This window comes from Gallinula chloropus, assembly GCF_964237585.1.
Source record: "Gallinula chloropus genome assembly, chromosome: 3".
In the NCBI taxonomy this organism is placed as follows: Eukaryota; Metazoa; Chordata; class Aves; order Gruiformes; family Rallidae; genus Gallinula; species Gallinula chloropus.
In genome coordinates this window covers 26,851,712-26,923,524 of record NC_140087.1, presented here as the reverse complement: position 1 = coordinate 26,923,524, position 71,813 = coordinate 26,851,712, and the positions used below count along the sequence as shown (strand labels likewise).

General features: G+C 44.3%; 1 protein-coding gene across 1 annotated transcript; it reads left to right on the top strand.

The window, feature by feature from the left end:
• Positions 1–32,245: 32,245 nt before the first annotated feature.
• HIVEP2 (HIVEP zinc finger 2) lies at positions 32,246–56,966 on the top strand. The gene is made up of 6 exons (XM_084261338.1): positions 32,246–37,504; positions 38,244–38,398; positions 43,463–43,638; positions 46,175–46,276; positions 46,804–47,714; positions 54,485–56,966. Exons 1-6 carry the CDS (start codon positions 32,261–32,263, stop codon positions 55,301–55,303), a joined length of 7,407 nt encoding a protein of 2,468 aa, XP_084117464.1. The 5' UTR covers positions 32,246–32,260; the 3' UTR covers positions 55,304–56,966.
• Positions 56,967–71,813: the final 14,847 nt, after the last annotated feature.

Sequence of the window (71,813 nt, the reverse complement as noted above, 5' to 3'; positions counted from 1 at the left end):
GTGATAAAAACAAATTAAAAGTTCCTGGGTTCCATATCACAACAATGCCTCTGGGAGCTTTAACGGGGCAATAAAAGCCTGTTTGATGACATGGGCTTTATCCAGGGCTGTTAGAGACTCTGCGGGTTGGCTCTTCCCTCAGACCACGTCCCACTTGCTAGCGCCAGTGCTGCTGTAAGATGGCAGGTTAGTGTGAGCGTGCCGTGGTACTGCCTGGGCAAAATCTTACTGGTCTTAACCAGATCTTGCTCTGGAAAATATTTTGCCCAGTTGTAAGTAATGATTAAGCTTCTTAACTCAGGCGCAGAATCTGTTCTGGCCTTCACTGGAATCAGGGGGAGTCTTTCACATGTGGATCAGAGGCTGAAGTATCCCTTGAGGAACGCTGTTGAAGACAGTGAGGTTACCACAGCAAGAGGGAAGATGCTGGCTCCCATCAGTTAAAAGCTAAAAACGAAATTAAGGAAAATGGAATATAGCGTTCCTCATGGATTTCAGTTTAAATACTCTTTATGGAGTTAGAGCAGCTGCAGTGTGATTTTTCTTTCTTAAATGACATCTTTCACTTACAGCTTCATTCTCATTTCATCAAAGTTCCCTCTGCTCCTGCCATGGTGCTATGAGAGGATCTAGTGTCAGTGAGAATAAAGACCCTTGTCTTTGGGGTGTGGATTAGATGAACCAATTCACAATGCACATTAATTAAAAATAATTGTGTGCAAGTGTAGCCAGCATCACTGAGGCCAGTCTGGCCTGTGGAAGCACAGGAGTGACCTGCTTGGGGGCTGGAAGGTATCCGTGCCCCATGAGGAAGAGGATGCTACAAGCCAGAGCACCTCTAGGTCCTACTGAAGGATGGGGGAATGACTTCTTTATTGCTTTGCTTTGGTTTTTGACTGGAACTTTTCTCATGCCAGTTGTAAAAATAGCAAGTGAAATACTGGCCTTGCTAAAAACAGAGTTCTGTCCTTGAGTCCAGCCGTGCCAAGGTTTCACCCACAGATGAAAACCGTATTGGGCCCTGTCTGTTCAAAGGTTCAAAAGTGGTTCCTGGCTCCACATCCAGATCATTTCCTAGAAAGTTGTATATTGATGTGATAAAGCCTCTGGGTCTGGAGCCAGAGCATATGTTATTTTATATACTCAGATGCCTGTATAGACCACTGTTGACATTGCCGGTCAGTAACACATTATTTTTTGCTATTTGGTTTTGTTGCTGATAGCAGACATTACCGGAAAAAAACCCATCAGCATATGCCTTTTACTGCTAACCATTTCCAGCACTGCTTTACCCTTCAGCTGTAGGCACCCTGTTTCCAACAGCTCACATCCGCACTCAGCTAGCAGTAGTAGCACCATGTGTCACCCACCCTGCAGTGGACAGGCTTTGCCCTGTGTTTGGGGTAGCGTGGGTTGGAAGCAGTGGGATGTTTGCTCTTGGCTTCAGTGCCAGTATGGTCTGGGCACAGGCACAGATCGGCAAACCAGGTGTGCTACGTTTGAGATTTTCCTGTCCCAGTCCTCTGGCATACTCCTCTGCCATGACATTTGTAAGCCCCTGAGGAAGTGGGTACCTTCCCCTGCTGCCCTGAGACAGTAGCCAGGCAGGGCTCAGCTTCACAGCCAGGGCAAAGAGCAGAAGGGGTGACACGCGCTGCACTTGACAGGACCGTGTGCTCCCCTGGGGTGCTGCCCTGTCCAGGAGCACATCCATCCTGTGATGCTCGCACTCATTGCCCATCCCTGTCATGTCACCTGGGCTGGCATTTCATGTGTGGCCATTCCAGGGACACAGGGAAGCCTGAAAGAAAGTGCCCTGGGCAAAATGTGGTTGTCTTTGTGTGCACACCAGTGTTCAACACAATCAGTGTAGCCAGGCCTGCTGGAGTATGTGGTCACTAGAAGATCACTGAATGTCTGTGGTGTTTCAGTCAGCTCTGTTAAGTACAAATTAACTGGTTCCTGGTGTGTTGTCTTTGTGCCCTGATTAAAGGTAAACCCCCTCTCTGCAGGTGTAAATAGGGCAGCCGGTAGCTCTATAATGAATCTAACACACTGACGAACCCATCTCCTGGATCTATATGCTCGGTCGTACAGGTGTACATTCCCACTCTGGCACGTGTGCCTACCGCAGGCCTTTTGTGTACAGAAAGTGCCTTCCTGTGGTCTTTCCCCGAGTGCCATCACATGTAAAGAGAGATGTAAGGTTTAGGAATTATTTTCACAGTGGACACTAACAACTTTTTCTAGAATGGACGAGCATCATACAGAAAGGGAGAGGCAATCTCACTTCTCGAGCACGGTGCTAGAAGGGAAAGGAGCAGAATGGAAGAAAATCGAACTGTTCTGATTTAATAACAGGAAAGTATTTGCATTTAATTAAAAAATACAGTCTCTCACATTCTGATTTGGGTATGATTGTTTCAAAATTGGGCAGAAATTGGGCAGAAAACCTGGAAACACAAGCCCAAAAAGTAGAGAGACTACAAAGGTGTTTCCTTGCTTTGTATGTTCACACTGCTTATTGTAGACATCGTGTTTGAAAATGCATCATTGTATGCACCTTTTGGTCTTGTATGTCAATTGTCTTTACCTTGGAATATATCAGTTTACGTGTATTCTAGCCCACAGCACAGAAATTTTTTGTATCTGTTTTCCAAATAGGTGGAGGAGAGAGTCGACAGCCATATTCACTGGAGCGGTGAACCAAATTGCCTTGACTGGAACCATTTGCTCCCTTGCACCTCTGACGGCAGCAGCCAGGTAGGAGAGCAAAGAAGGGATGGGTTTGACAGCACTGAGGGAGTGGGCCTGAGTGAGGAGTTTCTCGCTCTCGTAAGGCTTCAGGTGGAAGTCACTGACAGTTAAATACAGATTACATGTCCTCACTGAAAGCATTGGCATTTCGCTTTTGAGGGAGGTTATGGTTTGGTTCATCTGGAAGTGCTGCCTATTTAGTTTGCCACTATCCCTTCTAAGTGCGGTTCTTGCATCAAGCATCCAGGGAGCACACTTTTTGAACCAAATAAAAGAAAAATGGACTTGTAAAAATATAAGAAGAAATGGGGGGGGTGTGGGGGGGGAGGGTTGATATCTGAAATTTATTATTATTTTTTTTAATTGTCCTGAAATATAAGTTGGTGGCTTCTGCTCGGCCATCTTGCTATCTCAAGCACATCATTGACAATACTGTTCAAGGTTTACTTTTTCCTTTGGGTCTTGATCACTTGGACACATAGAAACTGCAGTTAGGAAGGTGCTAACACTGTAGTATAATGACACCCAGAAGTGTCCGTAACTTAAAGTTAGTAGATCCTCTTACAGCAGTCTTACTGTAGCATCAGATAGTTTGGAAGCCAGTTTGTCTTGTAAAGAAAATGTCCATTTTTAGCTACTCATTGCAGCTCCATGTTTATTTTGGGTTGTTAGTCACAGGTTGGACAGGTTTCACATTGACTTTGTCTCAAAAACTGTGCCTGCATGCGCTAAGAGTTACTTTTGTTGCTGTAGGACACCTGAGGCTCTTCTCTCATATTCTCTGTAGGGCACATCCTTCATGGTCAGAGAATTGTTAGCCCTTGGGATTTCTTGAGACTGGCATGAAATAGTGAAAAGTTAAAAAGTTTAATCTTTTTCATTGGCCTTTATTTTTTAATTATCCAATATTTATATGCAATCACAGGAGCTAGGCAGATAAGGAAGACACTGTAGTCTCATGTGATACCATGACCACAGGAGAAGGTGCTCAAAGAGAACACAGAACATATTTTGAGATAATACCCCTGGTTTTTGCCGAACTATGTGAACGGTGTTGGACCTGTTTCATTCTATATGTGAACTGAAGGAAAGAATGGAGGGGGTTAATATGAGATAGGCTATCCCTGGAACCTTTGCTCAAACCTGGAACTGATCCCAAATATTCTGCAGTGCAGGGTGGTGCCATATGGGATAGCTCTTCTTATGGATCCCTCCCCAAGCCCCTGCAATAGAAGTTGTGTGTATCTGTGTTGCACTCTTTCCCTTCCAGTCTCTGAGAGCTAACCAAGGCCTTTCTGTGCAGCCTGGGGTCAGAGCTGGGTGGGCGAGAGGGTTGCAAACTGATGGCTGTCCGCAGGGGTGTCACCAACAAACATGTTGGCAAAAAAACAAGCCAGAGGTCCTGTGGAATTTATATTGAAAGTTCAACAGGAAAACAAACTGTCCTCATGCACCCCTGAGCTCTGTTGCTAGTTTGGGAAGCATTAATAGCGTGTGAAATTTATAAGCAGGAGTAATGGAATACTCCTGCAGTACAGAAACCTAGCCACGTCCTGACTCACCAGGCAGGATTTAAGTGGAAAACTGAGGACTTTGGTACACAAGAGCGGGGCGGTCGTGCTCTGAAATGGGGTTTTAGCATAAATTTTTCAGGCTTCATTTGCATGTAACTTGGTGCTTCCGTGCGTTGGGCCCTTATTGCCGTGGCTCTCTTGCATGCTGAGAACTCTCCCCAGCAACGTGTGGGCCGAGTGACGGCACGCTTTATGTTTTTGTTTGGCACAACTGAATTTGAGAATAGGTGCTGTCAATTAACGTAGTTCAGACCCATGTTACTGCAACTGCAGTGGCATGTACCGCTACCGTGCGCGCGAAGGATGCTAAGGCAAGGTAGAGCAGCACATACGCTGCGTGAGCTAATAAAAGGCTCCCGTTAAAAACCTGAACCCTATTACTGCCTACTTCACAGGTGAAAGCTTGCAGGTTGATTCCTCTGCTAGATAACGCGGAGATAGGAAGGCACGTTCTCCCTGCAGACAGGAGCAGGCAATGCTGCCAAACCAGCAGCCCTGGGCACCCCGCGGGGGACGGTTCTTGCAGCAGAGTAGAGGTTGCACAAGCTGCGGTGTGGAGGACTAGCAGCTTCGTGCTGGCTGAGAATCCTTTGAGGATCCTGGTCCCAACTCTCTACCGCCTGAAACCTTTTGCTATTTATACCTGGGTAAAGTGAATGCCGGGCGAGCATCAAATGCCACTACCCTGGTGCTAAAGGAGCTGTTATCCACTTTGCCCAAATATAAATGACTATGCAAAGGGTGAAGCAAGTTCAAGGTCTCTCTTTTTGTTATGACATTGCCCCTAGATCCCTGCTCGTTGCTGACGGTGTGAAGAAGAGGAGGCCGTGTCTCCTTGGCGGTTTGAGCTGGAGGTGTGCAAACTGAGGGGGAAGCAGGAGCACTCTCATTCCTTGCCCTGTTGTTAGTCAGAGCCAGGAAAAACGTGTTTCTTCTTCCACGGCCAGGAGGTGGCCGAGCAGGGTGGCGGCAGGACAAACTCGGTCCCTCGTTCTCTGGCAGCCCGGGGTGGGAAGAAAGAGACTGGCAAACATCACGCCGCCGTGGCTGAACAGCTGCCCGCGGCCCACGCCGCCGCAGTGCCCGGGCGCCGGCGGGGCTGCCGGCTGCGGGAGCGCGCTGCGCGGGGGCGCGCCAGCGGGGGCGGCGGCGGGGCCGGCGCTTCCCGCGCTGCTGCGGGGCGGCAGAGGCGGCGGCGGAGGAGGAGGGGGCGGCAGCGGTCGCCGCGGGCCGGTGGCGGCCGAGGTGCGGAAGGAGGAAGCCTGCGTCTGCCGCAGCTGCCGCCCGTGTGCCCGCGGGAAGCCGCGACACGCTTGTGCTGCCGGGGAGCTGCAGCGAGTGTTTTCTGGTTCCGTTCGTGTCAGAGCACACCGCCCCCCACACCCCCAAAGGAAAAGCTAAATAAACCAGGAGCTGGTTAATGAAATCTAACAGCAACATTTCCCCCTCCCCAAACCCAGTATGTGCTTCGTGTGCCTCTCATGCGGGCGCACAGGGCTGTGCGATGGCTGGCAGGGCCTTAACATGCCATGTGCTGGAAGGGACACACGGGCCTTGCCTCTGGCACCACAAGCTACCGCTTTCAAACTAGAGCAGTGACAGATAAGGGTGTCGTGAAGGAGAAATTCGGCACTGCGTATTAAACAATTGGATCCTTAAAAGTAAACCCTGGATGCTTCTGGAAGTACTTCATCTCTTATAAATACGGCCCATATACATTCCTGCGTGCCGTAAGCCGAATGGAGTGTGCTGCAATTTCTGCTACCTAAGCAAATACCTTGGATGGAGTAATTAAAAAAAACAGCTCTGTTTTTGTAGCCAACACTGCACCCATTGCACAGCAATGCTGGCCTGTGGCGGGCGTTCTGGGCCGGGATCTGCTCGCTGCACTCGTACCTGTGGGAGGCAATGAAGGTGTCCAGGAGTTGACCTAGGACAGGGTGAGGTCATCAGTGGCTGGCTCCTGCTGGGCAGAGCAGCGCCTGGACCGCCTGCCGCAGCGCACGCTGCTGCGGAAGGGAGTCATTTGAAAAGCAAGAAATGCAAATCGTTGTGAGTTACAGGCAGCCGGAAGGATTCTTCCTCTGTAATACACAGATAAACCCCTATTTATGTAGCTGTATAATTTCTGCAAGTAACCTGCCTTTTGTTAGGGTAGGGTGTGATAACGTTAACACCGAACCACACTTGATGGGATTAATTTTATGTAACTTCTAATACACATACATATGCCTGTTCTCATCTGTATTTCCCCTCTGTCTCAGAATATCCCAGGGTTACATGTTCAAGGCTTACAGCTTCAGTGAAGACATAGAGCAAAGAACTGCAGTTTTAAATCTGCCAGTGACATATATGCAGAATTATTCTAACGTGCCATGCTGTAGCTGAATTAACTTTTATTTCAAAATATAAACAACAAGCTGCAATATTTGTTGGTCTTTAAAAGTAATTCTGCAAAGCTTGCTTCTTGTTGGCTGGGTTCTTACCAGAAATTTGAAGAATTAAAATATTTGAAAAATTACATAATATCCAGTGCCCCGTGCAAATCCGCATGAGCGGAGTCTCTTGCTCACCGACGCTTTGCTGAAAAGTTCTGAGGCTGCAAAGTTTCAGCCAGCTGGGAATCTCAGATCCACGCTCGCAGTTATCTCCAGATGGCTGCGCTCCTATTTTGCACCAAGCTTCCTTCTAGCATCTCAGTGGCTGCATGTTTGGAATGATGATGTATACTGTTTCACTTGTTTTTGCCAGGAAATATACATTGTATGATAAGTTTTGACACATGGTGTAGCTCGAAGAAGAGGTGAGAGGGAGGAGTGTGTGGGGAGAAAAGGGGAAAGGAAAAGAGTAGGACAGGAGAGGAGTGAAAAAATGGAGCAAGAAGAGTTTATGTCAGTGTAATGAATTCAGCCTGACTGGCAAATGCAATTTGACTGCAAGTTGTGAATTTCATTGAATTTGATCCAAGAAAGACACAGCTGAGCAATCTGCAGGAAGCAGTCTTTTCCTAGAAGTATGTGGCTCCAAACTGTACAAATTCTTCCACTGGTGGTAAAATATCCATGCACCACGGAACCTGTGTAATTGGATACTTTTGAAGAGAAAACAGTGTACTGAGAGAGTCAACTGTAGAATAACAAAAAACATCACTGAATGTAGAGTTTGGAAACAAGAAAACCTATATAATTTGAAGTTGGCCAATGAAGCCCTAGTGATAAGGACAGTTAATCATTGCTGGTGCAGCTGTTTCCTGACATTTCTGCAAAATGTTGTGGAAAAATTAATGAAGGTTCGTTCAGTAATGGTTTCAAGCTTGGCTAGTGGAAAATATGACAGTATTTCCATCGTCAATTAAGAACAAGCGAGGCTTTTTTTTTTTTTTTCTTTCTGTAGGGGAAGTGGTATGCAGTTTGTACAGCACAGGAAACTGTAGACTTGAGAGCAGCTGTGTGATAGTAACAGGTATGCAGAGAATATGGAGGGGAGCCTGGGCCCTCTTCTCTTATCATGTGTGTTTTAGTGTAGTAGAGCTGTCGCTTTTGTATACTGGAAAAGACATCTTATGCTATCTAGCACATGGGGTTATTCCTTTGAGTGTGTGACTGAAAATAAATGCCCTTCTTGTCATTTCAGTAACAGAGCTTGTATTGATAAGATTTGCATTTTACTACTGTGGTGTCCCGAAAGAATAACTCCTTTGGGTGGAGAGACACAGGATTAGTTCAATGTATCTCTGAAATCGATCTTGCTGGCATTTGGGTCTCGGCGTGTGTGACTTTCACCGCCACACAGCATGCCTGGGTGAACACGCGTGGTCGCTGTGCTCCCCTGCCGCAGAGCAGCAGCAGCCCTGGTGTACCTGGCTAGGCGCTTTGCGGTTAGGGCTGGAGGGGAACTTCTCGGCCTCCGGTGCAGTACGGACAGGGGTTGTGCCTGCCTGCGACCTCGGGACCCTACGTGTGTACACAGTGTTGCAGATAGCCAAGAAAACTGGCGGTTTACAAACGTGAGCATGGCCAGGGGGTGCATTCCCCTCGCAGATCAGCATAGCTGAAGGTCACTGTAGCAGCTGAGCAGTGGCCTTTGTCCACTCCTTTACCTCCTAGCCTGCAGTGCCTGGCAGGCAGCCAGCTGCCGACAGCCTCCTTAGTGGCACCTTGGGGCTCCCACTTGGGGCTGCCACAGCAGCTCCACTCGGTTTGGGGGATGCTGGATCCGCTCTCCTGTTGGGTAGGCTACATGGGACAGAATGTAGTCAGGAAAGAGGCAGAGCATCTACTCCTGAGAGTAAGGTGTGCAGACTGGTCCCATGCTGTCAGTAGAAACAACTGTTTTTGTCATGTGGCTCTACATTTTATTTTATTTTGTGTTAAAAATGCATTAGTGTGAAAATACAGGGCTGGTACAGAAATACTGTAAATCACTGCAAATGTTTAGGTGGACAGTTTAGGGGCTCGGTACCTTTCTGGGCTGTGAGGGGTTATGCAAACCTTCCTGCTCTAATAGCTTTTTTCTTCCTCTTACTTTCTGAGATACTTTGAGCCCTGCCATAAATATGATTTCTAGCCTGTTTACATAGTATGATGATTCATGCTAAAGTGGCTGATAGAAAGAAGATGCGTTATGATGAATGGTTTACTCTTTTTTAATATCACTCTGCAAAGGAGACGCTTACTCAGTGCTCCTGCTGCAAATTTAGAAGACCCTTGGCAGGCTCGCGAGAAATGTTTGTCTTACTCTCTGTAATGCTAGCTGCGGAGCGTGTAGTTTTTATTGACGGGTTTAAGCCACTGTAAAACAATAACAGTGGAGTTACATCCCTGATTTGTGACCGTTCACATAATCACATAAATTCAGCTGCAAGTTCTCTCTCCCTGGTGCAGTCTACTGCGAGGAGCTTCGTTTAAGACTCTCCCAAGCCTGCAGTCCCTAGTGCAGGCAAACCTGTTGCTGAAGTCAATGACAGCTTTACCAGTATTGGAGCATTAGGGGCAGCTTATATAGAAGAGACTGTAATTAATCTTTATCTGAGACATTAAAAGATTAATCCTTCAAGCATCCCATCTGTGACCACATGCGTACTGCTGCTGCAGTCAATATGCTGCTGTGCTTGGGGTGGGACCACTCGTGTGCTGCAGGGTATGCATGGGAGTAAGGGAGAGACCAGGGCTCTGCTCTTGAAGTTTATCTGATGTGGGAAATCTGAGGGCACTGGGTCAGACATGAGCTGCTTTTAAACTTCTCAGCATGAGGGCTGTGCCTACAGCTGCTTAGGAATTTCCCATAAAAACAATTTGTCAATTGAAAGCAGAATTTCCACAAGAACAAGTTTTCCACTGGAAAATCTCCATATTGCTATTTTTATTTTTTTGTTTCTGTTTTCCCATGGAAATCTCTGAATGAAATACTTCCCTTTAAGTCACCATGAAGAAGGTCTTCGATTTGCGGAACTGAGCCAGAATGGTTTCAGTCGCCATTAAGTTGCATCTGCCTACTATTGCCTCTTGTCTCATGGCAAATGGCAGTACAAAGCCTTTATGCTTGAAAAGTTCCTATGGGCAGGTCACCTTGGCAGATGAACATGCCCCACTTTATATTGTCTTCACCATTGTGAAAAAGTCTGCTAACTACTGAGAAACCAATGCCATAGTGAAACAGGCTCTGAAATAGAGACCACAGACCCTGGGAAACCAGAGGAGCCTTAGCTATTTGTGAGCTCATGTCTTTGCTGTTCAAACTCAGTTTCCTGAATGTTTGTGAATATTTTAGTGGCTATTTAAAACATCTTTGGGGCTCATAAAACTCTTGGAGTCCATTTGAGATAAATGGGAAATAAAAAGTAAGTACATTTAAGTGATTGTAAGATTGGCTAAGGTCGCGGGATCGAAGGAAAGGACTCCCATACACCTTGTTTTATTGCTGGCCCTGACTGTCCCTATGAAGAGCTGGGTATCTGGGGCATTACTGTAGGTGAGTGGTGTATTGGGAAGGGAGAGAGGAATGCTGCTGACACCAATTGTATCACACAGTGACCTCTTATGGATGCACGTTAAAGCAGAATGAATGTGTGTACTGCTTTTGCTTTTTAAAGCAACAGTTTGAATAGTTCCTGAAGATGTATGGTCGATGCTGTGTTCTCCTTATGCTGCTGTGTTCTCCTTATGCTGCCGTGTCCCCAGACTTCTACAAATCGTACTCTTTTTCTTGCTCTCCCTTGTTGACTGTTCATCCTGTTCTCATTTAGACATGCTGCTGGTTGTCCTTAAAGCACCAAACCTTTAGCTGTATTGCATGGCTGGCAGCTTTGATGATGGTGGCTGGTGGCATGCACAGAGCCCTAGCCCCTGCTGTCCCCAAGGAAAACTTGTCCCCCAGGAGGAAATGGGCTGTACCAGAAAGCACACCGCGTGTGACAGCCACCACTCCGGAGGAGACTCGCTGTCTACACAGGGCTGAAAGCTGGTGCAGACTTGTTCACCTTCTGCACACAGGAAGCAGCATGGCAGTCGTCTGACTTTCCTTCAGGCTGCCTCCTCTCTACTTCTCAGAAAGGCACGGGAGTTGTGGTTAAATATTACAGTGTAACCTTTTTCTTCCTCAGAGACCGAGCAGGAGCTAAGTAACGTTAAACCATTAGCTCCATTTTAAGTCTCTTGCACGGGACGAAGGGCAGTTGACTCTCAGTCATGTCATATCTTCCAAATGAATGACTCAGAGTGAAAATCCTGGGCTACCCTTTACATACAGCAGAGCGTGGTGCCGGTGTATCTAGTGAAACAGAGAAGTGCTGAAGTCCTCCTCCGTCCCTTGTTCTGCCCCTTGCAGGATTTTCTGTTTCTGTCTGACTTTTACTCTGTTGCTGCTTTGTTTTGGCCATCTTCATTTTCTACCAGGCAGCCTGAATCAGATTTCTGAACACAGGACCTGAACCGTCTCACTTCTGGGAAGGACAGGAGCGACAGCTTACAAAGAACTCACTTTGGCTGTGAAACCAGGAAGGCTCCTTGAGCGCTGCCTCAGCAGTTAGCCCCGCCAGCATCCCCATTCTCACCAGAGGGTGCTGGGAGCCCTCCTGGCCCCAAACCCTTCTGCTTCCCCACTGCTCAGCTGCCTCAGTGGTGCTGAGGACCAAGGTTACAGGTCTGAATTGAAAGAAATGTCATCTAAGGACTGACCATTTATCCTGCGCTTAAGTATGTCAAAGATCGCCATTAGGAGATGCTAGCATGCCTCTGGCATTCAAGGGAACACCAGATACACTTTCCATGCTAACAGCAAAGACTTAATTGTAGCTGAAAAGCCGAATACAGTTTAAAATATAACACTATGTGACACCATCCTTTCCACCTGTGTTCTGTCCTTAGGGGGTAAAAAAATAAAGCCCACCTCCTCTTTAATCCCATATACTGAAAGAGAGGGTGTTCTTCAGTTATAATTGAAGCCAGACTTTTCATTCACTGTTTAGAATTTAAAGACTAAGTGAGGGAGGGGTCATAACAATTAGACCATTTGGCAAGAAAAAATAATTGGCAGAACCTATGTTGGTGACAATTGGTTGTGTTTCACAGTTGCACTGCAAAAGCTATGAGCGGCCTCAGTTCTAGATGTAAGATAGGCAGAAATTGTTCTGTTTGGCATGTCCTAAAATTATCCAGCACATAAATACTTCATGGAAGTGTAAAAACTAATCCTTGGTTTTTCACAAGGCAGCTTAAAGGGGAAGGAATGCTGATGTGGAAGTATTAAATAAATGCCATCTCGGTAACAGTTTTACCAAATGTAGGAAAGAGTCGTACGCTTCGTGTCCTTGTTACAAAATTCTTGGAGAAAATACTCCCACTCAGAAATTCACTGTAAACAGCTCTCTTGCTGTTAGAGTTGATGTACTTTTGAGGATGCAGTGGCTCTTAGAAGGAGCGGAGCGCGTTGTGCAATAACGTGACCTTATGTTGCATAGACACTTCCAGTTTTGGAATGTGAAATGTCTGAAACTGGGAGTGGGCGGACAAGAGGTGGAGCCAGCCAGGAGCCTGGGTGGCTGCGTTTCTCAGAAACTCTCTTCTGCTGGTGAGCGCTGCTAATTTGCCAAGCGTACAGCTGAAGCCCTGAATAGTGCGAAGTCCAACCACTAAACAACATCGAGTCGCAAACAGACATGGAGCTATAGGGTGATGTTTTGCAAGTTAACCGTGTAAAGCTTAGTTAAAAACAAGGCTGAATTCTTTCAGACCTGAAACCACAGCCTCCAAAATGCGTCAGAGACTCCTGATGCTGCTGCGAGGTCAGCTTCCCCCCCCACCTGTGAGTCAGGACAACTCAATTAAAGGAAGCTTTTATTGGAAGCTGTCAATAGAGAGGTAGACAACACGCAGATGGTGAGGACACAGGGGGAAGGAGTTTGGATCCTGTGTCTGCAGAAGTGGTCACCAACAGGGAGAAGACCATTTTTTTCTGGAGAACAGAGGAAATATTGAGGAAAGAATAGTATTTGAGCAAGAGGTAGGTTTGCCTGATTTCACCTTCTCTCTAATTAAAACCAGGATTCAATATACTTAAGCTGGCATCGTATCTGTTTCTCAAGGGAACAAAGGCTGGGTCTCTTGTGGGCTTGATGCTCTCAGTGCTTGCCCGCCTTTCCTTCCGTATCTAGTTTTGCTGAAAATCATGGAAAAAAAATCTAGAACAGCTCAGTTCACTGTAGAGAGAAAAAGAAAAGTGAGGAGGCAACAAAGTATCGGACGGGTGGGAGTTTCAGGGGCACGACCTGGATTTTCAGGCAGTGCAGGCGCTTTTTGAAATAGACACTTTCTGTGGGGTAGTCACACACTTACTCTTCCCTTTGCTATAAATCCAGACCCGCTTTTCAGTAGATTAATGCTACTGGGACTAGAAAATGTCTGCAGACAGCGCTGTCCCATTTATGTTAGTGCTCCTGTAGCTTTTTCCTTGTTGTGTGTGATTGCTGTTACTACCTGGACTGCTCTAGCTGAGTGTTAGCATAGATGAAATTCCTGTAACAAGCAGCATTTTAACCACTGGGACATGTGGTTTTAGATGTGCTCTTCCTTTCATGCCGGCAGGTGCTCTGTCCTTCCCAAGCTTACTGTTACTGCTACTGGAGAAGAAATCTCTCACAGCAGTTTTGTGCTTTAAAAAGTACCACTAGAGCTAATTTACAATGTCAGTACATTTATTGTTTCTGTGTGAGATTGCTAGCAGAAGGAAAGAGATCCTAGAAACCAGCTGTACTTATTTAGTTTGTGACCTCTCAGAAAAACAGGTTTTGATTTCCAGTCCCAAGGAACACCTTGGATGGAGAGCAGAGCATGGTCCTGACTATGCAAAGAGCTGACCTTCTGCAACCCTCAGCACACTGGGCAGCACCGCATTTGAGTGATTTTCCCAAAAGCATTCCATGTGGAGTTTTCCACTATTTTGAAGGCATATGTTTGATCCACTTTCCATTTCACTGGTGGAATATTTCTATTAACTTTCCTACAAGCCTGATTCAAACTGCATAAGGATAGAGTCATAGAATGTCCTGAGTTGGAAGGGACCTACAAGGATCATTGAGTTCCAACTCCTGGCTCCACACTGTGCCTGCCAAGTCAGTTTATGTGACTGAGCGCATCATCCAGATGCTTCTTGGACCCAGCCAAGCTCGGTGCTGTGACCCCTTCCCTGGGGAGCCTGTTCCAGTGCCCAACCACCCTCTCAGTAAAGAACCTCCTCCTAATATCCAATGTGAACCTCTCCTGACACAGCTTCACGCCGTCTCCTCAAATTCTATCACTGGTCACCAACGAGAGGAGATCAGCACCTGCCCCTTCTCTCCCCCTTGTCAGGAAGCCATAGACCACGATGAGGTCTCCCCTCAGTCACCTTTTCTCCTAGCTGCACAAACCAAGGGACTTCAGCCTCTCCTCCTAAAACTTCTCCTCCAGACCCTTCCCCATCCTCATTGCCCTCCACTGGATGCTCCACTCTTTGGGAGTTTAAACTGTTAAAATTTGGATTTGCATCCATTGCTGGTGCCTTTCATAAGCAACCTCAGCAATGATTGGTTCCTAGTGGTGCCAGTCACCTTTTCTTTAAAAAAATGAAAATCAACTGTATGCAGTTGTGGTGTCCCTTTGACTGCCAAGCATTCATTAGCAAACACTCACGCAAATGGACCTGTTAATGCAGATGTGTCTGAGCCCTTATGTGAAAGCATCCACACGTAGAGATTGAGTTGGAGAAAATAAGCTGCTCTTGATAGACTTGCTGAGACAGGTATCTGCCTGAACATAGTTATGTTTTCCATTCAGAAGGTGTTCAGTCTAAAGATGGATGCAAAGGAAAAAGAATCAGAAATACATATTCTTAAAGCATAAGCTGAGGCAGTGGTTTATCGAGCTGTATGATGAGTGAGGGAAGGAGAGTGTGGATAGACAAACCTGAGCACAGCAGCATGGGCTCCTGGAAGGGATGCAGAACTGCGCCCAGGGGCCACTGCAACAGGCAGAAGGGAGTTCCTGCATGTCTTGGCGGGACTAGTTGCCGTGTTCCCCTTTAGTGTGATTCAGCAAATCATTTCCCCGTTGGACAAGGTGGAGGTATGCTTCCTCTGCCATCTGCCCGGTTTCCCACTGTGCAAACCTGCTGTGAGCAGCCAGCAGGAAGCGTGGCTGCCTTTGTTACTTTGTTGTTGACCTCTGTTGGCCTTTTCCTGACTTCCTCTGCCCTTTGCACCTTCTGGCAAGGTGCTGGTGCAGTGAGTCTGCTGGGTAGCAGTGTAACTGCCAGCATCATCCAGACATCATGTGAATCTGCAGCTTGATTCACATTCTCTTCTTGCTACTTTTTGTGCTAAGCAGGTCTGTATAGAATATAAAATTCCAAATCCTATCTGAAGGTTAGACTTGACATCCTTGAACAGATCAAGGAGAAAAATAAATTGTTACCCTGAAGAAAGCCATGAATAAAAACAGCAGACTGATAGCTTCCTTGCTTTTAAGTTTTGCTGATCAGAAATCAGAGTCTGAATCTTGGATCAAACATCCATAGCGGTTTTGCAATCAAAAACTCCCAGTTCATGAAGATGCAAACAGCAGCTCCTCCAGCTTGCTGTAATGAACCAGCAGCTCTTTGTTGGTGCTAGCAGAGCAATTAGGCCCTGCTAGAAGAGCGGTGTTTGTTATGCAGTTCCATCCAAGTGATTGGGGTTATTTTACTCAAGCAGACCTCACTGCTCCACAATTAAAATGGCATTTTCATCTCACACTTAAAGGTTGAGAAAAAGCTTTTGAAGATCTTAGTTGCTGTGATGATGAGCTCGGTAGAGGAACAGAATCAAACAAGGGTCTTTTGTTGTAGCTGTTGGGTCGTGGCTGAGACAGTTGGCTACTTCATTATAGCAAATGCGTAGGTGGCCGTTCTCATATTTTGAGATCCAAGAGAGGAACTGTGACTTTACCGACACCTTTGAGGGGAGTGGAGTCAATCCCTTGCAGAAGCGGGGTCATGTCAGCTGTGCTGTTTGCAGCATGTGCTGACAGTGAGCCCTTTCCTCTCAGCTGCTTTGAACTTACCGGCTCCATCTTTCTGGCAGGATCAGATCTGAGAGGTGAGATTGGCCTGGGTTCGGGAAACCTAAAATCTCTCTGTAATTTCTTGCACCTGTTTGATTGTGGTATTGATAACTCGCTTTTACTTGTGCTTTCTCTTTGGTGTAATTGTTACCAGCAGCCTTCCTTGCTGGTATTTGTTCAGCTCTGAGGGAAACACTGGTTGTAATTTGGAGGATGATTAGGGTGAGATCAGCTCTTGAAACCTGAGTCAAGTTAATGACGAAACCTGAGTTTTGTTAATAATACATTTTAATTATTACTGCAGGTGGGGCAGATATCTCATATTTCTCATCTTTTAGCTTGAGGATCCTAGTTAAAGTGATCTGTTTGACATCTCAGCCATTCCGCCCCTTGCTCGGGGTCTACAAAGGAAGGCGTCCCATCTCCTCCACCAGCTTTCCGCTCAAGCTCTACCCAGGTAGAGCAGTGCCTCCACAGATGTCGGTGTGTTGCACAAGCTGGGGCACAGAGAGACCATAGGAGGATATGTGATCGACAGTTGAAGGAGCAGAACGTTAATAATAGAACACACCTAATTGGACCTGCCCTTTCGCCAAGCAGCGAGGACATATGTCAGCGCGCAGCAGGCACCGGGCCCGTGGCAACCTGCTCCCACCTCCTACAGGTCTTCATGAGTTAAAAATTGCATTGTGACCCGAGCCGCTTGCCCCCTGTAATTGCCAAAAAATAAATAATTGCCATTAATCCTAACCTTTCGTAGACTGCATCTATTGCTTGCACCTCAGAGATGCCAGGCCAGATTGGAGAGGTGACATAAATCATGGTGTGCGTTACAGGTTGCTGAGTGGGAGGGGAGCACACGCTGGTGAAAGTGACACCGCACAGGGGTGGGAGGGAGAAGACTGCGGCAGGAAAAGCGACCTGTGGCAGGATGTAGGAAGATGTGAGATAGCGCAGTCCCTCCTTACTTAACTCTGTATCTTCTTACTGCCTCCCGTGGCTCCTGTTGCAGCCTCCCCTGCTGTCTTGCGCTGGCACCCCCTGCCTCCACTTGCCCGTGGCGGCATGTCCCTACCAGGGGCGTGAAATCGGCGGTGATGTTGCTGACTGTGGAAAGCGCCATGGTGGAATGGCTGACACACCCGAGGTGCAAGCAGCCACCGCGTCCGGCCTCCACACCCAGCCCCTGGCTCTGCTCTGCCATGATAGGTGACTGCCCCCTTCCTTCCCGCCCAGTTTGCTGGCTGTGCCGTTGCACAGCAAACCACCAGGCAATGGATCGCACTGAAGCGTTAGTGTGTCTTTCCCTTAGATTATTTCCTGCTCAGCCACTTTCTTGGTTCTGAAGTGAATTTGTGCATGGTTAAAGCTCTCTCTTGTGGAGGTGCTGAAAGCCCAGAGGCCAAAGGCTGGTGTGGGTGTAGGGGACTGAGGCAGCAGCATGACTGGTGTCCCAGCCTGTGGGAAGCTGGGGTGCAGAGCTTTGGGGGAAAGGCACCAGTCTATTCTTCATGGTTTTGAAAAATAACAAGTATTTCCTTAAGTGTACAGCGAAGGTAATTTTTCATCTTTCTAATACACTTTCCTGACTTTTTTTTTAATTGCATCTTCTCCTTTGTACATCTTTCTTTAAACGGGAAAAGCCTTAAAAAGCTATATAATATATAGCTGTCACTTAAAATTTCTGGTTCAAATCAGAGTAGGGGGATAGGCCGAGGTTCTGACGACTAACACTTTTTGCTTTATAACTTGAGAGTGGTTTGGCGTCTGTGGTCCCATCTCCTATTAACTTCATGTAAATGTACTGCCAGAGTGTGGTCTTCAGTATTTCAACCTACTAGTAATTATTTTTACATTCGTATTTCCACTAATATAATAACATCTACTCTTCATTTCAGATGAAAATTAAATTGTCTGAAGAATAATATCATCAGCTGATTTGTCTTGCATCACAATGTTTATCTATTCTAGTAAAAAAATCAGTGACTATTAAATTTACTGCTAAGGCATCGGATGAAAAGACAAAATGATGATGCTGAACAAAGAATGGTTGTATCAATGAGAGTTAATCACAGCATATCAAGAAAAGAGCATGCTCTCATTTCCCATGGGATATAATAAAAATGCGATCTTATTTAATTCAGTTATTTTTTTTTTAATTTTAAAATCAGAACAAAATATAAATTGTAATGTCAGAATAATAATTTTCATTGAATCTTGCATGTGAATTTGGAATTGTCTTACAGTGGGCTTTTTTTTCTAATGTAAATGAGAGAAAAGGTCTGGTATAAACCTGTGTGATTTTATTTAACCCTGGCCCCAGAACGATTGATGTGAAGTATTTGGAGCCACACAGGAAGGCTGCTTAATAACGAAACAAAACCCTCATGTAAGCATCAGCCAAAGGAGTCACGATATTAAATAGAGAAACCATAATTGTAGAAAAAACCCCATTTCCTTGCACAGTTCATGCTGAGCACTAGAAAGTTGGCACGTGCATTTCTTCCAGTAGTAATATTGCAGTAATATACTTTAAACAGTTGCAGACATTCTTTAAAGAGTCCTTGGTACTGAGCTTGCCTTCCCTTTAGGGCAAGGGCAGCAAAACTCAGGCTATGCATAAGCATAAGACTGCCCTGCAAAGAGAGGTTGTTGAACATCTCCTAACATCTCTGTGCTGAACGTAACCCTGGCTCATCCTGTTGCAGTTAAACCCGTGGGAGCTTCAGATCTGACACACTAAGGTGGGGTGAGCATCAGGCTCAGCATGTGTCCGATGTGGCACCATGAGCAAGGCTAGCAAGTGTGGTGTGGAGTGGGGCTGGGACTCAGTGTGAACCCTCCTGTTCCTAGGGTGCTGCAGCTGAGAGCATGCGGCATGCGTTGCCGCAGCATGTATGCCAGCTGACCCACACAGGTACAGCACTAGCACCTTAAAGGCGCGTCCAGTAATCCCTAAAGTACAGGTATTTGGGAATCAGAAATTCAAATGTGCAGTTGGAAGCACTTCTCGACTTTGCTTATAAGATACTAAGCTGTATCTCTTGGCCAGAAGGTCCCTCATACTCATGCCACTTTATTAGGCAGTATAGTGGTGCCTTAAATGGGAGTAAGTTGTATTTACAGCCTTCCTAATAGCTCCTTTGTGCTGGTAAAGTGGTGTAAACTGGCCTCAGAGTAGATGAGACTTGCAGAACAGGGCTGTAAAAATGCAGTTGCATCTCACAGAATCACAGAATCGTAGGGGTTGGAAGGGACCTCCAGAGATCATTGAGTCCAATTCCCCCTGCCAAAGCATGTTCCCTAGAGCAGGTCACACAGGTAGGCCTCACACAGAAGGTGACTCCATAACCTCCCTGGGCAGCCTGTTCCAGTGCTTATCTCATCAGTCCTTAGTCTGTTGGGCTGTATTAGGATGCCTTAAGAGCAAACTCTCACCTCGTCATTATGGGATGGCAGGATGGAAAACCCATGTGGAAGACCTACCTGGTCTTTTCACATTTAATCTTTTGGTAATCTCAGTGAAAAAGGGACAATTTTAAAATTGGATTTTTTCCCCTTCATGTTCACAAGTTTCTCAAGTTATGTTTAGAAACAGGAAACTGTTTTGCATAAAGGTAAGATTGTGTTTTTAACAAGAAAAGTTGGTGTTAGACCAGCTAAATATACCCACACAGTCATACTCAGTGGGTAGTCCTGGCTATTTTTAGGCTTTATTTTTGCCTCTCTCTATTTATTTTTTTTAGTGACACCTCCACTGTACCTTCAGCTTGTAGTGAGGCACTGCTTCCTGCGCTGGTATGAAACTTGCAATTACAGGAGGAGTCAGTCTTGTCAGGTGTCATTTATTATGGGTTGCAGAGGGCTGGTTTCAGTGAAGGAAGAACAAAGCTTAATATAAAGAGAGAGAGCAAGAGAGAGGGAGAAGCATTCTCTTAATAATTTGCCCTTTGCAACAACAGACCCTTATCTGATCACCCACGCTCATCTGGCTGCTGACGCTGTACTTGCTTCATTAGTAGGAGCTATTTTTACACCTTTTGTGTCTTTTGAGGAACCGAGTGGGCCTGCTGGCTTGTAATGATTCACCATCTCCAGGCGAACAGGGTGTCCTCAAACCCTGGGAGGGGGTTAGGAGGAGCCAAGTAGGGGGAAGAGTTCAACTGAGTAAGCAAGTTGATTAATTTTCTTAGGTGTCCTGAGTGCGAAAACACGGCACTTCAGACTTAAGGAAAATAACTTGCCTGCTTTTGGCTTACAAGGCAGTTTTCCAGATTGTTAGGAGCTATCCTGAGGTGCATTTAGGAGTTAATTTACGTGTAGTTTAGCAAACAAAAAGACGCCATATGCTTCTATGTATACTCTATGCATTTTCCTGTCTGCAGAAGAGATGTTGGGAGTTAGACTAGGGGATGTTTAGGAGCTGGACTAGATGATCTTTAAAGGTCCCTTGCAACCCTGACCATACTGTGATTGTATGTCAGTGATACTTTTGGTGCTAGTGTACAAGTGTCATTGGTATGTCACAAGCACTCAAAAGACTTGTGGACCAGATCTTTAGCTAATTTCATTTCTGCTTGGCCAACGGGAAGAAAGCTAAATTTGGTGGAATGGGGCAAGCAAGCGTGATGCCAGAGAAGAATAACCCTGTACAAAGCTGTCTGGAAGTTTCTAGAGGTGATCAGTGGTTGCTTTTCCTTTCGATAGACCATCAGCCCTGAAAATGCCATCCCAGAGCCTGCTGAGCTCTTGCCTGGTGTCCTTACTTACACTTTTCCTGGGTAGGTGCGATTTGGTGTCCCATTGTGTCACTCACTGAGCATGGGATAATGGTTTCACATTGCAGGTTTCCTTGGAGTGGTTTCAAAAGCTGGAGTAATGTGGGATACATGCATATCAAACTTTTAAGGCTCTGTTTGTACTAGGAATGGCCTGTAATACCGCACCCTGGTCTAACCTTGTCTGAACCATGTCGTCATGAAACCTGAGCAGTGCTTTTCCCGAGAAATGTTTTGGGGTTTATTGTGTTGAGAATCTGTAACTGAGCTGTCGGCTTGGCCTGTCCCTCAAATATCAACAGAGCCCTCTGTAATGACAGAGGTTTTATGTGTGGATTCAAGCATCTTGGTAGGCCCCCATCTTTGCCGAGGTGCTCCCTCAGGAGAGTGACATGTAAATAAAACCAGTTGATTTGTGTATCGCTGAAGACTAACTGGAAAGAGTGAAATTTCGTGTCTACATACAAAATGCAGCAGAAAGAATATGCATCTTTTATTGATCTTTTTAAGAGGTGTTCAGATGCAATTGGATATTATGCATACTGAGGTCCAATGCTTATGCAATAGAAAGAAGGAAGTGCTGTTAAATATGGCCTGAGTAATTTTAAAGAACTATTTTTTCCTTTTTTTTTTTTGTCCCCGCTAGGCATCCTGAGGGTTGTAAAGAAAGCAGCATCCTCAAATGTGCGGTCTAATTAATGTGTCTCCTATTACCGCTGCAACCCTAAGTGACTGCTGGATTTGCTACAGCAAAATCCCTGTATTTGAGTCACTAGTCAAACTGAAACATTTTGGCTGTAGAGGAGTGACTGTGTTGTCCTGCTGAGAAGGATCTGGGTGGCATGGTGGATGAGAAACTTAACATGATGCAGCAGTGTGCTCTTGCAGCTTGCAAGGCCAGTGATATCCTGGGCTCCATCAGAAGAGGGGTGGCCAGCAGGGACAGGGAGGGGATAGTCCCTCTCTACTCTGCCCTTGTGAGGCCCCATCTGGAGTACTAATCTGGGACCCGCAATACAAGAAAGATGTAGAACTATTGGAGAGGGTTCAGAGGAGGGCCATGAAGATGATTAGAGGGCTGGAGCACCTCCTCTATGAAGAGAAGCTGAGGAAGCTGGGCTTGTTCAGCCTAGAGAAGAGAAGGTTGCGGGGGGACCTCATTGCAGCCTTCCAGTAGCTGAAGGGAACATATAAGCAGGAAGGGAATCAACTTGAAAAGGGTAGACAATGGCAAGACAAGGGGGCATGGATTAAAGCTAAAGGAAGGTTTAGATTAGATATTAGGGGGAAGTTTTTTACAGGAGTGGTGAGGTGCTGGAACAGGCTGCCCAGAGAGGTGGTGGATGCCCCGTCCCTGGAGGTGTTCAAGGCCAGGTTGGATGGGGCTCTGGGCAACCTTGTGTAGATCCAGGCCAGGAGGTTGGTGTCCCTGCCTGTGGCAGGGGACTTAGAACTCTATGATCCTTGGGGTCCCTTCCAACCCAGACCATTTTGTGATCCTACAATATCCATACGATACGCAGGACTGGGGGCTTAATTGCAGATCTCAGCTGAACTTCAACAAAATACTCCAAGTGGATTGAAGTAAAAGTGCCACAAAGGCCAGTTCTACTTTGGGTGCAAAAAAGAAAAAAACGGGAAAAGAATGGTAAGAACATGCGACTGATGTTTAACATGCGTCTGTTTTTGTTTTGACATGTGGTGACCCACAGGGCTTAGTAAACAGTGACAGGTTTTAAAATAAGCTTGTATAATAATTGGTGTGAGTGAAAAACAAACGCAAGCTCGGGTGCTATAAATGTCCTCGCCTGTAATTTTTCCCCGGGGTGAGGGCGTCCGTTAGAGGCAGTGCCTTTGCTCGTTCAGGGAAGTGTTTGAAAGGCACCGATATTTTCATGGGAAGTGCAAGTGGCTGCTTCTGACACGGTGTGAAAGGAGGCAGAGCTGTTCACAAAATCTGCCGTGGTTGCATAATTCGGATTGTGTAACTCCTAAACTAAAAAAGTCTCACTTCCCAGAAAATTCAGTGATATTTTCCCTCTAAGACAAAAATGCTAGTCAAAGGCCTGATATTTGCCTAATATTTCCATTTGGCACCGTAATAATAATTACTTTGTACCAAAAAATTATGCAATATTTACACAAATTTAGGTGGGTTTTTATTTTTTCCTTGGGGAAAACTCGGGGAAAAGCCGGGTGGTATCTTAGCAGGGACTTCGCAGCACAGGTCTCTCCTCCGCAGCTGCTGCCGGGGGTTGCAGTTCTTGTGTGAAAACAAAGTGTCATTTCAGACTTCGCATGTCATTTAAGTTAGGAAAATTGTTACAGCTGACAGCTTTAGCAGTTTTAACTCTCCAGTGACACTTTTCTTACCCTGCTTAATGTAGACAAGGTTTTAGAGGTCTAGAAATGACTAAAAACTACGTCCACACGGGAATCTTGCTCTTCGCATTTGCTTTTATCTTTCAGAAGTGCTGTTAAATTCATAGTTTAGTAGATCTGCCCTTTATAAGGTGGGAAATTTCCTGTTCTGATTAGCATGTTTCTTTGTGTTGAGTTGGGAAGAAGTTTTTCAGTCTCAGTAATTTTCACCAGCCCTCGCAAATGCAAAGCTTTCATTGCAATCCCAATGGCATCACATAGCACCACTGGTTAGTGTCCGAGCCTTTGCTTTTCACAGGTTTTAAGTACTGAGCCTTTTGGGGGCTACCTAAATTCTAATCCATTGATATGACAATAGTTGGGGGCCAAGAGCAGGGCCAAAGCTCCATCATTTCTTTTCTAAAAAAAGTAATTCTACAAATAGTGGTCAGAAAGTATTTCACATGTTTACACTTTGGCATGATATCCTTATGTTCAGTTGCTGTGGCTCAGAAGAAAGAGAGATAAGAGTTAATTTTCTGCTGATGAAGAGAGCAGCCCTAGGATTAAGAGCTCATTTGGATCACCAAGAGCACCACTTGGGATACTATGATACATTGTTATTGTGTATTTAGTAAATAGTGTTTACTTAGTACTTAACTCACCCTTGAGAGAAACTTACTCTTCTGCAGGTTAGGACTAGTGGAATTAGAAAACATATAAACTTAACTTCAGCCCTCAAAACAGTGTTTAAAGAGGACCTTAATGGTGGACATCTGTTCTGACCTCTGCATGGGAGCTGCGCTCATTCTCCTAAGTCACTACATACTGTAATTAAAAATAAAATGGGGTGTGTGGGGGGCGTGTGGTGTCATAACGATTGTGGTATTTTTGTTGCCTTCTGCAACTGGAATTGTGATAACTGGAAGTGCTGTTTGTCAGACCCACCGGTGCTCTGCCATCACACCTTAGGGGCTGAGTGGGAAATGATTGGTACTTTACTCATCCGTTTTGGTTTTTTAACATGTTCCCTGAGGAAATAAGCAACAGCGTGAGATTAGCAGTTTATATAATTCTCTTGTTTAGTTCCATGCCTGAATAATCCAAATCCTTTGCTTTTGCATAGAGGGACTGATGTCTGCTTCTGAAGACAGTCAGACAGAACAGGCAGATTTTGTACTGTTGGACATGCTGAAGTACCTCTGACGGACTTTTATGTGCACAGCAAGGTTAGGCAACCAGAGACAAAATACTTACCTGATCCCTTAAAAGCAGTGGGATCAGAGAGATCAATTAGCTGCTAATTGACAGATTAGGTTGTTTGTCCTGTTGGCTAGTTTAACATCTCTCTGAATAGTGGCTTCTTGTTCAATTCAAGAAGAACTGTGATTTGTTTGCAAACTTCTACCTGTAAAGAAAGTGTTTAAGATGAGTTTGGCTCCCCTGTAGCTTTTTCTCCCTGTCTCTCTCTTTTTTTTATAGTCATCCTGTGGAAATAAGTCTGTGTTCAGTTGGACTTTGGCAACGTGAAAGCTTTTTTTATACATTTTTTCCATCCGGTGGTAATGTGTACATTGTGTATGATGCTGAAACAGGAAATAGTGATGTACTTTAAGTGAGCAATCCTTGTCATTATAGTGAAAAGGTCAGTGTTAAAGCATTTCTGCTGTGGGCTTCTTCTATGGCTTCTTAAAATACACTCAACTTGAGTCTAAGTTTTTTGGGGGGGTGCTATTTTTCTCTAGAGAGTGGCAATTTTAAATTATATTTGAGATACTTAACATAGCAAAATGTGTGTGTTTTGCTGCAGCTGTGCTCTGAGCATTTCTGATGCAAGCCAGCATCTCTCAAAAAAATTGCCCACGTTTTCTTACTGCTGTGTAACTGAACATTTATTGCAATTTATGTTATAAATTTCTCTGTAGACATCCCGGCGGTGTTAGATTAGTTTATTTTCATCTTGTAGCAGATAAGCTCAGATATTTAGTATGTAGGATGTAAGAACCTAAACCTAAGTGATGTCTGATTCTGTTTGTTTTTATGAGGAACAAATTTGGAATGTTGTCCTTGGATTTGCGACTCTGCTTCAGATTCATACCAGGATAATGTAGAACAGAATTTGGCTCTCGGTTTTACTTGCCGTTGGAATAGTTTGTCTTCTTTTCATTGCTCTGTGCCAAAATTCTTATCTACCCCTAGCTCCTTGAAGTCAGATGAGAGACTCTTGCTTCAGACCTGATTTTTCTGTAAGGGCACCACAGAAGGGCTAGAGTGAAGCAATAGGATCGTGTTCAGAAGAGAAAAGGAGAGTCATCTTCTTTTTCACAGCATGTACCCATTGACATTTATATGAAATCTCTGAGACAGGTATAAGTTCCAACAGTTATGTTTACAGCAGGTTTGATTATTTATTTGTTTTGTTAGTTGGCTTCAACATGCCTTTAAGCAGACAGGTTCCAGTTTCTTTCCTCAACATACTCAGATAATGGTGTCAGATAATAGTTAGAATTGCAAGATTAAGGTGAATTTGGTGAGGCCTTAAAATGAAAGACATAATCAATACCACTACATTTAACTAAACTGCACTGTGATATGCCATGTCTCAGTAGCTGAGATTCTAGAATAGTTCTCAAAATATGAGCCAGACTTAATGCAAGCACTGAATTAATACTTGTACAAACTAGGATGCCAGGTTTTATACCACTTCTAGTTTTGCCTGCAGATTCTGTCCCTTGAAACCAGCTGGGTTCATAGAAACCTGTGAGTAGGAGCCTGACGTTGATGTTTGGTCACAGTGAGCTTTCAGTGTGACTGGAGCCTCTCAGTCAGTGCCTTCAGTTCCTGGCTTCATGGGGAATCCGTGGGAGCACAAGTGTTTACCCAGCATAGGAATGGAGAACAGATCCTGCCCTGTAGCTTCTTCTCAAGTAAGCTTATTAGTTTGCTTGATCATTTAATAGCAAAATCACAGTGTACTATGTGTACTTGCTGAGCGGTGTTTGTTTTTGTATTGGCTAGTACTTTTAAATGACATTTTAAAAAATACATTTTAATGATTAGTTCAGCTGTCCAGATTTAAAAAAGAAAAGCAACCCATGTGTTATTCTAAATGTTTCAGGGTATTTTCAAAACTGTGATACTCTGGCCAGCTTTAGAGAGTAGGGATACATTCAATAAAGCACTGAAATCTGGAGGGCAGGCAAAACATCTGGAGTATAATTAAATGAACAAATTAGAGTAGTGTCTTCAAGTGTGAAGAGGTAACAACAACAAATACAATATAGAGAGTGATAGGTTAAAATAAATACACCCAACCTGTTTTAAAAGGGCTGCCTTCTTGGAATTGCATGTATAAAAGGTTATCTTACAACTCCTGCCAAACTGCAGCAAAGGCACAGGAATCCTTGCCTTCCCCAGTAATTCAAGACTTTGCCAAGTGCCAGTGGTTGACATAGGTGTTTACAGTCATTCCTAGAGGTGTTCAAATAGACAGGTAGAAAGCCAGCTACAAAACCACAGTCAGATGGGACCCCTAACCAGGGGCCACTGGAAATGCAAAGAGAATCTCTCTGGTCAAGAAGGCGAAGCCTTTTTCACAAAACTAGGGAATTTAAGAAGTGTTTCTTCTTCCTTATCTTTTTAGTAAGTACATGGCAGGGTAGTTGGTACTAGATAATCTTTAAGGTCCCTTCCAACCCAAAACGTTCTATGATTCTGTGATTCAGAGGCCACAAGTGTGATGTCAAATAGTATAAAAAAGCTCCATCATCTTTTTTTCTCTTTTTTTCTTTGTGTAAATTGCCAAAACTATATACCCCAAGGACTGCAGTCCTTTTGCTATAGTGATCCTCAGCCCATGAGTGAGTCTATAAACTTGCAAAGAATGCTTCTCTAGCTTCATGCCAGTTAAAGCCTTCAGATGCAAACTGAATGCTGTCCGAGAGCTTTTTTTCAGCCTTAGCCCACCTACAACTTTGCCTAGGTAGAAGAAGCTGTAAATCCGTGTTTTACTAGAGCTCCCAGTCTTTTTTTTTGTCTTTTTTTTTTTTTTTCCCACTGGAATGTCAACACCAAGCAGCTCTCTGGGGAACATTATTACCAGGGCAGGGGGAAATGTGGGGTAGGACAGCAAACAAAAGCTCTGCTTTCTTCCTGAAAGGCCAAGGGAATTTTCTTCTCCCTTGCAGGTGGGGAAGAGCTCAGAGGTGGCCTCTCTTTTCTTGTAAGGCTGCTGCTTGTCCCAGACGTAAACTAGACTTGCCTAATAAGGGTCTTGGCAGAGGTGTGTGCATCAGTGTAAGGATTTCATAGGAGCCACTGCAGCTTGTCTGTGCTAACGCTTGCCCTATAGAATATGAATTCTTCAGGGACCAGTTACTGTGGTTTTAGGCCGCCTTTGTGCTGGCAGAGCTGGACAGAAAAGATTTAAAACAGGGCTGGATCTGACCCTTAGTCCTTACGCTAGAGTCAATATTTATTCTGTATGCTGCACTCAGGATTTAGCCTGGAAGACATAAGCTTCCAATTTGTTCACTTGCAAGAACTGTAACATGAGCTACAAATTGAGAAGTAGTGAAAGTTGTATTTTGCCAAATTTTATTTTAAAGCTGTTGAGTGTAACCATTTTAATGGTCTGAAAGAAAGAGGGGGGGGGGAGAAGGAATAATCTGGGAGCTCTGTAGTCAACCAGCTATACATCCGCTGCATGCACGGCTCACAAAGGCACCTTAGGAAAAGGAGCGACAGGATAATGCTCCTTTCTAGAAGGTTTTAAAAGTCTTGATTTAGTAGGTGCATCTGACATAAATACAGGTCCTGGTTTCCCAGTAATCTTCTCATGTTCAAAGTTTTCACAGAAGTAAAATGTCCCGGTTTGAAGCGGGCAGATAGTGCAGTTAGTGTGGCTGGGGGAGCTGGCTCCCCAGCCACATTCCTACAGGGAAACCTGGCTTGGCCACCGGCCAGGCAGGACTTTGCAGTTCTTGTCAAACGATGTGCTCAGCGCAACTCCTGTAGGGCTTCTGATCCGTGTAGGTGGGCTCCTCTTAGTCACTCCAGCAGAGCTGAACCCTGCCAAAGGTATTAAAGGAAAATGTGCATTTTTATCCTCCTTAGTTTGAAATATGTAGTACTTGAAATATAGGGAGTTTCTGTCCATTGAATAGTAATCTTTGGTGAAGAGCAGTATTGAAAGGTGTATTTACAGTGTTTTTTAAAGGAGAAACATGAATCAGTGGAAGAACGGGAGCCTGTTGTCAGTTTAAGCTAGACTGAAGGTGCAGCAGATAAGAGACTTGACTGGAAAAAAACAGGTGGAATGCCACAGCATCTTAGATTTTTCCAATAAGACCAGTCACACATTAGGGAGAAGGAAAAAAAAATAAAACCCAACTGCAAGAAATAATATTAAAGCCAACTTTGACACAGGATGGATGGCAGCTCATACCAAACCAGAGGCAATTATGTTGGGTCTGGAAAGGGATTTATTTTCCCCAGGAGAGTGACTCTGACCAAACTTAAACCATCAATAATCCCTGTAATTAGTCTATACCTGTTTCATAGTGTAGGTTGAAAAATTATATAGAACATTCTGAAAATAGCAGGACTGCAGAATGGCTTGAACTCTATGACGGAGGTCTCAGTCCAGAACAGAAAATTGCTGGAAGTATATTAGCATCATCTTTTGCTCAGATAAAACCATTGCTGTCACATTTCTCTGACTGGAAGATTTCTTCTATAATGGTGCTCTCAGGAGAGGGAGTATGGAACAGAAAGGATACTCCCATCTTCTGGAAATTTCTTCTTCACCATTTGCAAAATTGCCTCATAAGGAGAAAAGGATTTTTCTTTGAAGGTAGCTAATAGCTTTATGGTCTCTCAGTGAAGAACGTTCCCCCTTGCCCCTGTTTCTGTTTCTCAAGCCACACATTTTCCTTTACATCTGCACTCATGTATTGGCATCATTACTCACCTGAGATCCAGTTTAGCTCAGCTGCTCAGAGTAGTTTGCCACTTACCTGCCATTTCCTCATAAGGTACTGCAAGATGCTTCCCAGTAACCACTTCTGATGTGATGTAGATTGTGCATGAGGGTTGCTTCTTCCATGTGCAGCAACACTTTTTATTTAAGGAAGCGAATTAGGAAGATTTTTTTTAAAAAGTTTTACTTGGATTACTTTTTTTTTCTTTTAGACGATGAGACAAGAGTGTTATTTTTAAAAAAATCAGTGCATCAAAGCTGCGTGACATTATGACCTAAACCATTCTAGTTTGTATTCGATACCTTGATATTGTTTTGTATTATAGGAGATCTCTCTCCTACAATTACCATTATAGTTACCCATATTTGACTACACTAACAATCCTTTAGCTGTTGCTGACCTAAGTACTGACAGGTTATTTGTATTAAATAAATGATAACAGGTGGCACAGTAGGGATTCTACTTATGTCAAGTCATGGGGCTTTACTAATGTCCATTTGTTCTTTGAAAGTATTATTAATTACAAAGAATTAAAACTTATTTTTCTTTTTTTGGGTAATTTTTTTCTTTTGTAGACTTTATTGTTTTGTCACCTGTTTGTTTTGTTCCATGGAGAAAGCATGAATTCTTTAGCTGGTTTTCTGACAGTTTCTAATTGACGATCATTGTAGTAGCCTGTATCCCATACTCAGAAGCTAATACTCCAGCTATTTCTAAAGATCTGTTCTTTGGAGTTGCTCTGAATTTTCTCTTAAATAAAGATAAGCCCTAAGCATTGCTTTTTTTATCACAATGGAATAAATAACCCCTTTTAATGAAACAAAAACTAGAATCTGTTTTAGTTGAAAACTGGAAGAAAGAGTCCTCCTTCGATGGGAGAAATGCTTTTTAAGGTGGTGAGCGGATGTTCAAGCTCCCTGTTGTCTGTGCCAGTCTTTTTTTGACAGTATGGAGTAGCCTGCAGTCTGGTGATGTGTCAGACAAGTGGCAAATCATGGCAGTCACAGAGGTCTTTTACCCATGACCTTGGGCTCTAGGTTTCTTCTTTGAGTAGGCAGACATACCTTTTTGAGCAGTACCCCACTGGTGTTAACTGCTTTGGAAGCCTCATCGCCTCTCACTGCATTTTCTTGTACCTGAGTGGTGACACCCTGACCAACATTTTGTTCTGGTCCCTGAAACACTTAATGAGAGACCTGGAGCCTAAAAGTATTAGCTGGAGAGAAGCATTGAAAGGGGATTTGCCAATGGGATTCAGGGATAATCCAGGCTTAACAAAGGCGTAGGAATGAAAAGGGACATTGGCAGCTTTCTTTGTACTGGTTCAGGAAGGTGAGACTGCATTAATTTAGACTTGCAGTTATTCATCTAGACATTGGAAACCTAATAAGAAGATTCACGCTCATATTCTTCAAAATGTGGTTGCTTAGACTTTGTAAGACACGACCTGATTTTTTTCTGATGGATAAATCAAATTTTCAGGCCTTTACTGTAAAGAATAGAAAACTTTCTTCAGCATCTATATTTAATATAGAGAATTTCTTATGACTGCATTTTTTTTTCCTACAGGATATTTGAAGATAGTCATGCCTATTAGATGCCTAGAAGATGCAGGTAATTGTTCTATATTGAAAAAATATATAAATCATGTATTCCCATTACCTGTATGTTTTCCTGCACTTTGCTAATATTTCTTCAAGCCAAATTCAGTTTTTCCACTGTGGGAATGAAAAATATCCCTGTAGCTGTAATACTGCTTTTTGGGTTTTTTTTAATCCTTTTCCTTGCTATTGTAAAACCACAACTGTCTTTATAATTCTCACTCTTTCATCTAGAAAATGTCCTGTGTTTGGGTAACATGGAAGCAGGAAGCCTGCATTGTTCTTCAAATTCAGCTGCTGTGCTTGTTTCTGAAAATCATACCTCTGAGTGTGATTTCTTCTTTCTTCTTTGTAATAGATCTGTGGAACCCAGTTGCATCAAAGCATTAGAAGTGCATGCATAACTAAACTAAAATCTTTCACTGTTGAACTCTAAAACGCTAACGTCACATAAACAGAGCCATAGTTGATTTTCCTAATAGAAGTTTTACCTCTAGCAAGATGTTCTCACTAAAATTTAATACAGTGATTGGAAGACAAAGATGTAGAAAGGCACCAATAGAGATGTGTTTGGAATGCTTATTTGATGTCTCTTTTTTTTAACTGTTTGAAAGTAGTTTCAAAGGGTGATCAACACCTTGTAAAGCCAGTTAGGTGATCTAAGGTAAGAAGTACCTCACTCTTGCCATTTTAAAATTTGGTATGTACTCTAAGGAGGTCATCCAGGGTTTCTGCCTAGCTGACAGTGAGAAACAGGCCTCTCCATCGTGGACGGCCATGTGCATAGACATCCCCTATGTCTGAAGCACCCGTCACGATATGGAAAGATTTCTTCTCTGGAAGTACTGATCACCCTCCTCTGACTTTAGAAGGCGGCAGGTGACTAAAGTGCATGTCTGAACTGTAGGTGAGTAACACTGGGTAAGGTAATTCCCACCCACGGTGTTAGGACTCTATTTTCAGCAGTGATTTGTTGAAACGACTTGTGAAAGTAGGTGGTGGACTTTCTGAGAATTGAGCCTTTAAACTGTCCCCAGAAAGCCTTCTAAAGTGACTGTTTAATTTGGAAAGTGTAAATCTCCATTTTCTGCTCCTAGGGCTTGTACTGAGTAGTGGTGATGCTTGTGTGCAATCTCTGGAGCCAGTCTTTACCATGTCTGCTCACAAAAGGGATGTTGACTGCATCTGTGTTATTTAGCATGTCTGTATTAATTTGTGTGTGGGGTTTCTTTGTTTCTGATTTTTCCATACAGAGAGCTGTGTCGCCATGGAAGAGATGAAGAGAACTTTGCTCTAGTAGATCACGAATATCTCTGGGTCATTCTGCATCTCAGTATTTAGTAACAATGGAAAATGTCCAAATGCTCTAACAAGTCTTTGCAAATGTGTAATAAACTGTTTAGGAAAATTCCTGCCATGAACAGAACTGTATAATACTCACGTTAGTGTACAGACAGAAATCTAATGCCTATAGACTACTGCGTGGAAAGTTCCAAAGAGAAAGAAAAGTCTGTGAACTTGCAACAACCCTGGAAAAATGGGAGCAACAAAACTTTAAAAAGCACAGCTTTGGACACACTCCATGTGTCTGCACAGCTTTCAAGTGAACTAGCACTTAAGATCTTGTGTAACAAAATGGACTCTGGGGACACAGCTATAGGGCAAAAAGCTACCTCAAGGTCTGGAGAAACTGCTAAAGTACCAAGTAGATGGAGGCAAGAACATTCAGCTGTTATTAAGATGAGCACTTTTGGCAATCAAGAAGTACAGAGGCAACCACAAATAGATCACGAGCAAATAGGAAACACAGCATCAGCACAACTTTTTAGTTCTGGGAAACTGGTATCATCGAATGAAGCTGCACAGCAAGTCACGGAGAAGCAATATCCACAACATCGTCCGAGTCCCTACTCATGTCAACATTCACTTTCTTTCCCACAGCATTCGTTGCCACAAGGCTTCTTGCACAACATAAAGCCACATCAGAGCTTGGAAGGCCCTCCGTGGCAGTTCCCTGGCCACTTGCAGTCAGTTTCTTCAGAGGACTTATTTCCTTTCCATATGCATAGCCATAGTGGAGGTTTCTCCAGGAAGAAGATTTCAAGTTTGAACCCTGCGTACAGCCAATATTCACAGAAATCTTTAGATCAGTCAGAAGATGCTCACAAAAAGGAGCACAAACCCAAAAAGCCTGGCAAGTACATTTGTCCTTACTGTAATCGGGCTTGTGCCAAACCTAGTGTACTTAAAAAGCATATTAGGTCTCATACTGGGGAGCGACCGTACCCTTGTGTTCCTTGTGGTTTCTCCTTCAAGACGAAGAGCAACCTTTACAAGCACAGGAAGTCACATGCCCATGCAATTAAAGCAGGATTGGTACCTTTCACAGAGTCAGCAGTCTCGAAATTGGACCTAGATGCCAGTTACATTGATGTGGAAGCTGAAATACACTCAGACGGCGAGCAGAGCACGGACACTGATGAGGAGACCCCACTCCTGGTGGAAGGGTCTGACAAACTGAGCCCTGTCCCGCAGCTCCCCCTGGACATTGCTAGCAGGAGCAGTTTTCACTCCTCCATGGAAGAGTCCTTGGTGGGGCCAATGAAAGTGCCCATTTTGATTATCCCTAAAAGTGGAATTCAGTTACCCAGTGAGAGTTCACCATATATTGGCTCTGATATATTGCAAAACCCATCCTTAAGTACCAAGTCTGACGACTCTCATACAGTTAAACAGCGACTTGCACTAAGACTGTCAGAGAAAAAAGGGCAAGATTCTGAGCAGTCGTTAAACCTCCTGAGCCCACACAGTAAAGGAAGCACTGACTCGGGTTATTTTTCCCGCTCAGAAAGTGCTGAGCAGCAAATTAGCCCACCAAATACTAATGCAAAGTCTTATGAAGAGATCATCTTTGGGAAGTTCTATAGGATTAATCAAAGGACAGCACTAACAGTGGCCACAGCAAATCAGGAACACAGTTTAATGGGGAGAAAGGGCAAAGCAGAGCCATTACCTCTTTTAAATAACAGATTAGATATCAAGATGCTTGAGGAACATATTTCTCAGCTGACTCCAAATAAAGAAGAACTCATTGACTCTGGTAATTTGAGCACTATTAAATCTACACAAGTTTATCCAGGCAGCAATACAGAGTCTAGACAATCCCAGACATCCACATCATCCATCAAAAGTGAATCCAGCCTGTACCAGGCCAGTCAGCAAGGTGACGTACCCATACTTCTAGAGCCTCCAGTAGATTCCTCTCCTCTTATTAGAAGTAACTCCATGCCAACCTCTTCTGCAAACAGCCTCAGTATTCCCCCATCTCTGAGAGGCAGCCATTCATTTGATGAGAAGATGACTGGCTCAGATGATGTATTTTACCCCGGAACAGTGGGAATATCCCACCAAAGGATGTTGAGAAGACAGGCTGCCTTCGAACTGCCCTCTGTGCAGGAGGGGCACTCCGATTCAGACTATCATGGAAGACCAGGAAAAAATATCATTATTTCTTCCAGCAGACAGACAGCAGGTGACAAAGGACCATCCTTAAAAGAGAAGAAAGGAGACAAGACCTTTTACGACTATGATGCCAGTGGAAAGCACTACAGAAAGTGGGAAGAATTTGAAGCTCAGAAGCAGAATTACAGGGACTCACCAACTTTAGGTGGGATGAACAAGGGGGGAGAGTACTTTGTTGACCCACTTGGACAATCTCAGACGGTGCCATCCATGCTGGGAACAACTTTTGAAAACAGAAAGCGCAGGAAAGAGGAAAGTGTTGGAGATGAGGAAGACAGTCCCATGCTTTGCAGCAGTACGACTGGCACCACTGGGGGAATTCAGCCTCTGGACTTTGATCCCAAATCCCAAATTCAGGAAGTGCCAAGAAGTGGATTTGCCCTTCAAGGCCTGGACAGTGCTACCCATTGCCATGTGGAGCGTTTTGAAATTTGCAGGCCTTATTTGCAGTCTGGAAGCCCGTCAGCTTCTCTGGAAGACTCATCCTTAACAGCAGAGCAAGAAAAGACTGCGGAATCACTGGCTAGAAAGCCACCTGGAAATGTCATCTCTGTCATTCAGCACACAAATTCGTTGAGCAGGCCAAACTCATTTGAAAGGTCTGAATCTACAGAACATATTGCGTGCCAGCAGGAAAAGATCTATTCACCATCTGAAACATGTGAGAGTGAGATTTGTGAGTCCCCCATGAGCCCAGACCGAGCTCCACAAGCGGAAAATGCTGACAGCAGTAAGTCATCCCCAGCCCAGCAGCCTCAGCCGTATCATATGCAGCCCAGGTTGGTTCGCCAGCACAACATACAGGTACCTGAAATTCGTGTCACAGAGGAGCCAGATAAGCCTGAGAAAGATAAAGAAGTGCAGAGTAAAGAGCAGGAAAGACCTACTGAAGAATTCCAGTGGCCCCAGAGAAGTGAAACCCTTTCTCAACTACCTGCTGAAAAGCTACCACCCAAAAAGAAGCGATTACGACTGGCTGACATGGAGCACTCCTCCGGAGAATCCAGCTTTGAGTCCACAGGTACAAGCCTCTCTCGCAGCCCTAGCCAAGAAAGTAATTTGTCCCACAGTTCAAGTTTTTCAATGTCCTTTGAAAGAGAGGAGAATATGAAGTTCATTACGCCTTCCAAACAAGATGAGTTTGGAAAACAGTCTGAGTTTTTAACAGTTCCAGCTGGTGCTTACTCACTTTCTGTCCCTGGGCATCACCATCAGAGGGAAATGAGACGCTGCTCATCTGAACAGATGCCCTGTCCTCATGCTGCTGAAATCCCAGAGATCCGAAGTAAATCCTTTGATTACGGGAACCTGTCTCATGCCTCTTCAGCTGGGACACCTACTATGGCACTGTCTCCATCCCGAGAAAGGAAGAAATGCTTCTTGGTTCGCCAGGCTTCCTTCAGTGGTTTTCCAGAGATTTCCCAGACTGATCAGAGCACAGAACAAAGCATAAAGCAGGAGCAGATGGAACATGCACAGGCTGGGCTTCGGTCCTCCCAGCTTGCCTGGCATCACTCCCCTTCCTCTGTACTTCAGCCCATTCAGGTAGATGACTCTGGAAAACAGGCTATTGGCTCTTGTGCTCAGCTTAGTAACAGCTCATCCCACCTTGCCCAGCAACAGGCTCTTCTTGCAGACAGCACGGAAATGTTAAGGACTCCCTTGATCCAACAAGCACCTTATATTCCTAACAAACATCCATCAGAGCAGCAGCAGCTATTTGCACATCAAGAAAAAGTCCCATTTCCCCCTGTCCATAGCACCTTGTTTCAGTTCCCCTACCCAGCTGTCTGTATGGTTCACTTACCACCATCTCAGCAGCCTGTCTTGTGGCAGTCATGCACAGAACCTCTGCACTTCCAGCATCATTTTGTACAACAGCTGCAGAAATCTTATGTCAAACAGCCTTTCCAGACAGACGCTCCTCCAAGCTATCCCCTGGAACATGTGCCAGAGCTTATTGGAAAGAAACCAGCTGATTATGTGCACGCTAAAGAGCAAGCATACCAGCATTACTCAGGAACATCTGGGCAGTATTCAAAAAATACTCTTGTTAAGTACCAGTCAGACCATAGCATTAAACCAACAGATACCTCGTCTGAGCAGCATCTTCAGACAGATTTTGATTCCCCAAGTGATGGATCTGTACAGTCTTTGCCAGGAACAGTTGTTCCCGTCAGGATTCAAACCCATGTGCCATCTTACGGTAGTGTCATGTACACAAGCATTTCCCAGATCCTTGGACAGAGCAGCAGTCCTGCAATCGTAATTTGTAAAGTTGATGAGACTGTTTCTCAAAGAACATTGGCAACTAATGCAACCATGCAAGGAATTGGATTTAACATAGCTCAGATGTTGGGTCAGCACGGAGGGCTAGAAAAATATCCTTTGTGGAAAGTGCCACAGACACTACCACTTGGGCTGGAGCCACCAATTCCCCTGTGTTTGCCTTCTAGTTCTGACATGGTTTCTACCTTGGGAGGAAGCAAGCGAATGCTTTCACCTGCCAGCAGCTTGGAGCTCTTCATGGAGACCAAGCAGCAGAAACGAGTCAAAGAAGAAAAAATGTATGGGCAGATAGTTGAGGAACTAAGTGCAGTTGAGTTAACTAACTCAGATATAAAGAAAGATTTTCCAAGAATGCAGAAACCCCAACTAGTAAGGCAGAGCTGTGCAACCGAGCCAAAAGAAAATCTACCATCCATGTCATCCTCTTCACCGCTGTCCTCATCATCATCTCAAGAGTTCCCACCTGTCAGCATGCCAACAGCAGATGCTTTCCCACTGAGCAGGGAGAAACTTTCCAGCTTTGATTCCACATCACCAGGGCAGAAGTCCAGCGGACCTTCTGAAGGAAGGGACTCGCCAGAAGAACTGGATGTGGATGAAACAGCCTCAGATATGAGCATGAGTCCACAGAGGTCTTCATTGCCACCGGGAGAAATTCAGCCAGAAGACCACCTGAAGCATCAAAAATTGCCTCTTGGGATGTTAGTCCAGATGTCATCTAGTGCCGGTGGGAAAGTCACAGGCTCAACCATTCTCCTGACAGATGTAGCAGATTTTCAGCAGATCCTTCAGTTCCCAAGTCTGCGCACTACCACTACTGTGAGCTGGTGTTTCCTAAATTACACGAAACCCAATTATATTCAGCAACCAACCCTCAAATCTTCTGTTTATGCATCATGGTGTATAAGTTCATGTAACCCAAACCCATCTGGGCTAAGTACAAAGACCACATTAGCACTTCTAAGGTCCAAGCAAAAAAACACCACAGAAATCTACACTCTGGCTGCTATGCATAGACCTGGAGCTGGTAAACTGACATCATCAAGTGCGTGGAAGCAGTTTGCTCAGGTAAATAAGAGATTTTAATAAAATTACATTAGTATATCTTTATTTGAGAAAATATTAGCAAACTCTGAAATGTAAGTTAATGATTTAGAAAGAAATGTTTTAGAAAACAGATAGATGTCTTCCCATGACAACTTTTGAGCCTCAATTTACCCTTCTGCAAGCTCTGCTATTTCTGCTGTCTGTCTCCATTTTCAAAATCAGATGTAAAAATTGAGGCTTTTAAAGCCCTCCCTTCATGTGTGCCAGGGCCTGATACATTACCTCCCTTTATTTTGTCCTTTGTTTTTGCTCTGTCCTGATTCGAACAGTATTAGACACAAACATCCATGAGCATTCATAAGTAACGATTAAGCTACAATTGAGTAAGGATCTTCAGATCCATTTAATGTCTTTTACATACTGACTCTTCCTTATGGATGAAGCATTAGATAATGATGCCAGGGAAAATTCTGTAATGGCAATAACTTACCTTCTAAGGCTTTTCCATCTCTATTTTCCATGATTTTTTCCTGAGGAAAGATATAGTGCTGTCTTTTCTGACAAGAATCTCATAGAAATTTGTCCATGCTGTCCCCTCTCTTATTCTCTGTCAGATTAAATGGGACAAATTAATTAGTTTTATAGAGTTACACCAAAATGAGAGTTTGGCTTTGACCTGGAATGTTAAAAGTGCTTGAAATGAAGTGTGCATTTATTGTTTGCTCCAGCAGTAACACCCTTCCTTGACTTTGTTCTACAGATGAAACACGAGCCATTCTTCTTGTTTGGCAGCAAGCTTGAAAAGAAAGTAGTGGGGAATATTATAAAAGAAAGAGTAAAAGGAGACATTCATGGAGATAAAGACATTACATCCAAACAAACTGAGCCGATACGAATTAAAATCTTTGAAGGAGGGTAAGAAAATGCAACTGGAAATTTCAAGCTCAGCCTGTCATTTTAAAGAGATTTGAAAATGAATATGAATGAATTAGGATGTGAACAGTCTCCTGTATTCCTGCCATGTCTTGTAGTTCCCAAGCTTGTTATTTTTTGTGTATATGTCAGTCTTAAAACAAACCACAAGGTACTTGTATACTTACTCTTGGCTCTACTTTGCTATTAGGACAATTATAGTTTCTTCCTCTGTGAAAGCTCCCACTTGAAATTGTTATTTCATTCCTTAGGTCATAAAGAAATGGATAAACGGTTAATATTTTGGTATTTTTTATACCATTTCTTTGTATTTAATGTCTCCCATGAGGATATCTTCCCACTTTTAGACTCTGTGTACCTCCACTCACTTGAGCGGGTTAGCTATGCATGCCTACTCTTATTCTTGTAATTTTTCAGTATTCACTGAAGTTGGATTTTGGAGATAAAATGTAAGATGGCAATGAAGTCTATGGCGTCTAAGCCTAATCCATAGATCTGTCATGTATGGTTGATTAAATAACGTTTAATTTTACCATGGCCATCTATCACTCAAGTGATAACAGAAACAAATAACAAAGAGAGGGGAAAAAGGAGACCTGAAAGCCCATTAACCTTGTTTTAAGGCATATGAAGCTTGTTATAAACAGCAAATGAAATGGACACTTGTTTTCCAATGCACTATACTCTAAAATGGAAGATACTGTTGAATTTCTTTTACAGAATTCTGTCATACTGCGATTTATTTGTCATTTGTTAGTAGTGAATAGTCAGGTGGCTGAACAAGATGTGTTTTTCAGTCTTGCCAAAATCAGATGGTCTCACAACACTGTTTTATTGGAGTAACTAAACAGATGAGGATGGAGGTGTGAGAAATTCGTACATCCATCTCTTTCTCCTGTCAGTTCGGAGCCTTGAAAATCTCAGTTGTCCATTCACATCATGTGTTTTGGCTCCGCTTGAATAGTCTCCATGAAATTAATATTTGTATTTCTCTGTAGTCTGCAACACTGAGGGAGCATAGCCTACATCTTGCCTGAAAGACCAAAAATGTTATTTTGGAGATAGTTCTAGGTACACTGGCCCAGACACAGTCATCCTGTCTGTTCTCTGTAGTGCATTGTCTTAGTACTCAAGCCATTAGGCTGGCTACATGAGCATGACCCAAATTCAGGGTTGAGGCTAAGTTTACAAGAATTGTAAAGAGCTGTTGCTTCAACTCACACCCACTTTGAAGTATAAAATTTGCCTGCTTCCCACTATGTACCATTTCTGAATTTGGATCACTCAGCTGAAGATAGTCTGTGCTAATGTAAGCTGTGTGATGAGAGGTCAGAAGAGCAACAGTGTGCTCAGAAAAGCAACTTAAAGGAGGATTCAGATCAGTTTGAGCTGAGACAGGTCAGTCTATAGAACACCTCTACCATCTAATACCTCCTTGAAGAAACTTTGTATGTTGCTTACACTATGTTAAGTTTCCCTGTACACCAGTAAGGTCTGTGAAAGTATTCGTGTAAAGTCACATCATTCACACTTCACCTAGAAATGTCTCCCAGTAATACTTGATTATGTTTAGATATCCTTTGAGTAAAACAAAACATAAGAAACCTTGATGTGCACGTTAGTGTTCGGAGAGGCGGGGGACAAATAATCTGTACAATAGACTGGGATTTCCTCTATAGGAGCACATAACCTGCAAAGCTACAGTGAATAAGGTGATGTGGTGTTAACAAGTCCAGTCTTTCCTTATACATCATCATGTTGTCATATTTTGTATAGGAATTATTTGTGGAAGGGTAGATTCATTCTTGCCGTTATTTTGGCTATTTTTAAATGGATCAAGTATTTTTTAGACATTATAACCATGTTGTTTATTGTTCTCTGTTCTGACTTTTAAATTTGTCCCCCTCTTCAGGTTTTTGTTTGTTATGATTTCTGAAAGCTAGTTTTGAACATGGGTGGGTTTCTGTGCTTGCTTGCTCTTGGCTGTTTGTAGCACTGTTCTGCTCTTCTTTATTCTGCACTACTCTAAACAGGCTCATCTTCGTATCATCTCAGCACATGCAAGTTGTGCACTGAACCATGCAGTAAATGTCTATTGTCTTTGTTTCACGTTTTCTCCTCTCAACAGAGAACTGTGCACAGGGATATCTTGCTCTGGCAGGGCGTTTTCATTTTGATTTTCGTTTGTCTTGGGGAGTGTATTTGCTTTGACTTCTTGATTGCTTTGGGTTTGTAGGTGCAAAGAAAGCAATTCAGAATCTGTAGTTCAGAAAGAACTCTGGTGGTCAGAGTTTTTAGTTTGTGGGAAAGCTTGTCTGCTTTCCCACAGGGATGTTGGGCAGCTGCCTCATGCCAGGGGAGTGGCAGGTGGGCAAACAGCAAATAGACAGGGCTGGGGATGAGTGAGAAGCCGAAGGAACAGATTGAACAGAGTTGAGGCAAAAAGTAGATGCCACAGCACATCACCACCTTGCTGCACCAGAGCCCATCAAGAGCAGTTCGTAAGCATCACTGTGGAGGGTGGGTTTGAAGGAAGAAGTTAACAACCATATTATTACTTCTGGCAGGTGGCTTGATTCAGATGAAATTATCTGAATCACAAAATCTGTTTTCCATCATCTGTGGCTGCAAAACCCTGATGGGATGTGAAGCAGTGCTCCTCGAAGAAAAGACTCAATTTGAAGTTCAGTACTTGCTGCAGTACAGTTTGTTAGTTACTAATGGTGCAAAGTGAAAAAGAAAGGAGGGTCAGGGCAAACATGCCCACTCACCTGGCTTAATGACATTGTCATCTGACAGCACTGACACCTGACAGTTCAGAGTTTGATTACATCTGGTCTTCTAGATCTATCAGTAATAGAGTCCAGTTGAAAATCCCCAATAAAACAGCGTTGTGGATAGAAACTGCAGGACTGTGAGGCTTGCTAATACTTTTTGACACTAGCATCCCTTTCAAGTTAAGCTTAGGGGAGCAGTGACTGTAGTTCCTACATGAACGTTGTGTAGTGGGAAGGGGGAGATTGCTGAAAGATTTGAGAGAGGCACAAGTTAATAGTGAGATCCTAGGGGCTGGAAAGATAATCACTGTAGACTTGGTCTTCTGCTGTTTCAGTTTTTGGACAGGCCTTCTTTAAATGTCAAATTTGTGCGTGTCATTTCTCTTACAGCTGTCGTTATGGTGGAGTGTGCTTACAGGGTCAAGTTCAGTTATGGCCAAGAACTGTGCATATGAATGATGAGGAGACAGATCTTGTCTAATTGTCTTTGTGCCCATTGGGATCTGACAGGTGACAGAAGCTGGTGGTATGAGGTCAGGCAGAGGAACAGCAGAGATGGAGCAAGAGAAAAGCACATGTTACAACACAGCATTTATCTTAGCCAGTGTCAATAGGGGAGGATATGGTAGGCTCCAACCCAGCAAAATCAGACTGTAAGGAGAGATGAAAAAAATAAAAAATGGCAGTCTTTCAAACAATAATGGACATTTTTTTCTGTCTGTGGGAGGAAGGCTGGAGGTAGCTGATGAAGCAGTGGATAGAGACATGACTAGGAATCACTGGCATATGTCTATGAAAGAGAACCTGGTAATCGCGGCAGACAGGAGAGCAGAATCCCAGAGATGTTATTAAAAAAGCCTGCTAGAGAGATGCCTAAACATTAAATAGCATTAGATTGTGCCAGTTTTGCCTGTGGGGCCAGGGACAATGAAGGTAAAGAGAGGTGGGCAACTTTACTGGAAGGAAAGATAATTTTGGCATCCACATTTGAAGGAGGAGATGGTGTTTTTAATAGATAACAAGATGGACATGAGAACGGCACAGTGTTTTATGGATTCCTCAGATATAACTTTAGTATTTATATTGCCAGTGATGTAGCTGAACATATGGAAGAAGTGTTCATCTAAGACAAGCACACTTAAAAATGTTTCAGCTCTGTAACCCCAAAATTGCCACTTGTTTCTTGTAGACTTATCATCACACTAACAGAATCTTTCAGACAGTCCCATATTTATTTAAAGCACTGTCAGTACCAAGGATATTTTGTGGGCTGCGCATCCACGGGATGACTAAAAGTACTTATTAGTGCTGCTTAGAGAGAGGGCAATGGAGGACAGAGGGGATAAAAAATATTATATCTCAGTTCTCACAGCTTCTGGATTTTACTTTGGGTGAATGAAGATGAAATCCTTCCTCTAGGGAAAGCCCAGTGCTTTTCAAACCTCAGAACATACCAAGCAGATCCCCTGGGCCCTTTTAGATTTCGGTATTAACAATTTATCATGATAGCAAAGGCAATGTGCAGCTTTACCTAGATTTGCTCATCTTATTTATTGTGTAACTACACACTATGTAATTAGCAGAAATAGCATGGAACACTTACAGCGGTGCTAAGAAAAATTCTTTTAGCAGCTTTCTGCCAAGTATGCAGGTTGGATGTTACCCATTTTATTCCTAAAGCTGCATATACCTGAGTGAACTCACTTGGTATCTGGTAGGGAGGGATCCATCTTCAGGAACTTTGGACATCTGTAGTGGAAAAGTGTACATCCTTGCTAGTCATCTGCATTCCCTTAATGCTTCATGGGGAGAAACAGGCATTTCCAGGATATGATTTATCTGATCCCAAGAGATAAATACACTGAAATAGTTAAATGAATGTTTGCTGCAAAATGACACTGTTTTCAGTGGTGGTAGATGCCTGCGTTACAGTTAACTGAAATAAAGCCAACCTGCAGACTCGTGTTTGGCGTTGTGCTGTGACTGGAGGAACGGTAGCTAATCTGTTCCCTGATGAGGTGTTTACACTGTTCTCCTAATGCAACCCTTTGGTCTCATGCTGTTAAACACACTGGGACCAGTGCATTCCTTGAAAGGAAAACACTTTTTGAGTTCCAGCCTGAAAAGTCTGTAGTTCCTATGGGCTTCTGTGGATTTTTGGTGATGAGATCCATACAGGATCAGGATCAGATGTATAGAGGTGATGTTTGTGCAAGTACGTGACCCGGAGTCTGTATGATTTATTTATATGCTTGCCCTCTTCCAACAGGTATAAATCAAATGAGGATTATGTCTATGTCAGAGGTCGTGGCCGAGGAAAGTACATTTGTGAAGAATGTGGAATTCGCTGCAAAAAGCCAAGCATGCTCAAAAAACATATCCGCACTCACACTGATGTCCGGCCTTACGTATGCAAGTTGTGCAATTTTGCCTTCAAAACTAAAGGTACCCTCTTTGCTGAACTCTTACCACCCAAACAAATCTTGAGCTATATTGCCATCTGGGCTCCAAGCACCCTTTGCAGTCAAGGAGAGAATTGCCTTCAGAATAAAATGATCATGTTTATGTATAGAGGACTTCACGAGAGAGGTTGTTCTCTTTTATTGAATTGATCCAGGGATTTTGTGAGACTCCAAGACTCCTTGGATAGCTTCGTTATAGACTCTTGGCTGGTCCGTGTGTCTGCAAAGAAAATGTAGTAGCATACAATGGTCCTTACAAATAATATTTTCTGCCAAAATTGTTACAGCGTGCAAAGTTTAATTGCAGCAACACTTAAATGCTACCAGGAGAGTACACTTGTTATGACATAATGTAGAAGCCGAGCATCAGCTGCTGAGGAAAACATGCCTTCACGGGCTTTACAGTGGGTCAGTTTCAAGTTTATAAATAATGTATGTCTCCCAGATGGGCCACTCCATCCACTGTGACATTAATTATGAATAGAGATCTGATAGCTTGTGTTCACATGTATTTATCAGCAGAGAAAAAAGCTTCCATTTGTCACCCTGAGGCCACAGATAATGATATTCTTTGGAATTCGGATTTGCCTTGCAACTTTCTCCTTAAAAGAAAAAAATCTTTTTCTTTGGTAGCATTTCTTTGTAGCACAGCCCAAATGAGCCTTAGATTCTCAGTTTCTTAGCTTCCCTTTGGCAGACAAGGGAAACGGATTCTGGTCCCAGAGCGGTGAACTTAGTTGAAAGGGGAGAAAGGAAGCTGAAGGAAATTTCTCCCAAAATCCCAGTGCAGCTTCATGGCTGTTTAGAGAATTGTAATAGTTTCCATGACTCCAGCCCTTCTTCGTCTGCCAAAGATGGGAATAGCCGATGGATGGTAGTAGACCCATCAACCTAATTTAAGATGAGAACTTTCATGGGACTGTAAAGACAAAGACAAGGAGCTGCTCATTCACAGTCCCAGTAGACCGTCTGGTGAGCTGTTCATTGTTTACATTTGACTTCGCTGGAGGAATGGGTCTTGAGGAGGGACTTGAAGAAAGATAGTGGTTTTGCAGCTACGTTCAGAGAGGACACTACAGGCAGGAGAGATGGCATGGAAAGAAATGTGAAACTTCTTGCTGAGGATGGGATTTCTGACAGAGAAAAGAAACCGAGAGGGGGTGGTATGGTGTTGCAGAAGAAGGGCACGAGTAGGAAGAGATTAAGTAGGTCTTCAAAGTATAAGTGTTTAACTGGTGGTTTACTGCTTATGAGCAGTTGTCAGCCTCATAACCATCATTCCTATTTTACTGAGAACAGTCAGGGACAGACCTTCAGAGGTAGTTAGGTTTTCAGTGTACACCCTGAGCGTTTGGCCATCCAGAGGCTTCAGTGGCCAACTTAGACTTTTCATGCAGTGCACAGGAGCGATAAAAAACTCTTCCTGAGAAGGGAATTATTTGAACTGAAAATCAGAGGAGAGGAGCCTGGCTTGGGAGTTTCTAAGCACACCTCCACTGTCCAATAGAGTGGCGCAGTGTTCCTGCCCTCAGGTTGCTTGTGCCACATGCACGACCTGGAGCCATTAGTTGGAGTCTCAAAAGCAGCACAGGTACATTCACAGAGTGCTTTCCATGAGCTAAGAAGCACAGTGGTTAGGTTTGCTTGTGCCATGCCTTCCCCGTTGGGTATTGCAAATGTGACTGGAGTAGCTAATGGATTAGAGCAATATTCTTTCTTTAGCTTGCGTTTGTGCTGAAGATTCTTTGCCATGATATGTCTCTTGGGACCAGTCTCAAATGAGTTTTCTTATCTGTGAAAAAACAGACCAAGACAGTCACTCCAGAAAGTCAATAGTCTAGTGTTAGGTTGCTTCCTCAGGGGAACGGGAGATCTGATTTCAAATCCCTGCTGCGTCTGGTTCAGATCCGTACTCCAAAGCAGGCAGCAGAACCTGGGGTTCCCCCATCAGTACAGCTCCTCTCAGTTCAGAGATTGCAGCTGGATGGTAAACTTGCAGAAAGAAGTCTCCAACAAATATATTTTTGATGCTTTATGCTCACTCAACATTTGGACCCTACATGTGAAGTAAATGCGAGAGCCGTAAGCTTGGAAGTACCACTGTGAAAGTAGGAGTGTGAGCCCTGAATGGCTGGTGTGCGTTGTACTTTTAATGTCCAGGCAGTCTGTACATACAGTGAACATAGACTGCAGGCATAGAGAACATCCAAAAGCGATTTTTTTAGCTTGCTGGGGTGCATGAATGTCATGTGAAAAATTGGAGAGTTGCCTATATATCTTTCAGGCCCTGATTTTAAGTTTATTTGAAATATTATGGGGGGTTTTTTGAGATATAAAACCTACTGTCATTAAAATAGCCTCTGAGGGCAATGTGCTGGATGAGTCAACCCTGTCTGTTCTGGGGTTTTTTAAACTAAAAAAAAAAATCTGCAGGATAACGGAGTTAAGATACATCAAAACCTGGCTTGGAGAGTGATCTTTGTTGTTGTCTGTTAATTAGATTAATCTCTGATCCATAGGAAATCTGACAAAACATATGAAGTCTAAAGCACACATGAAAAAATGCCTGGAGCTTGGAGTATCAATGACATCCGTAGATGATGCTGAAACTGAAGAAGCAGGTATGTCAGAATGATTTCATTTAGTTGGAATGGCCTCTGGAGTATGCAAATGACTCATTGCACTTCAGCAGAGTGGCTGGCATGGGAGTGTTTGGGGCATTTTCTAATTGAGAGGCATCTTTTTAATAAACAGGAACCATAAAAAAATAAATCTGATCTATTTGTCTGAGTTACATTTGTTCTTAAGATACATGAGGAGGAGCTAGAAGTGAAAGCACGACCTGTTGCCATCTGTCTCATGCAGAGTTCTCAATCTTTTCAATTTAGATGTGAGATGGCAGCATTTAGCAAAGTTGCAAGGTGGGGTAGAGCGAGTTTGCTTTCTGTACTTCCTTTCAAGTGTAGAGTTTTAAGGCATTATAATGAAAAATTATGGCTTGAGATTATGAAGAATGGCTTTACACAGCCATCCCAGATGAAGAGCATCCAGTGATGGCAGCAGGTGTGCTGGGTGGGGAATGAAAGTGGCAGAAGGTGTAAAAGGTGGCGTTTGTGCTCATTGTTTTGACTTGCCCTGGCTGTTTCAGAAAACATGGAGGACATGCAGCAGGAGGCAGAGAAGAGCAGCAACTTGGCAGGCCTGTCAGCAGAGCACCAGTTTTCTGATGCGGAGGAGTCGGATGGTGAGGATGGTGATGACAACGATGATGACGATGAAGATGAGGATGATTTCGATGATACTCAGGGAGATTCAACACCAAAAACCCGATCAAGAAGCACCAGCCCGCAGCCCCCTCGGTTCTCCTCCCTGTCGGTGAACTCAGCTGGGGCGTCGCAGGGGGCTTCCCCCGAGGGCTCCCTTTCCGTGGGACACTCCTCCCTCATCAGTTACTTGGTCACTTTACCTAGCATTCAGGTTACTCAGCTTATAACACCAAGCGACTCCTGTGAAGACTCACAGATGACAGAATATCAGAGGTTTTTCCAGAGTAAGAGTACCGATTCAGAGCCCGATAAAGACAGGTTGGACATACCTAGTTGCATGGATGAGGATTACGTGCTTTCCTTAGACCCAAGTTCATCTCCAAGGGACCTTTCACCTTCCAGTCGACAGTCGTCACCCGGCTACGATTCTTCCCCCTATAGAGATAACTCACCAAAGAGGTATTTAATGCCAAAGGGGGATTTGTCACCTAGAAGGCATCTGTCACCCCGAAGAGATGTTTCACCCATGAGGCACCTTTCCCCACGGAAGGAGGCTGTGCTGAGGAGAGAGTTATCACCAAGACGGGACGTGTCACCAAGGCGTCACCTATCGCCAAGGAGACCAATGTCACCAGGAAAAGATGCATCTGTTCGAAGAGATTTGTCTCCTAGGCGAGAGAGGAGATATATGGCCTCCGTTAGAGCGGCGTCTCCCCGGAGGGGCTTATACCATAATCCAGCATTGTCCATGGGTCAATATTTACAGTCTGAATCTATTCCAGTGGGGCATTCAGTAAGTATAAAAGAGTATTTTCATTCCTGTTGTCAACATCAGTGCTCTTACCTAATCTGTGCATAGTATTTTAAAAAACTTCGTAGCTTTGTAGAAGAAGCTTTGAGAATCAGTGGGAAGTCCTGGGATGAATGCAAGAAACTTGGAATAGACATGGACCAGGCTGAGATGTTAATTCAGTTAGGTGCCATAGAGTCTGCCCAAGGGTCAAATCTTCACATGGTTCAAGCCTGGGTAATTCCCTTAGCTTCAATGAAATTAGGCTGTCTTACATTAACTACTCCAGCCTTTCTTTTAAAACAGCCCAGGAAGCTTATATGGCGTGTGGGGCTTGTTACAGCACGGTAAAACCTTTCGCCTTCCTGACTGTCAGATGGGGTCAAGCCCAGACCAGGGTTTAAGGCCCTGATATAGCAGTGTGGTGCCCATCACCAACGTATTGTTTCATGCAATAAAAACACCTACAATAAATTTAAAAAAAAAAAAGCAGGGTGCCCATCAAAGTCAGGATGTGTGACTGGAGTTGAAAGGATATTGTCATGTGAGAGGAGCAGGCGGCTGTCTGCCCAACAGAAAGTGCCACCTCGGCTGGGTGTTTCTGCAGGGACAGAACTGTCTGGGTGGAAGCGGAAATATGCAAAACTTGCACAGCTGCTGCCTGTGCTGGTGCCTTTCAGTGCAGCAGCTCTCAGAAACTGCCAACTTGGCACTTTTGACATGCCCTAGCATTCACAAAGCGCTCTCTCCACAAATAAATTTGTTCTTCAGAGTTAAGGAATGACCTCACTATGTATGCATTTATTTATTTATTTGTTTGGTATGTTTCCCTCCCCACATTTGCTGCTGATGCGGCCCTCTCCCTGCCTGGCTCATCAGCCCCTACAAGTAGGTTCAACCCAGGCAAGCTGTGACAGGCCTCAGGGTTCCTGCCTCCTTGCCCTCCTCTCAGCAGGGTTCTTCTCCCTGCTTCTCTGTCTCTGGTCTTCTCAGCTCTTTGTGTAGCTCTTTGTGATTCTTCTTTGCACACTGAAGAATTACACACTGATCTCATAAATTCAGCATTTCCAGAGCTCTGGGTGAATTTGTCTGTGGAGCCAGGCTGATGTGTTATCTGCACCAGGGTATGGAGCTAGAGATGCAGCTGGGCAGAGTGGCAGGAGCAGGGATGGAATGAACAGAGCTGAGATGATGCCAGCCTGGCACATTCAAAAGTGACTTCCCAGCTTTTCAGGGGAATAAAAGAAAGCTGCAATGTGAACAGCTACGTGTGTAGGAGAGAGCAACGCAGGTACTTCTCCCGTGTCTTAGACATGGCCCCATGGCCTGGCAAGTTGCTTGGGGTGAACCACAGAGCAGGGTGGCTGACTAAGCTGTTCTTGAGAAAGGGCATGTTGAAACCCTGTTGCATTGTCATAGGGGTGATCACTGTGTAGCTGAGAGAGGATGCAAATCCAGCCAGCAGTCCTACTCACCAAGTAAGGAAGCACAAGAATAGGATAAAGAACCGCCAGTTTAACAGTCATGATATCTGAGTAGCAAATGAAAGGGATTACATGAGACGCTGCAGCTGACATTGTGTGGGGAGCCCAAGTCCCTGGTGTCCTGCATGAGACACTTCCACTGGCACCCTGTAGTAGAGATTTTGGATGTGTGATGATGCTGGCAAGGGGTGTGTAACTGTCACCCTTGGCCATCTGACAGTTCTTGCTGTAATATTTGCCTTGTGTGTTATGCACACCTTCCAGCAAGGCGTTTAGCACATTGTAAGGACTCTTTTAGCACCCTTAGCTCCTTCTTTTGGAAAGTCCACCATGCCAGATGGGCTTTTAGCACTTACCTTAGTTTTGAGGTAGCATCGAGTCTGTGGCAGTGAAAAACCCAATGTCAAAGATCATTTGTCCTACAGAAAGCATCAGTAACTCAGCAGCATGTTGATTGTTCTGAGAGAGAAGCCCAGACCTCAGTACAGTCACTGGAACTTGAACACAGATGTCACTGGAAGCAGATCCCAGGCAAATTTAAATGAGGGAATCACAAGTGATGATGATATTCCATCTCAACAAACAACTGCAAGAGAGAAAAGATGGATTCCTCACCGCTTGATGCCTCTCTGGAAAACATACTTTAGCCAAACAGTAGCTGAGTTTAGGTGAAACACAAGTTATTATACTCGGTGTGTGGGAAGACAAATAACACCTGAGCTTGCTATAAATGAAAGCTGTCAGAGAAGAAAACGGAATAAAGGCTGTTTTTCACTTTCAGAGAAGTGAAATCCAGAAAATCAGAACATGATTAGCAACTGCATCAGTCATGCAGATGCTTACAATCCTGCTTCCTCTTTCAGAGCTGCGCAGGGTTCCCAGTCCTTGCAGGAATTAGTGGTTTTGTGCTTCTGCTGCCTGCAGCTTCCAGAAGAGGCCAGATTTTCTTCTTCTCCACTAAAATGGATGTATTTGCTCTAGTCTCTTTGGCCAGTGCTGGTCTAGTTCCCCTTCATGTTTCTTGCCTTTCAATGTTCTTGCACTTTGGTGGTGCTGTGCAAGGAGCCTGTGAAGTGCTCTAGCCTTGAAAGCACCACATGGAAAGTAATTGAAATTATTTCTTTAGGAAGTGGAAAAGAGCATGGGGAAAGTAACTGCTTTTGTACAAAGTACAAAAATACAGAAAAATAGACTTTTTTTTTTTTGGCAGTTAATAACAGGATACACTCTTGCAACAAGATGCTCTCTCCAGAGTAGCCTAAGGCTCCAGTTGGTGCTGGTGCACATTTGGCTCTGGCAAATTAAATGCCCACCTTTAAATTTAGAGACAGATCCCTGTTGTACTCTAAATACATTTGGGATCTTCTCTTCCTTTAATGCCAGAGGTTTCTGTCCCTCTGAGGCAGCTGGTGCCAGTATTAAAGGGCTCTGAGTCTTCTCCCTAGCCATTTTATGCCAGTCCTGAGAGAAGGAGAAATGGAAAGGTGGCTTCTGTGCATCACTGTTGGCATTTTAGTTTGGGTCAGGCATATGTTTCTTTTGTCAGGTTTGACTTGCATTGCAGAGCAGTCTTGGAGTAAGTGACCTGGACTGTTTTCAGATGAAGTGAAACCAGAAGTGCACCAGGAGTGCAGCAGGTGCACTTATCTGTGACTGGTCATTCAAGTGAGCAAGAAGGGGTGGACCGCATAGGGCTAGTCCAAAGCAACCTTCCCCTCCAACCCCACAACACTTATAATGAACGTGGGATCCTGCACCAACAGTTTCACTCTGGTCCTGCTTGTCCCTCGCACTAGTGCACCCTGCTACTTCCAAGAGTGGACCAGAGTTTTTGCTGCTTCTTCCAGTCCCAAGGCTAGACACACTGAGACTGTGATTGTATCTTGCTGTGAGCAGTACGAACTCGTCCCTAGCAACTGGTTTAGCTTCTAGGAGGTAGTGGATTTTGCTGGGGTTTTCCACCTCTCATTCATTTTAAAGCCTGGAGCCTGTCTCAGTGTATTCAGAAGGGCTGAAGAAAGTTAGGCACCCCAGTATCCACTTGAAAGTTGATAGGACTTAAAAGTGCTATGATCATCCCAGACAGATGGGTATTAAATCCCTTCCCAAGCACTCAGTACTCTATCATCTTGAGTGAAATGCATTCCTGCACAGCCAGCCAGCATAAAAACTACATATAATATATGAACTGCAAATAGGTCCACTGGTGAATGTGGGCTGCTACGGTAGGTTCTCAGCAGGATGGCAAATCAAGCTGGTCCTGAAACTGGAGTCCACACAGCTTTATGGTCATTTTATTAAGCATCACATCTTTTAGAAAGCACATCAGTAATATGCTCCATTATTGAATTTCACCATATAGTTTAACAATTCCTGTTTTTTAACTTAGAAAAGCCTCAAGTACATTGCGATATGCTAATCAAAGAGATTGTTTTCCACCCTCCATCTTCTCGCAAGCTGTGGTCTGAGGCTGCTGGGAGGGTGTCTGTGAAGGGTGATGTTCTTTGAAACGTGATCTTACTCTTAATCCCCCACAGCCTGTTTTGGGTGATGTACCAGACACAGGGTAAACCCTATCTTGCCCCCGAGGCATTCCAGGGGACCTATGAAGCTGGATATGGCTTTGCTCTGCTGTGTGGGGTGGCAGTCTAGCTTTATGACCGGGTCAGAGAGTTTAGTGAAAAGCTCCCACAGAATATTGCTGCTTGGGAATTTGTATGTCACCTGGAGTTGGAGGGAAATACACTAAACTGCAACCAATGCAAATTAATAGGAAGCGATCTGGATTCCCATCACCTGACAAAGAGAGGTGCTCGTCTCGCTGTGCTGGCAGCAATGTGTTCTGACTGCACTGCAGAAAGGCACTGTGACTTCTACAGGGTGCTCAGTGATGAGATCTAATACCCACCCTGTCAACAAAATAAAGTCTTTGGATTTTCAGGATCTTTGTTAAAAGAGGACAGCTTCTCTAACATTCAGGCTTTCCCTGTGAATACGCAGATGTGTGCCTGCTTGTAGGTATGAAAATAATAAATATTGGAGAAGGAAAAAAAAGCAGGGTAAGAGATATGAACAGTTATTAATGCCCATGGCCATTTATGTTTGTCGTTTCCAAACTTATCTGCCAGAGCTAGAGAAAGATAATCCGATACGTGCTCAGCCAGGCTTGGAAGGCATCCAGTGGATGTGCACACACTGTCACTGTCTATGTAAAAAATATGCATATGAGACATCTATTCGATGATACTGCTGAGCTTGAAGTGTGTAGCAGTTTCTATCATGTTAGCCACCTCTATCCGACAAGGACAGACTGTTGCTCTATTCCCTTTGGAAGCCGTGGCCGGGTATGACATGAAGCCAGTGTCTTTCTCAGTTAGAGATTTGTATGTGAGGTTTGTGTTAGGGGTTTGTTCTCCAACGAGTTTTACTCCTTTTTTTTGTTGTTGTTGCTGCTTTTGCTCTATTCCCCTTAGCCCAAGTTCACATCAGATGCAATAGTGATAAATGTCATGGCTTAGGAAACAGCCAAGAGGACAGTATGACTGAGAAATGAGTTGACAGACCAAAGATGGAAAAAAAAAAAGAGGGCAAGCAGCTGTGCAGAGGTGAGGTTAGTGATAGGGAGGACTGACATGGTAGGTGAACTGTGTCCTTTGGCTTGGCAACTGCAGTTTATTCTGTAAATTTCTCACCATTCAGCAGTGTAATGTGCTGCCACTGTGCTTTCTTATGACAGTTTATCCTTTATGAGACTCAAGTGTCTCACATTCTGAATAGGAAAATTCCCAACATGGATTAGTTTTTGAATAATAACATCTCCTTAAGTTCAAGTCTGATGATTATGGGTCACCCTTCCTGTCTCGACGTTGATTTATATCGAATAGGACAAAGCATCAGAGCACAGTGAGATTGAGCCCCTGGGTAGTGCAGAAACTGAATCTTTAATTGCCCCCTAAACCAGTTCCCCGGGATGGGATCAAGAGGTTGCCTAGTGCCTCAAGAGCTAGGATTTCCCAGCAGTGAAGTGCTGCCACTTCAATGCATTGGCATTTAACAGCACAGTCCTCGGTCTGACACACCAAGGCTGCAGTAGCAGTACAGCTCTGGGGCAGTTGAGAGGTGTTTGGTCAATTTGCAGAGCAGAGACGAGCATTTTCGTTCATCTAATTTCCTGTGGGAGTCCCCAGGAGTTGTGTGGCCAAATCCCACACACAATTAGGAAAATGTCATCCTGCACTTTTGTCATCATTACTCCTCTAGTCAGCAATAAATGATACTTAATCATCAGATGGAAAACAAATTTTGAAAGTTAAGAATGAAGAAAAGAGAAATCCAAAAGCCCAGGGCATATTTAATACTGAGTGGAGATGGAGCTATTCATTTTTCCAAGGCAGGAACTAATGGGAAGGCACTGAAAATGTCAATATTGCGAGATTGGTTTTTATTAGCTGTTACAAAATCCCTCATTCTTCTCAATCCCATTATGAGTGGGTGAGTCTCCCTGCAACAGAATCATCACTTTCACTCACAGCTAATGCCTGTGCTTTTGTTGCCATTTATTGTTTGCACTACAGACGGGACAGAATGGTGCTCCCTTGGCTTAATGACTATACAAATTTGGGTCTTTGCTGCACTGAGGCGCTGGAACTTCTGTGGAAATACCCATCCTCTTTCATCAAGGGTTGGGTAAAGCCCACGGTGGAGGGTAGGAGGAACAAGTGCCTTCTCTGGGGCTCCAGAGCAGAATCTTCTCATCAGGCAGAAAATACATACACAGAGTCAGATTTTTCCCATATGGCCAAGCAGTGGTGGCAAGAGCATCCGAACTTGTATTCTTCTGCAACAAAGTCTTGATACCCAGGGTGGACTGCCAATACCAGCACGGTTTGAGCAGTTTGCCAAAAAAGAGGGTAAGATGAGTCTCCTGGCCAAATTTCTCCTGGGGAATGTAACTCTATCTACCCCAAATTCTCTCCCGCAGTTTCAGTCGAATATAATACTCCTCACTGACCTAAATTGCTGCATTGTGCTGCTGAACACTCTTAACTAGCTGCTGCCTTTCACCTCAGAGGCATGAGCCCTGTAGGGCTGAGCTCAGCAAAACCTCCTGTGTTGTTTGGATAAGCAATTAGTGGAGTTTTCCAAATGCTTTGGGATCCATCTGGACGAAAGGTGCCGTGTGAATGGGAGGTTGTGTTAGACAGGAAAGCAGATAGGTGGTTTGGCAGTCAGACAAGAATTTTGCTAGTAGCAGCGCTGACATTTCTTTTGTTTCTTTTCTGGTTACAGAGAAGGGGGTTGTCTCAGGGGCCTTACTTCAACATGTATGGAGAAAAAGGAGGTATGGAGCCCCGCGGGCCGAGCCCATTCCCCGAAGGTCCGAGTGACTACGTCTTCAGTCATCTTCCACTACACTCCCAGCAACAGATCCGAGCGCCCATCCCCATGATGCCTATTGGGGGTATCCAGATGGTCCATTCAGTACCAGTGGCCCTTTCAGGTTTACATCCTCCGTCCGCTCTGGCCCTGCAGAGGGAAGGCTCTGAGGAGAAGCAAAGAGGAACTGCGGAAATCCTTACAAAAGAATCGTATAGTATTTCCAAGCACCACGAGAAACGTACCTCTCCACACAGCTTGCACCCCACCACTCCCTCCAGCGCGCCCTCCTCCCCATTGCTGTTGCTGACACAGAGCATGTCGGAGGACAGTGTCGTAGCTACCGAGAGGGAGCAGGAGGAGAACATACAGACTTGTACAAAAGCCATAGCCTCTCTGCGAATCGCCACAGAAGAAGCCGTTCTGCACGGCGCGGAGCAGCTGCAGAGGCCTTCTGAGCCTCACCAGAAACCCTTAGAAAGTGCACATTTTAGCATTAAACACTTTAGTGGATCTGAGCCGGGCCAGACCTGTGCCTCAGCCACCCATCCTGACTTGCACGGTGGTGAACAGGACAGTTTTGGTACATCACAGACTGCGTTAGCCCATCCCACCTTTTACAGCAAGAGCTTTGTGGACGTCCGGCAGTTGGGCTTTCACAGCAGGAGCGACCCCCCATCAAGCACACAGGAGAGAAAAGATCCGTCATCTGAGAAGAGCAAGCCACATTGATCTGAGATGCATGGAGACTTTCACCCATACATTTACCCCACCTTTTTTTTTTTTTTCTAGAGATAGAGGAAGTATTCAACTTTACAGCATGCCTGTTCTAAGTTACAGTAGTTTGCTATTATATATACTTTTGTTATATCAAAAGAATTAGATAAAATAACACGTCATCATGAACCTGACCAAAACTAAATTTGAAATTCTTATTGGGTCTGGTACTTTTAAATTGTACAGATGTTTGTGCCTTTTCTTTACTTTGCTTATATTCTTATAAGCATTTTTTTAGCAGTAATTTGTACATATTTTAGAATTTGTGTATCTGCTTTGTAATAAATGTAATTTCTTTCCTTTTTTGGACACTTGGATCTAAATGATGTAAAGCAAAACAGCATCAATATATGTGAGGTTGCACTAAAACATATTTTTATATGATTAAAACTGAACAGCTTTTATGTACAGCTCTGATTCTGTAATACTAATATTTATTTACTTTGTTTCATAAATTGTAAATTTTTTTCTTAATGTTGTGGATTGCTTTTCTATGTGAAGCATGGGATTTACTGTTGCGTAATTAGAACAAAATGTATATTGTAAAACAAGATATTTAAACTAGAGTATCTTATCTTATTCTGCACTTATGCATTAGTTTAAAAAAAAAAAAGATAAAGGATGTATCAGTCAGTTCTTAACTCTTGTAATTTTTTTTTGTCTCTTGTTTGCCGGATTGACTATAACTTAAGTGCTGATTGTGATTTTAAACTGATAGTACCGTAAAGCATTAAAGTAAAACGATGTGCTATTGTGAGTTTTTTCAAAGCTTTATAAAACAGTTATAAATATATTAAAAGTATTTGGTCTTATGTGAACATGTTGATCTATATACTCCTTTAAAATCTATGGGAAAACATTCCTCCCCATGTCAATATGTGCAAGCGCATCACTGGTGCCATCTGTGTGACTCACTAGCACGGGCAAGGCTGCTGGGAATGGAGCTGGGGCGCTGCTGGCTACCAGGAGGCCGAGCCCAGCCATGGTGCGACCCGCTCCCTTGCCTCCATCAGCAGGGTGGCAAGGCCCCTATGGCCGCACGGAGCTGGGCGAGGAGCCGGCCTGCTGGCTGGACAAGTGGCATCCCGCCAAGCCCCGGCAGTCCCCTGCTTGCCAGGGCTGAATGTGGGGCGTAGGTGTCATGCAGAGGTGCCCTGGCATGTCAGAGAGGGGTTTGGAGCGGGAAGAAAAGGTGGTTCCTTACACGTGAACACCACGGCTGGTCACTCCCTACTGTGGTACCTGGGTCGGCTTCAGGGGAGGCTTCCCTCCCCTCCCAATCCAGGATGGAGGAGCGTGGTCCTGCCAGAGAGCACCACCACCCCGTTCTCTTCCATGAGCGGGATTCACGAGCAGGAAAGTCGCAGTCTTCCAGAGCAGGGTCTCCAGCGTGGTGAGGTTCGCTCCAGAAGACAGTCAGGTGGAGCCTGAGCTTGTGTTTGAACACGTGTGGTGGGTTACCACTACCACCAGCAGCATGCGTGTGAGCACGCGCGCGCACACACGCTCACACACACACACACACAAAGAAACCAACAACCTGGATTATATTTTGTGCTATTTAGTGGATTATAATTCTGTGAAACTGAGTTTGTATATTGATTTACAATACATTTAAGGAGTGTTCTTTAAAAAGAAATAAATATACAGTTACATGCATGAGGTGTCAAGTTTTCATGTCTTCTTTGAATTTTTCAAATTTATTGACGTTCCAGTATATTGTCAGAAACGTTTCTTCCCAAGCAGCACGTTCCCGCATGAGGACCGCCCTTAGGAATGTGAGTGGCAGCGAAAAATGTGGATCATCTTTCGTCCTCCTTTTTTATTATCAAACTAAACCAGTTTATTTCACCAGTAACACCCTGTGGGGGCAAACCCACAGCCAGTACGTTGTCGCAATTCTAGCGTGATGGCATATGATGAGTGTGATACCATTATGGAATGTGACCATTTGTAACCATTAAAGGTTAGTTTCTTGTACCCATTGCAGTGCTCCTACCTTTATTCCAGATCATTATGGCAACCATGCCAAGATAAGCATGTGCCAGAACACAGGCTCATCTCTGGCAGGAGAGGGGAGAAGCAGCGTATGTAGTTGGAGGCCAGCAGCTTGTTGGTTCATGCCTCCATTAAAAAAAAAAAAAAGTAGTCAATTACACATTTTTAGCTAAACAAGCCTGATCTGATGGAAGCCTCACTCCTCTCCTCCTGGGCTGCGTGGCCGTATTGAGAACAAAATGCTCTGCACGGTGATCAGCTAATCAGGTAATCACAGGTATTTTATTAAAAGGAAACCGGGCAACCCCTGATGCTCTGTTAAAATCGCCTTCATAAGCCACCCTCCCCTTACTGTGGGAGTTATCTCTGGCTTGTTTGATTACTTTAATTAATTTGCAAATGCAATTTACCATCCATCTTTTCAGCCTTGGGGCAGGGTTTTTTTACAATCATCGAGCAAGTATCAGTGAAATTGCATGTGATATTTTTGGGTTACAATGGAGCAATCCTGAAGAGGTTTCAGGTATTTATAATCTTAATTGCATTTTCTTAATGAGCTATTGTTTATACAGTGCTTTGAAATAAACACATCCTCATGCAAGGCCTAGGCATTGATGGTCACCACTTCTCTCGCTTTGGAAGAGGTGCTGGGGAGGAAGCCAACAAAATTTTCCCAGGCATGAGTAGTTTTTGGAACCAACACAGTGGGTACAGCAACCAGGACCGGGGGCAGATCATTTCATGAGTGCTGTGTCCGCTCCCCTGTGCAGCAGGCTCCAAACTGTCAGTGATAGGAATGGCGAGGGCCTGAGTTTGTGCCCTGCCCCGCCGAGCTAACAGATCGTGCCTCGGACCTGCAGGCTCAGCCTCAGTGCTGTGGGAAGGCAGCTACACGGATGGATCCCGGCCAGGGCTGCTGGTGATGGGGAGGGGTTTCCTCCAAAATACCTAGTGCAGTGGGTGCACATTGGTCTGATGGGACAGAGGAGAATAATCTTGAGGTCTCTAATGTAAAAAGTTGTGTGTTTTTCTAAAAGGGATGATAAGAAGAGATTTAACAGGGCGCGCTAGAAAACTGCAGAGCCAAATGAGGATTTTTGTATTCAGTATGCTATAGAATTTCTAAGTCAGGAATATAATTACCTATTACATTGTTCAAGGAGGTTATAATTTTCTATGAAGATCCATATGTCTTTTCTGTAAAGCACAAGGGAAATACAGATGCTCTGGCAAGCTTGCTTTATTCCCTTCTCGCAGAATACTGTCACCAGAGTCATTTCAGGATTTATTTGCGTCAGCAAAACAGAGAGCATATTGGTCTCATATAACTGCCTGCACAATCTTCTTATGAAGCTTTGGATTCTGACTCAGGGTAGTAACTCCATCGCATGTTAAGAACCTTTATGTGGACTTCCCCACCGCAGGACACATTGCCAGCAGTGGATAAGAATTAGCACCAATAAAGGGCATTGTTAGCTATAGCAGACCCAAATTAAGTCAAGCTACTTAAGCACAAAAAATGCAATCCAAGAGTGCTGCAGTCAGCTCCCATTTACCCACAGTGGCAGCAAGAGTTACAGGGTGCCTCCTTGTCTGAGCCTGTTTTCTTGAGTTCTGCTTTTGGGCATGAGCTGAACTTCTCGGAACTGCTTAATGCCTCTTCCCCTCCCAAACTGAGCCAGACACCAGAAACTTCATGTGTCTCGGCCCAGATCCTCCAAAGGGGTCTGCCCTACTGAGCAGGTCTTTGAAAATATCTGATATATGATGAAATGGGGCTCCATGTTGAATTATACTTAAGGCATGTGCCATCACCACCTCTTATGGATTACTTTAATGTCTTGGCCCCTCCCTGGGTATCTAAAAATGTTGAAACATCTCCCTTGCTAGATCAACAACTCCAGTCTCCTGTGAGAGTGCCCTAAGTACCCCACGAGGAGTAGAAGCATCTTTTCTTTCCTGCTGAAGGTCTGCCACTGCAAAGCAAGAAATTCAGGATTCATTGGCACGATTGTAGCCTGCTGCCCTCGAGAAGAAAAGCTCTTTGGGTGTGCCATGCTCAGTAGGGAGGAAGCCATTTTGTAAGGCCAGTGAGTAGGATGATGTGACAGGGACTTTGAAGGACAGGGACTGAGCTCAAGCAGTTCCCTGTCTGCTGCCATCTAGACAGCTGGGAGAGCACAGTTTCAAACATGTTTCCTACTGAGCATCCAGATCCTTTCTGACGTGACTGAGTCTTCCATGTCCAACAAAGGAGGGAGGGGAGGTAACAGTTCTGGCCTTTGGAGTGAGGACCAACCCCCAAGCGCTAGGTGCTGCAGTGCCTGAATCTTTTATTGGGTTTTGCCCTGAATAGCTGAAGGAGAACAAGCCTTATTGATTTATTCCATTGCACAGTGGAACAAGTCAATGGGAGTTATCCTTTTAAGTCATTTAGCCACCCCTGAAAATCCAAATCAATAATCTCTAAAGAATGTCCTTAAAGTAAATCCAGGATATTCAATGCAAAACCTGCACAGCCCATCATATATTTTAGTCTAGCCACCATTTGAGGGTTTTTTCAGTTAAATTGCTTGCATGAAAAAGCCCACAAACAGCAGCCTGTGTACTAAGTCTGTGTACTAATTGAGTTTATTACTGTGACATGTCCCTGTGCCCTTTTCATATATGCAGATTACATACACTAAACACAGACCCTGATGTAGGCTCAATTTAAGATGAAAGTGCTGGGTAGTTTGAATTGTTCAGTAATTACTCCTGGGGGCTTTGCATATGCTACATCTGCCATGTGTGTTTGTGCTATCTTTCATCCTCCTGCTTTCAACTGGATTCTGTACCACAGAGAGCACCAGGAATGTGGGAAACAGCTTTCACTGTGAAATACTTGGCTTTTGCCCCTGTGTCATGCTTACATGAGCTATAATAAGCTGATTTGTTGTGTGTACATAAGTCTTTTCCAAATGATTGTGCTTGGTGAGGAAAACTTTTTTCTAAGAGCTTCTTTAATTTGTGAGTACAGGTCCCCTGTACGTATGGTTCATATGAGCAGAGCTTTATGAGATGTGATTGAATTTAAACAAAAGAGAAAGGTCACTATCTTTTTATGCATTATAATCTTGTGCTGGACCACAGCGAAGGAGGCAGGACTAGATGAAACTCATCCTTGAGAGCAGCCCACTGCAATGGCCATGAACCACTGGAATCCCCATAGAGAATGAACTGGCATTCAGGGACTGCTGTGTCTCTGTGCTGGCAACTGGCTGCGCGTGGTGCCTTGGTGTCATTCTCCCTGCAGCTCTGAGAAACAGTGACGGTCTCCTATTGCATCGTGCATTGCTGTACATCATGAAGTCATCTTGAGTCACATTGAAGTTGCAGGCAAGCTCCTCAGCATCAATCTAGCTCCCATGATGCCAGCGCACCTCTGCCGTAGAGCGGCCAATGGACTCTGGTAGCCTAAGACCTTCTGAGGTCTGTTAGAGCATTGAAATAACCTGCACAAGCTTGACTGCTTGCAGGCTGGGCAGCAGGCTGATGAGAGCAGCAGCAGAAGAAAACAACAAGTTTTTGAAAACCAGTAAAAATTTCTGCTCTAGTGAGTTTCCTTGCCTTTTCTGCATTGCATGAATATTCATTCTGAAGCTGACATGACGAGGGGAGCTTGATCAGCGGCAGGCTTAATCAAAAACAAAAACAATATTACCACATAAACTGCCTTTTAGCATTCTTTCCCGATGAGTGACATCTCTTAACTGACAGGGGTATTGCTAAGCAGAGCAGTGGGGATGAATATGCATGGCGGCGCCCACAGCCCCACGAACGCCCAGCAAGGTGGAGAAAGCCAGCGGAGGCAGATCCGGCTCCATACTGGAGAACAGCATTTCCTTTCCCTCTCCCCTGCCAGAATATAAGTAGAGGCTGACACCATGCCATAGAAACTAATGGAGTTTCCACATTCATTTTAACAGCAGGAGATGCAGTCTCTGAAGGCTTGTTTCCATGAGGTGATGAGAAATCTCGCTGCTAAAGTTGCAGGGATGTCAGAGTACTTGGCATTTTGCCATTTCAACTTCTTTCCTTCCCATCTGCTCCTAAAGAAGAGAAGGTCTTTGCCTGGTTCATCCATGCTCTGCCAGGGCGGGAGGGACCTCGGGGGGTGCAGCTCCAAAAGGAGCTGGCCCCTCAATATCCTGAGTGCCAGTGTAAATGCCCTGACTCCTCCGGGCATGTTAGCGCTAGCCCTCTGAACAGTGGTACTGTGTGGTCTGCAAGGCAAATGAAGGCTTGGGGGAGCACCCGTGGGCTTATTCTTTCTATGTAGATACATGCTCATAATCTGCAATGAGTTACTTCAAAAGGGGGGCTATTTCGAAAGCCAGATTTTCTGAAGAGCTGGGCTCTCTGACTGAGGCGCTTAGATGAAGTGGTCAGAGTGTTCAAAAGTGCTGAGCACTTGTTCTGGGCAGAAACTGCTGGATTCTGGGCACATGAGAAAATCTGGCCCTTAAAACTTCTTAACGACTAACTTAATGATGTCTGGCACTTCAGTTCCATTAGTTATTTCTCACAGTCTTTCTTCTCTCCACAACATCCATATTTAGCCAGAAAGAAAGAAAGTTAAAACCCCAAATGAATGAAACAACGAGCAAACATTCATGGCTGAAATCGCCTTTTTACTGCCAGGAAAAACGCAAGCGATAAAGCAGAGGCTTTGACCAGTTTTGTGACACTTTTATTTCTTGATGACATGGTAACTTGTGTACAGAGAGACATCTTGGACTCATCTTAAATATTTCAGAAGTTTTCTTTGGACGTTCAGTAGAGGGGGAGGAGAGCTTTAACTCTGAAATGAAAAGAAAAAAAGAGAAGACAAAAGGCAAAGGCACGGTGTGCTGCAGGGAGCAGTCTTTCTCTGGCAGAAGATGAGCTAAATCGTCTAATAGTTTTTTCCATCTGTATTTCCTTTGGTCCTACTGTGAGCAGATGGGATTCAGATCCAGCTGATCTTTCAGGATGGGGGCTGAAGGGGGCTGGGTGATACTGGAAGTAGAGCCCTGCTGCCGGCTCCATCAATTAATAGAGGCAGCGGGAAGAAGCTGACAGGAATAACACCCCTGTGGTGTTGCCCTCACTCTGCGGGATCCCGTGAAACATTTTTGCCGGCTCTCTGCAGAGCTGGATCCCAGCCAGGCTGTGAGAGCAAAGGATCAGCCGCTGTCTCAAGCACTGCCCTGTGCTAACCCACTGGATTTCCATGCAGAAATCCAAGTGAGAGTTAATGCCACTATAAGCAGCCTAAACTTTGGCCAGGCTTGCTCCCGAGCTGCTACTGCACAGCTGTGCGTTGCCTCGGCCAGTGCTGGGAAAGCAAGTCACTCATGGGGCAGCGCTGGCTGGGGGGCTCAGTGCGGCAAGCCAGGGCAGGGGGGCTGCTTGGGGGGGGGGGGCTCCAGGGTGGCCATTCCTGGGGGATGCACTGCTCACAGCTGCTCTGGCTGGTCAGTGCTCCCCAGGCTCCCAAAAAAGTACTTGGAAATTCTGTATCCTGGAGCTCGCAAAGTTTCCTGGCTCCTGAAGTCTGATTTTCCAGGAAAGGGGACAAGCTAAACCCTCCAACGGTTCGGTTTGCTGTTTTTCTTAAAATTATGGTATTGAAAACAATGCCAACGGTGTCAGACATTACCCCTCCCTGGGGGAGTATGAGGCAGGAGCCAAAAATGTGTTGTCACATAGAGCATTACCTGAGAATTTCATTTAACGAAAAAGGGCAGTGAAGAAGAAAGTTTCTGACTGTTTTAAATAGGAAGGATAGAGTATCTGTTCCCCTCCAACTTTGGCCTGTTAGTTTCAGAAACATCAGCTGTGGTGCTGATTTAGTCATCTGCATTCTGCAGGCTTTAATGGGATGCCAGCTCCTGATTTTATACACAAGTTTCTTGATAGATTGCCTATTTCAGCAGAAATTACTATTGTCAGCTTGGTGTTCGGGGTGTTAAAATCATCAATGTCACAATGTTCTAAATAGGTGATGCAAAATGTGACATCCAAAGAGAAGAGCTCAGAGGGCGTAACATTTGCCAAAAATTTACCGTCATTCAAATGCTCTGGGATCTGCAGTGAAACGAAGGCTGGGGTGGTGGGGGGAGAGAGGAAATCTTTCTGCATTATAACGAATAAAATGCTACAATGGAGTTTGAAGGTGCAAATCAGGCTATAACAAAACATGAGTGTGCATGCTTTCAACACCAAAATGACTTACTGGCTGCTAATTAAATCTCATTGCAAATGGGATTTCATTTTTATTTTTCGATGGAAAAAGTGGTTTTATTACATTTACTTGGCTGACAGCCAGGAATACGGCTCAATACGAATCAAGCAAAGTTAAAGGCCTTCTGCAGCAAAGTATGGCTTGTCTGGGAAGTATGAGTCATAAATGGAACCAGATGCAAAAAAAAAAAAAGAAAAAAAAAGAAAAAAAAAAAGGCTGTGAGAAGGTAGCAACTGTCCTCAGGCAGATGCTGATATTGGTATTTCTGATGTTTCCACCTCGCTGTGAAAAATTTACATGTGCATATTAGTGAACGGGTTGTTTTTCCAGGAAGATGGCAAAGGTCCACGCGGTCTGCTTCTATCTCTAGTTCATACCTAACACAAGCTACTTCCTTCTTGTGACTTGTTAAAACATTGTTCCCAGTGCTGCCTGTTTTGCTCCTGATTTCAGAGTGTTCCTTAACACATAAAGGATTCGCCTGTAGTCTATTCTTCATGGTCTGTGTGAATAGAGGCTGGTAGAACTGTGCCTTTGCTCTGGAAGAAACCCTGTGGGTGCTTTTCAACCTGCACCCCGAGCCTGTGGCCTGCACACACACAAGCCAGCCCCAGTGCCAAGAAAATGACGACCGATATGGCAAGAGAAACCATCAGGGGCCATCTTCTGCCAAGACCTTCGACGTCCTGTAGCAAGGCAACAGGTAAACAGGAGAGGACCAGAGTGGTGAACTGTGGGAGGGTGTGGGCAAACCGGGGGGGTATTTCAGCATTGTTAGCAGGGCTGCCAGCTCTTCGCCTTCAAGCTGCTGGTGCTGTGTGTCAAGAGCTCTCTGCAACCACAGAAAGAGCTACGTGCCTGTGCACCCATTGCTGTGTTGTGCACCCACAGCATAGGTGTGCTTTTAGCACAGAGGCCCACAAGTTTCTATGAGTTTCGCTTGTCGCAAGAGGTGCGGGTGCAAACACCGGTTGATAGGGTAGGCTAGTCTTCTTCACCCAGTGGCCAACACCAGATGAACACTCCACGAGCACATGGTGCCCTACTCCACACATCCTCCCACATCCCACTGCTCCTGCAGTGTGGGGCTGTTGGCATGGTCCAGGGCCATCACATTGCTCATCCCTGCCTTATCTCCTTGGATGTGGATCTCTGCTCAGTGGTGGGCAAGCTCCTTGGAAAACTTGGGAGGCATCTGATTCATGCTGTGCCTTCTTCTAGCAGGATGTCCAAGGGCTTTGTTCGTGTCCCCCACCTGGAAAAATAGTTGCTCGTACCACTGTCTGCTTCTTGGCAGGCTTTTTTCTTATATATTCAGACAAAGGCTATTGTATTAACAAAGTGGTCAGGTGATCCCAAACATCTCACCTTTTTTAATCCACAAAGCTTAGTAACTCACACACCTATGTCAGTGAAGAAGCATTTGGAATCAGTGTACGTGGGTACAGACTGCCCCAAATATCCAGCCACAGTTGTATCAGCTCCATTCTTCCTCACCAGAGTTTAAGCTGCTGCCCAGCTACAAGCTACTCTGACAGACACGTGAGCAGGCTGGAGCAGCTGAAGAGCAGGAAACTGATCAACTCACAACTCAGAGGTATGCTTACTCCCTCATTATCTTGGTGAAAAGTCAAACTACAGGCAAACATTACTTCTCAGGGTTTGCATTACAGCATACGTGCGATCCCTTGCACTTTAGGAATTCAGATTGCATGTCTGAGTTGGAAACGTTATTTCCTTCTTCTGCACCTTCTTTTGCACCTGGTTTCTGCTGGCATCTGGGATCCTAATGATAGAGGAGAGTTGGCTGTTAGTAATGTTGAAAGCGATACCAGAGACCGAAGCAAAGAAGAGAGCTGCTTTGAGAAGCAAAGAAAGGCTGTTGCTTTGTATCCACAGAAATCCTTCGGGAAGGTAATGGGAAGCTCAGGAGACTGCCACTGGGATGAAGGAGAATCTGTCACCTTGGTGGGGAACCCAGAGCTCAGCTGAAGGATGGGACAGGCCGTGTAAGCTGAATGGATAAAAATGTATACCTGCAGTAAAACCAACCCCATAATACACAATGCTACTTAAAAGCAGCTAGATTTTGCAATTCTTGCTCACACTGATGACATCAATGGGATTACTTAAGTGAGCGGGTGTTTATTAACATGAATAAGGGCTGTGCTATGCAGCATTAAATGCACCCCAGTTGGGCTGGGGGTTGGGGAGTTCATGTTCATGACTAATGCTTGGTGCTTGCTAAGAAGAGCTGGGAGTGCCAGAATGGAGCTTCCAGCTCCTGGGGGGAAAGGCACTGCTTTCTGTGCATTAATTGTGCTTGCCTTGCTCGTTGTGAAGGAAAAACTGAGCTCTCCAGCATACCCTCCAAAGGCTTCCTACCTCAGGAAGAGCTGTGGGAGGTTTTGTGTGCAAATGCTCCATGTGAAGAAAAGACCGAGAGGATGGAAAAACTGTCTCTGTACCAAACTCCCACAGAGAAAAATTCCAGGAGGGGGGTTGGTCCTACAAAGCTGGAGGTATGCACTTAACTTTACACACCCAGAGAGGCCCCGTTGACTAAACATATTCAAAATCATCGTATGGTCTGCGCCTTAACTTGTAAGCTCTTTTAGTCACAGATTTTGTCTGCCTCTTTGTCCAAGATTTTGTTTCAGACAGTGCATCCTTCCAAGCACAACACTCGTAGCAGGGTAATGGGTGACCCTATTTCTATAGTGCTGGAAAACCAGCGGTTGTTTCCAAGCTCTCGGGTTAGATAACCCTCCCTTGTATGCCAGATTTCCTCACAGAGGGTGCTTCCTGGCCCCACGGGGAGACCTGAGCCTGTCCTTAGCACACGGCTCCCCTCTCCTGTGCAGGCCTGCAGAGACCCACGTCTCTGATGGCGGGGACCCTAGAACACAGCTATTGTGGTTTAATTCAACAGAAGATTTGGCTTCTAATTTTGCCTGATTTCGATGAGCAGCTGGATGAAAAGAAGCTGCCTGGAACTGAGTTTTACTTTGGCTTTCTGAGGTTTCCAGGTGGGTATAAAAAGTATTAATAGCAACCAAAACCAGATCAGTACTTTTGTGGACCAAATGCATCTGTCCTTAGATTATACATGGTTGCAATAAAACATACAGTTGTATTTAAAAATCTATGTTTCCACCTCACTGAATACAATGCCATGAAGCTGGTTGCTATCATAGCCTTCGATGCTGCAAACTCATAGGGTCACAGCAAGCTTAAATGTTTGAAACATTTTCCTGTTGTTTCAGTGGTACAATTTCTAATGGTTGTCCTTCGCCACCAGCCTAGTGACTGTTTACTGACAGCTGACAATAAGGCACAAGAAAAAAAGTGCATGTTTTGATATGTTTGTTGCCATCAGCACAGAAATCTGAGGGCCGTTCAGACTGAGTCCTGGGTGACAAACACTCAGGACAGAGGACAGCTCTGAAAAAAGGGCAAAGCTCACAGCTTGCCAAGAGTCAGGGATGGGATGCTGTTCTCTTTAAAGTGTGAGCTAATAACTACAGGAGGGACAGATAGCAATTAACAAAACAGCTAAAGAACCTAGAAAAGCTACAAAGATCTCTTCTTACACCGTGTTATATTTCCTGTTGCATGATCTTCTTGTGACATTCCCAGTCAGGTATCAGCTCTCCCCAGGAGCTACAGCAGGGATAAGTGTGAGTTCAAATACCCAGTCTTGTGAAGAGAGATTCTAACAAAGAGCTGTGCAGGAGGGGATGGCTGTTGCTGACAATGGGACCAGATGAAGTATTTAAAATCAACTTCTAATTTGGCATGGATTGCTTTGGGAAGCTTTAGCTTTGTTGAAGCTTTAGCTTTATTAGCTTTGTTAGCGTTGTTTGTCAATTGCTCCAAAGCAAGGAAACATCCAAGCTTCTGTTTAGAGTATGTCATTTAAGACTAACTCATGAGGGGAAGAATTCAGATTTCAAATATAAAATGATATGTGCAAAGAGGAGTAAACTAGAAAATTCTGCTTTTGTTTTTCTGCTCTGTGAGTGAGGAGATGTATTAACTTAGGTCAATATTCTAATGTAGCAGTGTCATTCGTAACAGATATAAGTCATCGCTCTCCTATGTAGTGCTTCTTGATAACATGGGAGGATGGGTTCTTCCATGGTATTGAACATGTATTTTACTGGATCCTTCCCAGCATTGTACTTGTGGCACATTAATATCAGTGCACTCTGGTGAGTCAAGTGAGGTATATTAGTCAGGACACACAAGAAAATAAGTACTGTAATATTTTGTTATGCTGGGGGCAACTGGTGAGTATAGCAGACACGACGATTTGCAGAATCTGCCTAAACAGTGTATTGGTTATGGATACTGAATGTGTGATATGGAAAGCTCTGTTTTATCAGAAGTCTGATCTTTGTATTGCTACTACCTTTCACCCTCTGACTCGAACTCCCATTCCTAGGAGGACCTGGCACAGGGCTCACAACGATAATTAGCGATAGCATTACACTGTGCCCATTCTGAGCGACGAGCTCTCTCCTGTCAAGTCAAACTGGTTCATCACTGCATAACTGAGTTTGGCAATGCTGTCACCTAGGAAGGTACTGTTGTCGTCAGATGGGGTGATTCAGAAACTAATCTGACGGAGGATGGAGAATGTACCCTCTTGAATCATTTTAAACCTCGATCAGCTTACACAGCTGAGGAACAGCCTTCAGGAGGAAATCCTTTAGACAGGGGAATCCCAGCACAGTTGAATGCACATGAATTAGCAAGGACATACAAGAGGGTGGATGAGCCAAGGGGCTAGGAGCAAAAGCTGTTCAGTGAAGATGTTTATCCTTGGAATTCAATTAAAGCTTTCAAAAAAACAAACAACAAAAAAAAGCAAACAAAATCCCAGAAAAATGATGCTCGCTCATTGTTGCACATTTCATTGCATACTGCATTTGTGTTCTTGAAGAGTTAATGCACAAACCAGGTTTGCTTCTCCCCTAAAACTTTTGGATCTCGGTCTGGACCCCAGGAACAGCTAGCTTTTCTGTGGGTCTCACTCCTCAGGAAACAGTACTAGGGGGCAGATCTACTCCTTGAGAATTTGTTTACTCACCCTCAAGACAGGTAGAGTGTCTGGACTCTTGCCCACCTCCAAAGGCTCAAGATACACAAAGATTCAGTGTTGCTGACTCAGTCTGTTCTGTGGCTGACAAGATGCGCTCAGCCAGATGCTGCAAGAGCAGCTCCAGACATGGTGAGACTGATGTGCATACTAGATATATTCAGCTTAAAACAATTATGAGAAGCTTCTGGTCTCTGGGGAGTGAGAGCCCAGGAAATGTTTCCCAAGCAACTATGTCTACATCTAGCCCTTGTAGCCTTCAGAGAGTGAAGGAATGCACACGAGTGCACAAGAGAGAGCACACCTTTGTTTCCACAAGGATTCTCAGACTAAACAGACACTGGACAACTATTCTGTATTGAGCTGTATTTTGCTTTTCAGAGCAAAGGCAGTGAGATGAGGGTGAAGAGGAGGTGCCAGGGGTATGTGCAATGCATCGAGGAATCCCTGCAGTAGCTCAGTTGAAGTGGAAAGAGCCTCTGGTTGGACAGCAGCCTGTCGTCACAGGTTTGGCAAGGACAATGTTCTGTTAAACAAACATGAGAAAAGTGAGGACGGAAAACTGGGCCATGATACTTTTGAAGACTTTAAACAATCACTATATGTGCTGGGTAAACCCATGGAAATTGGCGACAATACAAAAACTTGAGGCAAGTGAATCAACTGGGTTCACTGAGAAAAAAACAAAAGGACATGAAAGGACTTTTAGAAGGTTGAGGCTATTTGCAACAGACCATCCAAGAGCCTGGTGAAGGACACTCAAACGCTTGAGGGAATTGTACCTCAATACAATGGGCCAAGACGGAAGACTTTAGACACTAAAGTGAGAATGAGAATTTGAAGGCTGAAATGCAGTAAAACCTGGGGATTCCACAGGAATATGGGTGCCAGCTCACACATGACATGGCTGTAGTGAGATGTGTCACACAGAGCAGTGCTAGAGAATAAGAGACCCGAAAGAAACCTGGTGTTAGTCTCAGGTGCAGAGTGTGATGTGTTGTTCAGATCTGGGGAAATGATGGAAATCTGGAAAATGTACCTCTGAAGTCTGATTCTTTGGATAGCTAAGGCAATGTATTTTTTTGTTGTTGAGTTGTGTCATAAATGAGAGGATTTTTCTGTGAGCAGATCAGGCAAATAGTTTATAGGCAAATGGTTCTCTGTGGTAAAGTGTCCCTGCCTTAGAAAGCACAAGATGTAACAGATTGCATATTGTGACAGTGTTCTGGCAAAGAGTGGAAAGGGAAAGAAAGGGAATCATCAGCTGAGTCTGATTCTGATGTCCAGTTTTAGAGTGAATTTTAAATTTTAGCTATTGGATGTCTCACAGGTTATGGATCCTTACCTGTTTCTGCAATGCCTCTCATCCAATTTGCTTATCCATTTTCCTTATTTTATAAAAAAAGAATTATGACAGTGCCAAAAGAAAAAGTGAGCCAGAAGATTTCATAAGTGATCATTTATATGAAAGCTGTGATGTTCAGATTAAAATATCTCCCTTCAGAGTAGGAAGTGGCCTAACATCACCCCATCCTTCAGCCTCCCTCAACATCATGGTTAAAAAACCCCCAATGACAGCAAACTCAATGTAGTTACTCAGTGATTTATCTTCACATGAAGAACTTCAGGCAGGATAAAGAGTTTTGGCACAGGAAAGGTAATGTTTGTGTTACAGAAAAGGATCCGTGTAAGACAAGAGCAGGCCTTGTGCGGCCATATCTCATGGGATCATCACTGGATCCTGATTTTGTTTTGTTTTGGTTTGGTTTTGATGTGTGTAAACCTTTGCTTGAGGCAGAAGTAGGCAATCAATATTTGCTGTCAGCAGCCAACTACTTTAGAAAATGGTTGAAAGTTCATCCAGGAAGGAGCCAAGAGACTCTGAGAGTAATAAAATTCCTGACCAGATCTAATAAAGTCATGTACAGAAATGGTTTTGAACCTGAAGTTATTCAGAGATTTTACAAGAGCTGAGGGTTTAGCAGTTGACCCACCCCAGTGTCCCATGGGATGAGGGTAGAGTTGACTGGGGCTTGGCTTGTCTTCACAGTGAAGTGCCATGGTGCCTTTGCAATTGGGCATATCCCACTTCTCATGGGTTACAGAGCTCTCCTGGTTGTTTCCTCCCTGCTAAGGGAAACGGATCTTTTCACCTTCTCTGTGAATAAAGTAGTCAGTTGCCCAGGATGTTCCAGCCATCCATCCTAACAGAAGCAGTCTGTGTGTCCCAAACTGCTACCTGCTCTGGCCAAAGCATTGCCCAGGATAGTTGACTTGCTAGAGCAGTAGGCAGGTTGTCTTGTAGGTAGAAGGCAGGTTGACTTGCTAGAGCCTGCTCAGTAGGTGTGCTACACGAAATAACACATTTCCTTGAGTGCACTCCCCTGAGGCAGAGATTTTCCCCAGCCACATAAATACCCCCTGAAATAAATCCACATGGTGTTCCCAGATCAACAGTGCAGCCTACTGGTCATTTCCCTCTAATGAGCTTCTCGAGTCAACGGCAAAATTCACTGTCTTCAGCAGGAACCAGACCAGGCCCTCACAGACGTGCTTGGATTATATACAACGTGTCTTGACCAGCAGAGCCGTAATACCCACCAAGGGTGGCTTAAATACGTTTGACTTGTTGGGGCAGATCCCATACAACTTCACGGAGAATTTGCAGTTTCTATAGCAAAATAAGTCATTTGAACTGCCTTAGTTATATCTTGGAATTTCCTTTGATTTATTCATGGTTGGAGGATTTGCAATTCAGAGTTTTGGCAGCTTGTCAACCGTTGCATTGTTGAAGGGAGAGATGCATTCCACAACCTTTAAATAGGCTGGGATCGTCTTGTCGGATGTGTTTCTAACATCTGACCAAATTCCTTATGCCTACAGCTTACTTTTAAAAAAAATTCTTGCAATTATTTCCACTTTCTAGACTTTACTCTTTACTCTTACTCTTTTAAAATTTATTTTTCTCACAGCTAGAACTAAAAAAAAGTGATTTAGCTTGTAGCTGATATGAATACAGTAGTATACATGACAGGTTGTAGAAAAAATAATAATTCTTAGTATCCAACCAATAATAAATTTAATTACTCTCCGAC

Bases quoted from the DNA above. Each gene is read 5' to 3' on its own strand.
- HIVEP2 (XM_084261338.1), top strand. From the start codon at position 32,261: ATGGACTCTGGGGACACAGCTATAGGGCAAAAAGCTACCTCAAGGTCT. The intron at 38,399-43,462 runs GTAAGAAAATGC...CTCTTCCAACAG, and splicing joins ATTAAAATCTTTGAAGGAGG to GTATAAATCAAATGAGGATT. The intron at 43,639-46,174 runs GTACCCTCTTTG...TCTGATCCATAG, and splicing joins TTTTGCCTTCAAAACTAAAG to GAAATCTGACAAAACATATG.